The following is a 58328-nucleotide window of genomic DNA, read 5'->3' as shown; positions in this document are numbered from 1 at the left end:
CATCACCCACAGGCACCCACGTTCCTGCATTACCTCTTCTGCCCCTTCCCCAGGCGCGCACAGGAGCTGTAACCCCGTGGAGCCGGTTGGTGCACCGCAGCTCACACATGGCCCAGGCGGTGCTGGCCCGCGCTCCCGTGGTGCTGTCACCACCGCCTTGGAAGACACCAATAATTTATTGAAATAAATACAGGTAAAAACCCAAGAGCCTCGGGGTTCAAACACTACCGCACGCCGGGTACATTTCCTCTACGCTCGTGGCAGAAGCATGGCGATACACTGAGGTTTTGGCACGTGAGCCTTTGCCAGGTCCGGAGCAGACTGGGATGGGAGGTGGAGGCTCCCTGCTTGGCACACGCTGGGCGTTGCTGTAGGAAGGAGTCCGCTTTCAGGAGGATTTCGTTCTTCTTTTGGAAGAGGGAATTTCGCTGTGTTCTAAACCAAACCAGGTGAAACCCCAAGTCCACGCTGGCGAAGCGGAGGGGGGGCTCTGCTCTGGCACAGCCCTTCAGAAGCAAAGGCTGCTCTCACAGAGCAACCCCAGCACCCCCAGGGAAAGCAGCCTGGATCCCCAGCCGAGATCCGCCTTCTCCACGCCAGGGCCGGCTGGTCCCAGCTCCAAACCGGCACCCGGGTGCCCTCGGGGACAGCAGTGTGGACGCTCCGCAAACCTCCTTCCTCTGCCAGGGCCGCCCCGGCTGCGCCTGTCCTCGGCTGCCACAGTTCTCCGGGGCCGCTCCGGCAGCACAGAGGACGGCAGTCAAGCAGGGAATCCAGTCAACGATACAAGGGGAGAGTCAGCTCGCGCCGGCTCTCGACACTCATGTTTCCACTACTCGAATGAGAGGCAGCGGCTTGGGGCCCGTCAGCCGTTTGCTGCAACAGAGAAAGGGGTTGTTCAACCAGAGGAGCTTGGGGGGAAACTGGGCTTCCAGCAGAGCATGAAGCCCAGGATGAGACACGGGCCTGCAGAGGAAGCTGCTGAGCGGCCGGGCTGGAGGGAACGTGCTCCCCACGTACCTGCTCACGTACTCGGACTTGGAGCGCGCCCGGGAGCTGTGCCCGCCCCGGCTCACCTGCTTCTCGATCAAGTGCTCGATGCGGTCGTGCATCTCCAGGTTCTGCAAGAGATGGAGCCGCTGTCAGCGCCAGGGACCCGGGGCTGGGCGTGCTGCAGGCACTGACACCGGGCAGGGATTGCTCCAGGACAGGCTCTTGCAATGGGGCGGCTCTTTCTTAACGGCAATGAAACGCAGCCCTGCATAAGGGCAGCTCCCCAGAGAGCACAGGATGAAACCCAGCAGCACGCAAGCTCTCGCGCTGGATTTGGGCTCACCCCCCCCCCCCGTTCCCATGCAGGAATCAGCCGAGTCACTGAGGAGGGAAGAAAATGCCACAAGTGCCAATGCAGGAGCCGCTTTTCTCCAGAAAAGGAGAGAGGTTTGACACTGGTTGCGATCCCAGAGACTGCAATGCAACCCCAATGCCTGACGTGTGCGTGCTCAGCTGCAGCTTTGGAAACAGGAGGGGTTTTGCTGCCAGATGATGCTTGATGAGATTCCTCTGCCCTCAGCTGGAGCTCAGAGCTGCTCCAGCAGCCCTGGCTGCACCAGGACCCATCACAGCAGCCTGGGAAGCTGCACAGCCCTGGGGCTGCAGAGGGCACGTTCCCCTCCACAGAGCCAGCAATGGGTTCCGCTTGCCAGAGCAACGCTGGTCAGGGAGAGGATCTGAGCTTGGAGCACACCCTGGGCACCAACCCCTCCAAACCCTCCTAAGACGCACCTCAGCCTCCAAGTAAGCAACTCGCTCCTTGAGCTCCTGGATGACGGCATCTTTGGCCTGAATCACCGTTTTGGAGTTCTGGAGCTGTAACAGACAAGTTCACAGTGGCTGAAACCCCAGAGAACGGCCTGGGAGGGAGGGCAGCTTGGAGGGCCCCCTCCTGCCTCTTAACACCCACAACGTTTGCTGCAAGGTCTGCATGAAAACCAGTCCAAAAAAGCCTCAGATTAAGCCTGAGGATGAAGCCTCAGGTGAGGGAGCCTCCGCTCACGGGGTCTGGTTTAACTCCCACAGCAGGGTGCCCGGTGCTCCTGTTCCACTCCTCCCACCCCATCCCCAGTCCCTTTGGTTTGCACAAGGGCTCAGCCCCACAAAGCTTTCAAGCAGCTTAGGAGATGATTACTCTTTCTCCCTCCCAAGCCTCCCCAGGCTCTCCCCATCCTCCCGCAGCCCGGCTCCTCGGACCTGCTCGATCATCTGCCGCACTTTGCGCTGCTGGCTCTTCAGCATGTCATCCAGGTGGTGGATCTTCTCCCGCAGCATGGCCACCTCCTTCTCCAGCTGCGCTGACCTGCATGAAGCACAGGACAAGGGTCCAGGAGCCGTCGGCTGGCTCCCAGAACGGGAGCAGCACCCAACTCAGCTATGCCCAGAGCAGCTCTTCATCACCCAGCTCTCCTCTACGGGCTGGAAGTGTTTTGACTAGACAAGGTAAGGAGAGGCAAGAGACAAGACCTATTCAAGCAGGAGCCACAGAGACTAGCAACCACAGTCTGCAGGGACACAGGAACATCAGGAAGAGTCAGGCCACAAACAAGGCCTTCTAGAAATAAGCCACTGCCAATTAGCCCCTGGAGCACCGGGATACCGGCTGAGCGGAACGCATCCGACAGCGCAAGGGACAATCGGCTGCTCCAGAGCCTTCCCCCGGCATCGCCCCGAGCTCCCAACCCGCAGCGGGGCTGCAAGAGGCCCCTGGGCCGCGGCCGGAGCTGCGGCTCTCTGGGAGCAAAGCAGCCCTGCAGGAGGCATTGGGGATTAGTCAGCACTGGGAGCAGGGCGCTGTTTTGCAAGGCAGAGAGCAAGCACGCCCTGCGCTGGAATGTGTAGTCATGCCCCAGCGAGCTGACACCCCGACCCGGCGGCGTGGGCCGGCGCTGCACTTGGCAGCCGAGCCCCCGGCCAAGCCTCACCGGTCTTGTTGGGCGAGCTTGTCCCCCTCCACGCTCCGCAGCCGCGCCAGCTCTGCTTCGCCTTCTTTCATCTTCAGCAGCAAGGTCCTGTGCTCCTGCGGCAGAGCGAGAGGCTGAGATACACGCAGGGAACGAGGCAGCACGAGTCCCTCGCTCCACGTTACATTGACATGGGACAGACAGACGAGTGCAGCCACAGAGCGACCAGCAGCGGCTGTCCCGCTCCTTCCCCCCCAGGGTACAAGCAAGGCACCAGCCCAGCTCCTTCCCTGCTGGCAGGCCAGGGAACGCAGCCCGACATGGCTCCGTGCTCAAACTGCACTGTTAGATTTATGACTTTAATAGGATTACGAGCAGACCACAGCTCGAATAAGACAATAACAATATAATCAAGGCTGGAGGCTGTGCTAATGCCCCCATGAGAAGAACCGGCAGCTGTCTAGACTGCGCTTGTCTCCTGGACACCTGGAAGAGCTTGCACAGACCGACCAGATCTTCTAGACCCAAGAAATGCAAGTCTAAATCAGCAAGAGCCCGTTCCCAGCCGTTCCCAGCCGCTGGCTTTGCCCAGCGCTGCCAGGTTAAACCTGGGAAGTCAAAGTCTCTGCACGGTGGGTACCCTGCAGGGGGGTAGGGGGTCTGGCTGAGCACTGCCAAACTCATCACCACCACCAGCCCTTCCCATTGCTCCCCCCAGCAGAGCAGGACCATGGACTAATCCCACCACGGCTCCAGGGCCGGTACCTTCTCCATCCCTGCCAGCAGCCTCTGCAGCTCATCCACCTGCACCTCCTTCTCCGCCACGCTCCTCTCTGCTCTCCGCAGGGCAGAGCTCGTCTGCTCCGCTTCCTCCTGGTACTGCGAGATCGTCCTCTGCAAGCAGCACGGAGACACCTTTAGCCAGGGCACCGGAGCCCTGTCCTGGGCCGCGGAGCCCCGGCAGGCAGGTTTTGCTGAGGGCAGCCGGGTGTCCTTAGCAAAGAGCCCGACACGGCCCAGCGAGGAGAGCTTCAGAAAGCTCCCCGGCTTCAAAGCACTTCAAAGGAGTGAGCGTTGCAATAAAGGCTCCTCAGACCCAGGAGATTCACCCTCAGCCACATGCACGCTGGGGCCGGTTGCAGGCTCAAGGAACCAGCCCTTGGCAGCCCCACAAGAGGGGATGAGGGTGTCCCCATGGGTCCCACCACAGCCAGGCCACAGGAGAGCATCTGGGCAGTGGTGGCGAGATCAGCAAGTGCCAAACCCCCATCCCAGGATCTCATCCAGGCTCAGAGCCCGCAGCCAGCACCGCAGCTGACCAAAGCCCCCAGAAATGCCACCGAATCACACAACTTCCTGCACACCGGGACAGACGTCCTCAGGCCATGGGCAGCCAGCCCTGCAGCAAAGGAAGCGGTCCCCGCTCAAACCCACTTCCCAGCGGATGCTGTCCCCCATCCCGCTGCGAGAATCCCCCCAGGGCTGGCCAGGACCAGTTTGGTCTGCGGGACAGGATGTGAGCTGGGATGTCACCGCTGCCACCAGCGCTCGGAGCCCAGCCCATCCGGGACATGAGCAGGCACTAGAAAACACTGCTGGGGACCATTAATCACCAGGGCTGAGGGAGGGAAGCCAATGCAGCAGCTTCAGCAGCAGCAGGCGGGGGCTGAGGTGACCCACACCATGGGTCTGGTGCCTCCTCCACAGCAAACAGCCCCGTAGGGAAGAGGCTGAGCCCCAGGAGAGAGCACAAGGGCTGGAGCCACAGGCCTGGCCCTACTGGTGCCCACTCCCCACACACTGCCCCCCCCCCCCAGGCTGGCTATGGTGGGCAAGGCTCTGCTTTTTAACTGGGAAAGCCGGGTTTGTGTGTTCAGCCCCCCCAGGGAGGCCGTTTGCTGGGGTCTGGCCAGGGCTGGACTCTTGGGGGGGTTTGAACCAAGCAACCCGTGTGTCCATGGAGCTCCTCACGCTTCCAGAAAGGGGGAAACCAGCGAACCCAAGTAAAGAGAGCGGAGCGCGGGCACCTCGAAGGCTTTCCTTTCCAACCGGTGGCGCTTCTCGGCCTCCTGCAGCTTGGTGAAGAGCCTCCTTGCCGTCTGCCGGATCTTCTCCACATCTTCACCCGAGCAGTCGTCCTCCTCCTGTCACAGGACAACAACAGGATGGGATGAGAAGTCGGGGAGGTACCAGGGAGCCCTCCCTCCACCCTGATGTGGGCAGCGCTGGTGGTGACAAAGCTTGGAACATCCCTTCTCAGCTTGAAGAGAGCCGAAAGGCGCCGCTGTCCTCACCTCCCACACACGAGGCAGCTTCCAGCCCTCAAGATAATGCGCCCAGTATCCTTTGGTTGCCTTCCAAGCCCTGTTTGCAGGATGCCACCCTGCTCCGTGCTTGGGCAACCTGAAACCCCGCAACGTGAACCGGGTCCACGGCAACCCAGCCCAAAAGCCCAGCCCAGAGAAAAACAGCTCGGGGAAAGACAAAGCGCTGGAGGAACATTTACCAACATTCCCATCACCCTCCTGCTAAAAGCTCTCGTGTGCAGAGGTTTTCAACCCCATCAGGCACATTATAGCCCTGCTAGAGCTGCTCTCCATTGCTGATCTGACCCTGGGAAAGACCAGAGTTTGCTGCCTGAGCACCTGATCCTGTGCCGCGCAGCTCCAAAGCTACCCACAAACATCAAACTAACGCAACGTCTCTCCCCATAGCCCTGAAATCCACCTCTGCAGCCCCATACCTGCTCCCAGGAGTCAGCCTGCAGCCTCTCGGGGTACAGCCAGCTCCCGTTCTGCTCTTCCAGCACCACCTGCATGAGCAGAGGACAGATGGAGAGGGATGCACGGCCGGCTGGGCCCGCCGCGCGCAGCCGCATGCAGGCTCTGGGCACCAAAGGGGTTGTGCGAAGGAGCATGCAGCAGAGCATGTGCCAGCCAACGCGTTCTGCTCACTGACTCCTCACTAGTGCTAGTGCAAGGGGTTGAGTTCTGCCTGTGAACGCTGCCAACGCGGCTCCCGTTCACCGTGATCTGTAAGGCCCCTTCGATCACAGTCTGGACCCAAAGAGGACATCTCTTTAATAGGTCAAAGTCATTTAATGCCCGAGAAATGCTCCCGTTACCTGTGGGTGCTGTTTATCTCCTTGTCTGTTCTCAAGTTTACTACTTAAGTCTTCCCGCAGCTTCTTCAATGAACTTCTAGCCTGGCAAAGGCAAGTCAATTTAGCTTGATCTGCAGGGACAGTGCCACCCAGTCCAACAGAGACCAAACGCAGGCACCACGGCCGCGAGGGTGCCCGGTGCCAGCCTGCATCCTCCAGTTTCACTACAGCCCTGCCTGCGAGCAGCATGGCCCTGGCAGGTACGACCCTCACGAGGGGCTGCCCCGATTCTGCCCATCATGGGCAGAAGAATCAAAGAGAGGAAGGCAAAAGCAGCAGCCTGGAAATGCTGCTGATTCTTCACGGTTTACTCATCCATTCCACCTCTCGAGCGCCGCGAAGCCCCTCGCTGCACCCCAGCTCCCTCTCTGCTGCGCTGCAGGACGCCGACAAGTACAGTCTTGACTCGCAGCTACTCGAATTAGTCAGAGCAAGCGAGCCAGAGGAATGATTTACAGGATTTACAGCAAGCGCTGCCCCAGCACTGTTCAAAGAACAACCTTCTCAAAGCTTTAGCGGTGCGGCTTCATCCCTACCCCTTGGGTTCAAGCGCCCAAGGTGCTGGGGCAAAGCAGTTTGCCTGGGACCGGGCAGCGGCAGGACAAGGGGAGAGAGCAAGACGTGCACTCTCAGGTCAGCAATCCAGCTGGATCAAGACATCCCCAGGGTTTTTACACCACATCCCAGCGCAGGGCACTTCTGGATGCAGACAGACTGGTACCACGACTTACTGGGTTTAGCTTATTCTCTGGGTTTCACATGCAGGATTAAGTCGTGCTGCACGGTTGCGCTGCTTCAGCTATTCTGATAGGGCCATGTACAGCCTCTGCGGCCAGGCAAGGTCTAAGTCCCGCTCAGCTACCGCTAAGAGGCCCTTTTAAAACCCAGCCCGGTTCCATCCGAGCTGTGGGGAGCTATGGGAAGGCTCAGACCAGAAGAGCTGAAGCCAAAGCCCCAGGAGTGGGAAGGATCACGCAGAAACAGTGCAGCATCCAGGTGGCTTTGAGATCAGGTCTGATAAAGTGAGCAACACCCCGGAGGCTGCACGGGGCAGGTTGCAGGCAGGAGGCAACGGGAACAGGCTGTTTTCTTCCGGGGAGGGGGGGAAATCCTGTGTTTTGGCAGAGGAGTTGGAAGGGTGACACAAGATGTGGAGGCTGCTCTGCCAGACCTGCCCCTCTCTGCTCCCGAGGGGAGCTCAGCACAGCACAGATCCCACCCCCTGGGACAGCAAACCCAAATCTCATGATTTTTTCCCCCCTTCTTCTCTTTTTCGGTTGTTTTTCAGGCCAAGCTGCCCAGACCTGAACATGCCCCAGCCGCTGCCGTGCCTCGCAACCAGCTCTGCCGAAATAACATCCCCACCAGGAGCAGAGGAAAGGGTTAATCTCCCCAGAGCCTCCTCAGCCAGTTTACTTTGGGAGATGAGACATTCCAAAGAAACTGCCTTTTAACAAGAGGCTCCGGTTGCGCCGCACCCAGGCATGCAGGGGACAGCCTTGGGGGAAAGTCATCGCGCAATTCTCTTCAAATTCAGTCCATAGAGCAGAGCAATTAGTCAGGCTGAATTAATTTATGGCGCTTGATTAGACTACTGCCCTGTGCAGGCAAGTCAACAAACAGGAGGGTTCAGCTCCGCTGCCAGTTTGCCAATGCGGCTGGGGCTCGGGTGCCACAGCCGGCGATGGGGATCCCTGTGGAACACCCTGGGGGAAGCAGAGCAACCCCGACCCCACTGCGAGCACCCCCATGGCTGCAGCAGCGGCACAAACCAGAGCCCCTCGCGTGGGAAGTACCTCCTGGATGTAACGAACTTCACTCTTCAGCTGGTTGACGTGCTCCTCGTGGTTCATGCTGCCCTCAGCCCGTGCCTTGAGATAAACCTGCCCAGGAGAGATGGTGCCAGCGGGTCAGACCGTCCCGGTGCTGCCAACCCAGGAATACCAGCAACAAGTCCAGCTCTGGGCTCTCCTGCATCCCCCCAAGCCACCCGGGCACGTCGGGGAGCTTTTACCCACGTAACTGCAGACAAAACCTATTTTCCAGCTCCACTTATGAAACACGCAGCCAGGCTGCCAAGGACCGTACCTTGATGATCTCCTCATCGCCGTCGTTGGATTTGATGCACTCGGAGGCCAGGGAGTGACCGTTGCTGGATCTGTTGGCCACCATGGCGAAGGCTTTCCCCACCGGCTGTAGACAGAAGCACAGAGAGGTGAGACTGGCTGGAACGGTTCACCCGGCTCCAGGCAAATGAGCACCGGGCATCATCGCAGGGGAACGCGGCGCCGAGCACGGCCTCGGGAGCCGGCACCAAGCAAGGAACAGAGCAGGAGGTGAGTTTCCCACTTCACAAAGCATAAAGTGACCGAGCGCCTGGTCCCTCCTCCCCAGGTGAACTCAAACCCACCTTCTGCTTGGTGACCTGCTCGCGCCTGTCACCCGGGAGGTCATTGGGCAGAGTCAGCCTCAGCACCTTCACGTTCTCCTAAGACAAGAACCAGGTTTTATGTGTTATTTAGCTTTAAATGTGGATCCCTCGAAAGCCTGTTTGCGGCCAGCACGAGCCAAGAGCCAGGTCAGCACCGCTACGCATGCAGGACGAGCTGCCTTCCCCCTCGCTTTGAGCTGCACAGTGACACTGGGGTTGGAATGAGTAACAGCAAGCGCACGACGACTGCATTCATCAAACCCATCAGGGCCCAGAGGAGCTGTGGCCCAGCCAAGGCTGAGGTAATGCCGACGGGCTGGAGAAGCGATTGCCAGGCTCGGTTTTGTGCACGTCCTCCTCTGCCAGGAGATACAGCCCTCATCCGTCACGGCAGCCGCTGCTGCAGGGCCGACGCACGGCGCTCGGTACCAGCCATGGCAAAGGGTGGAAGCAGCCATTCCCAGCCTGTGCACTGGGACTGTGCCAGATTCATCCTCCCTGCCCTACCACGACAGCCACGGGCCCTATGGCTCTGCCTGTGCCCTGCTGGCGTAGCCCTGGCACAGCGCAGCCCAGCGAGACACCGCAGGGCACCCCTGGAGACTCCAGCCAGGACCCAGTTTGCCTTCAGCACTTAACTGCTCACCCAAAGCCTTCCCCTTCCTCCCACTTCAGCCACGTCCAGCCCCGTGCACAGCTCAGCGAGCACGCAAAGAGCCCTACAGCAGTGCGCGGACACCCAGAGCCCTCCATGAGGTTGCTCATTCTCCATCCGCAGCTTAACACCGGGACCATGCACCCACAGCACCACGCGCTCCCTTCCCCACACAGACCTCACTGGTGCCCAGGCTGCTGTCACTCATGGTCCCTATTAAACGGGTCCGGGAAGCAGGAACTGTTCGGTGCCGCAGCGGGCTCTCGGGCGGCAGCACCGCGGAGCTGGGGTAGGTGCCGGGCGCCCGCCCCTCGCCACACCTCGGCCACGTCAGCCTCCTGCTCTCCAAAAGCAACATCAAGGTATTTGTGCCTCCTGCTTCCAAGCGCTCCCCGCGCCATCCAAGTCTCAACAAGCCATCTGTTTGTTTCCAAAACATTGTGTATACGGTGCTCACGCAAACGCCGGCTCCTGGGAACTGAGGAGCCCTCCTACAGATCCCAAAGGCATCACCAGACCCCTTTTGTCCCCCCTGTGAAGAGAAACCTCGCTTGCGCCCTGCTTGCACTCGTCATTTAACCAGATCCTTCTCTGTATGCTTTACTCCAGGGAACGTTTTCCTTGGCAAGACCCACGACATTGGAAACTTTGGTCAGGAAAACCTGCGCCACGGTTTTGGGAAGGTGCAAGAAGCACTCGGGGCTTCACAGCACGGAAAGCGGCTGCACACAAAACATCGCTCAACACCTCCGTGTGCCCAAAGCGAAGGGGACACAGGACAAGGCTGGGGGTGGGAGCATGGAGCAGCCCCATCCACAGGGGCTGGCGCAGCAGGGCAGGAGCCTTGGCACGGCAGAGCCGCTGGCAGTTCCTCGGCCCTCTCACGCGCCCTTACTCGCAGCTTTGTTTACAAGCGTCAGGATCTGATGTTCCCCGTCCCGTCAAGCCCAGGCAAGGGCAGGAGGCTGCCAGGGAATCGCTCGCCCGGGGAAGATCCGCTGTGATAAGAAACAAGCACCAGCCCATTGCCATCCCCGCAGCCAAAACTGCCTGGAGCCGGCACGCGGGTGCTTTTCCGTTCCAGTAGACCCCAGGAAAACCGGATCCTGGATAAACCCGCTGTGGAGCTGCCGCCAACCGGCTGCGGCAGGAAGCAAAGAGCAGCTGGTGCCTTCCCAGCCGGCACCGGCACCACCAAACCTCGGGTCACACAACCAGGAAACCTCCCATGCAAATGCAAAGGCTCCGGCGCCTCCATCCTCCCGTGCCGGGGGAGGCGGAGGGTGGCGAGGCCGGAGCTGGATGCTCGAGGTTCTCCGTGGAGGAAACCAGCCCCTTGGTGTGGGGAATGCCACGGAGGAGGCCGGTGCAGGAGGCGGAAGCCGCAGGCGGGTTGAGCCAACCCATCCCTGCCCGGCTTGTTTGTCTGCAGCAGTCCCGGCTGCAGGGACCGCGCAGAGACAAGTCCCTGGGCTCGCCAACGCCAGCGCGGTTCCTCTGGGGCTTTGCTCTTACCATCCCACATACAAAGGCTTATCGGCTCCTTGCTGGGGTCCAGGAGAAGCAGCTCCTCCACCGTAAAGCCAGAGCAGCCCAGAAGGATGCCGTGGCAAGCACAAGCTGCCCTCCTGCTCCAAGGGGCTGAATTCAGCCCTATCCCTCTCCTTCCCCTCCTGGCTGGTGTTAAACCTGCTCTGCCAACGCTCACCTCCAGCTCACAGCCCCAGAGCAGAGATGGCAGCGAGTGCCAGGCCCTCTCCTTTATGCTCCAGGGAAGGCAGGGGGGGTTTGCACCACGGCCGGTGCTGGGATGTGCCTCGCACTCATCTCCTGCTTGGACAAACCCCACCTCAGATGGCAAATGGGGCCTCACCCCCAGCCTGGCACCCGAGAGCTGCTCCCGCCTGGCAGCGCGTGGTTGGGGCTTTTACTACCAGCCTCGGGAAGTCCCTGCGGTGGGGTAGGTCTGGGAGATGGCTGCGCTCCCACCCAGTGCCCTTCGGGAGGCGTTGCCAACATCCCGGCTGCCCTTTGGGTCCAACCACCCGGCGAGAGCCGGGTCCCCTGGCAATGAGAGCGAGTGGGATTGGCGAGGCTGAGGACAGGAGGGTTTTCAGGGACACCAAAGCTGATTTTAGATCTTTTGGTCTACTTTGCATCCTCCCACCCAAGAAAATCCCACTTGGGAAAAGCTCGGCTGGCGGGAAAGGCACCAACTCCGCTCCTGGGGAAGGGGGAACCACTCAAATCCCAACCCTATCCCAGCAGCGCCGTCCGAGGACCCACAAACGACAACCCCGACGCCGGCGTTTTGCAACCATGGGTGCCCCATCCATCCATCCATCAGTCCCGACTGCTCCATGGGAACAGGCCTGACCTGACCCAGAGGGTATCGCCGAGGATCAGCAGCCAACAGCTCCGGCGCTTGGAGCTTGCCGGCGTTACGGAGGCGCTTATCACCGTAATAACCCATTAGCCAAACGAGCCCAACTCTGCAATCGCTCCTTATAAGGCCGGGAGAGCTGTGGGGAATTAGGGCTCTCCAGAAGAGACTCAGAGCTGAGTCACCCGGCGGGGCTCAGCCGGGAGCCGCACCGGGGCAGGAGCCGAGCACCAGCGCGGTTCTGCCGCCGCCGCCGCCTTCGGGGATCCCTCCAGTTGCCGAAACAGGAGCAAAAGCCTGAACCGCCCGTGGGCCGCAGGTGGCTTCGGCCTCTGGATGGGGCCATGGCGGCGGCACCGGCGCGGGGCCGGCGTTGGGGCGCTGCCAGCCCCACCCAGGGCCCGTCCTCGCTGCGATGGGGGAACCAACGATCACAGAGGGAAGAACGCGGTGCCCGGCGGTAACCGAGCACGGGAGCACCAGGACAGACCCGGCACCAGCAGCTCCCTGCCCCATGGCCCCAGGAGCTGCTCGAGGGGCGCGATGCCCCAAACCCCACATTACCCAGGGACAGCCGCTGGCCGGGAGCCCCCCATAAGCACATTAGGGGACAGTGGGAGCCCAACAGCGATGCTGTGGTGTCCCCAGTGTGCTCCACCGCCCACCCCAGTTGGGTCCACCCAAGCCCCCAGGGAAGGGGCAGGCGGCAGAGCCCCACAGAGGCCCCGCAGTCCCCCCAGGGCTCCGCGGTGAGCGCGGGCACGGCCGCGCTGCACCGCACCGGGACCCCCCGGGGGACCCCTCCAAGTGGCGGGAGGAGAGGAGCGGCCCCGCGGACCGGGAGGGAGGTAAAGGGAGGAGCAGGGGGTGCCGAGGGGGGGCTCGGGTCCCGCCTTACCGGGCTCTCGCCGTGGGGCCGCACGTCCAGCACCGCGCACCAGCCCCGCACCCCGTTCATGGCCCCGCCGCGACTGCCCGCGCCCGCCGCCGCCGCGCCTTATGGATGGCCCCGCCCCTCCCGGGGGCACGCCCACCGAGGCACGCCCCCTGAAGCCACGCCCATCTCGTGTAGCCACGCCCCTTCCCATTTAACCGCGCCCCAAACGCTTGGCCACGCCCTCTCGCCCTGGGACCATCCCCGGACCGTGACCGGGCACCGTGAGCAGTGCCAAAGGCAGCCAGAGCTGTGCCAAAACCATCCCAAAGGCAACCCGAAGCCAAGCCAAAGCTGTGCCAAAGCCATCCCAAAGGCAACCCAAAGCCACATCAAGCCCTGTCAAGCCCCAGCTGGGCTCTGGCAAACCAAGCCGGTGCGTGACCAGCAGTGCCAAGTGGCGGGATGCTGCACCGAGCTGTGCCCAGCTGTAATGTGGTGCCCGAAACTGTGCCAGGATTTGCTTCCCCTTTGGCTGAGGGAGGTTCGGCCACATGGTGCCGGAAGGAGGTACCAGGGGTGCTGCCACCCAGCCCCACACCGCAGTCAGGCCCGGTGGGTGCTGTAACCCCTTGTCTGTGTCGGTGTCCCTGTGCCAGGGCGGGCAGCCTGGGTGTGCTGCGGCCGCCTCTGTGGGCACTAATTGCCACATAGCAGTGTGATGAGCTCAGCCGGCCTCAAGTTCACCGCCAGCCCCAGCCCTGTGCGGTCACCGAGGCCGAGCTGGGGCCACGCGGCAGCTCCGGGATGCAGACACCCCGTCCGGAGGGCTGGGGCAGCGGGAGGCACCGCAGGCTGACAGTGCCACTGCCTTGGGGCTGGGGGCAGAACCAGGACCGGTCAATGTGGGTCGCACTCAGCCATGGGAGCCGGCACCTCCCCTTGGGCACCTGCAGCCCCCTCCCCACTGCGGTGCCCCAGGGGGAGCCAGGGCCCAGGAGCCCCATCCCTGGGGACACTGAGGCACAGGGTGGGGACCGCGGTTGACCTGGGCTCCAACACACGTGTCCGGGAGGAGCCGAAGCCAGAACCGGTTGTGCCGGCCCGGCTTAGCCGCAGCGGGGACGCCGTGGGCGCGGAGCCCAGCGCTGGGCACGGCCCTGGGCGGTGGTGATGCAGAGACAGGACCCGAGAGGGGCCGAGGGTGTCCCTGGTGTCACCAGCACTCGTGGCCCTGCCAGTTCCATCCCGGTTAAACATCACCGCGGTGCAGGTGGGGAAACTGAGGCAGCAGCAATGAGGCAGGCGGGAGCCCTGGCCCCAGCCCAGCTCAGGATGGAGCCAGCTCGAGGTCACGGAGGGGAACTGCGGTAACCACCTGCCAATCACTGCAATGGCACTAATTAGCAGTTGGCAGGACTCCCATCCACTGTAATTAGCGATAACAAGGATTTATCTCTAGGCCAGATCCAGCGGAGCGGGGAAGGAGCTACGTGCCCCGAGCCGGGCAGGGCCCCGGTGGCACAGAGCCCCGTGTGCCGCAGCCTGTGCCATGCCCCTGGCCCTGATGGGTGATGAGCCACAGGCCTTCAACCACTCGGTTTTATTTAAAACCCCAGGTGGGGAGGGAAAAGGCAGTGGGGGACGAGGGGCAATTGCATATAAAAACAACCAAGGATGCCCTCAGCACCCCCCCGGCTGGACCCAGGCACCGAGGGGCACCCCGGCTGTGGGGAGCAGCTCCCCACTGACAAAAAGCCACAGTGCAAATGCACCCTGAGACCCGTATGAAGATGAAGAGGCAAGAGAGTGTCTGAGGGGACTCCCCAGCCACTGCTTTGCCTTCATGTCATTGGTGTTAGAAGAGTTTCTGCATGGAGCAGCCATAGCAGCATCCCTGGCCGCTTTGTTGCCCAGCTCTGGGGCTCCACTCCAGGCTGTGACAGCACTGGTGGCATCAGCAGGAGCTGGTCTGGAGGTTGGCCTCATTGAGCAGCGAGGCGATGGAGGAGGGCCCGTAGGCACTGTCGAACTCCTCGTCCGAGCTGAGCTGGTCGTCTTGCAGGGAGGAATCAGCGGCTGAGCGGGCGGCTTTGCGCCTGGGGATGGAGAAAAGAGCTGAGCCCCAGCCTGGGGACATGGCTGGGCCCCCCTCCAGCACCACGGCCCCTACCAAGCCTCCTTCTCCAGCGCCTTGATGCGGTTCTGGAGCTGCTCATTGAGCTCATGCTGCTCCTCCAGCTCCCGCTGCGCCTTCTTGCGGGCGCCCTCCAGCCGCTCAATCTCCTCCTCTGCCTCATCTACTTGACGCTTCAGGGCCTTCACCCGCAGGCTCAGCTGCAGGGAGAAAGGGCAATTGCCATGGGATGAGGATGGCTTGTGCAGAGCAAGCACCCAAGGCAGGGTCCTGAAGCTGATGGGCACCCAAGGGCTCCCATATGCCACTCACCTGGTCCTTCTGGTTGCTGACGTTCTGCCGCTCGTCATCGATCTGGATGGTCAGCTCCTTCACCTTCCTCTCCAGCTTGCGGTTGGAGGACAGCAGGACGCTCTTCTCCCTGCGGGGAGGCAGTGGGTGGGGAGGGCACTCAGTGACAGCAAGGACCCCCCCCCGAGGCTGAGGTCTCCATGGCCAGTACCTCTCCTCCGCCTGCAGCTTGTCCTGCAGCTCCTCCACCTGCGCCTCCAAGTGTGAGATGTTGCTGCTGGGCTTCTGCAGCCCCTCCGAGCTGGCCAAGCGGCTCTTCAGCTCCTTGTTCTGCAGGAGAAACCCCCTCAGAGCTGTCCCCATCAGCGAACGGGAATGATGGGACCAGGTGGAGGACAGGGAAAACAGCAGGAAAAGCTCCTTGGGAACACAGCCCCTTTCTCAGAGATGCTCTAGGGAGGAGCAGGGCTGGACCGAGGTGCTTTGCCCTGCATCCCTGCAGGGTCCCTCTGCTGTCCCATGGCCCTCACGGCTTGGCCGTACCTGCCTCTCCAGCGAGACCTTGTCACACTCCAGGTCCTGCCGGCTGGAGCGCTCCTGCAGCAGCTCTGCCCGCAGCTGCTCCATCTGGGCACAAGGACAGGGCACACGTTGGTTCGAGGCCACCGCAATTCCCCCCCAGTGCCAGCAGCACCGCAGAGCACGGGCGGACTCATCGCACCCATTCCCACGCACGCAGCCGCGATCGGCGTCACCAAAACCCCCAGCGAGAGGATTTTGGTTCCTTCCTATATTAGTTACCACCGCTCTGGCCAACGGCCCAGGACGAGGGCTGTGATGTTCTGCTGGAGGGTTTAAACTGGTTGGATTGGGATGTGGGGACCCGGCTGCGCTCCCAGCCCTGCGGGGGCAGGAATGGGTTTGATCCACTGGTGCAGCAAAACCAGAACCGCCCCAGGGGCCTCTCCCGGGTTGACCAAGGCAGAAGACGCGGCTTTGCGCGTTGTTTCAAAGCGAAGGGAAGGGGAGCTCACATGAAAACTGGCTCGAATGTTATTCGAGCAGCCCCAGGAGCAACTGCAAGCATGACCCCTGCAGTGGTTTCATGCACATCCTATAGGCTTCAGACATATCCAAGACTCACAGGAAGTCTCCCCTGGGATGTGCCCCTCTTTCAGATGGAAAAGATGGGAAACGCACCCATTTACCAGCTTGCCATAGCCTGGGGGGTGGGAATCCCCTGCCAGCCCCTGGCAGTGCGGGACAGGAGGGGGACAGACTGGAAGTGCAGGAGCTGCCGGTTCTGGGATCAGTGCCACAGCTCCAGGAGCCACTCAGAGCTGCAGCACGGGCTCTGGCTTTGAGGGCAATACACAGCGGGGTTAAGAGGGAGGCACCATGTGAGCTTCCTGCACAAACACAGAGCCTCCTGCCCAGCTCTGGGCATCGCTGCCTTGTGCCAAGCTCCTGGCATTTCCGCTCACGCCCGAACCAGCTTTTCTGACACCGTCACCTCGGTTGTATTCGGGGACAGGCTCTTTGCTAATGACTCATTATTAATGGGGGTTTAACTCTGGTGACCACTTGTATCCGAGGACCTGAGTTATCCGGTGCTGTTGTGCCAGGCACCAGCTGGGATCGGGGCGGCATCATCTGCCCTACCTGGTCTCTGCTCCGGTTGATCCTCTCTGTCAGCAGCTCCACTGTGCTCCGCTCCTCATCCAGCTCCACCTCCAGGCGCTTGGACTTTTCCTGCGAGGAGATGGGAGCAGAGGAATCAGTGGGGCCTCAGGGTCCCTGCGGGCTCAGGCCAGCGCTGGGAATGCTGGAGGAAGGGGGTTTGCTCCGACGACACTTCCAGTCCAACAGAACCCAGCCGGCCCGGGAGGCTCCAACACAGCCCTGGAGGCAGGGTAAGGGGGAACCTCGGCCATTAGACACGGCAGCTTGATGCTGTGCGGACCCCTGTGCACCCATCACCCCGCTGCGGGGGAGCTACCCACAAAAACAACCTCCTGCGGTGAGCGGAGCCGCAGGGAAGCACCGGATAGAGCCCAAACATGACAAACATCGAGACGAGCGCTGCCGGCCGCGGGCCAACCCCTCGCAGCTGCCGCGGGATGCCTGGGCCAGCTCTGCCCACTGCTGTCAGCGCTGAGCACTGCAGCCCCGGGGGGAGCCGCTGAGCGCTGCTGCCCACCTCCAGCGCCTTGACGTGCCGCGAGCGGTCGTCCTGCGAGCGTCTCTTGGACTCCATCTCCTGCTCCAGGTTGTGCAGGCGCTGGAGCAGCACCTCCTTGTCCAGCAGCACGCTCTCCCGCTCGGCCTGGCTGTCCTGCAGCGCCTGCTTCAGCCGGGCAACCTGTGGGGAAGAGGTGTCCCAGTCTGAGGTGTCCTCAAGCTGCCCACGGAGGGATGGAGGGGATGGTGCGGGGGCTCACAACGCACCAGCGCTCGCCCATAGCCCATACCTCGTCCTGCAGCCGCCCCATGCTGAACTGCATCTTCTCCACCTCGGCGCCCCGATCCTTGGCTTGTTTTTGGGAGTCCGTGATCTCCTTCCGTGACTTCTCCTTGAACTCCTCCAGCTGTGACTTGAGCACAGTCAGCGAGCTCTGCGACTCCGCCGTCATCTGCTCCAGCTGCGGAGGAGCGGGGACAGCTCAGGAGCTGGGGACCAGCCTCTGCACCCTTCCTGAGCTGACGGGACTTGAGGTGGGAGAAGATCCCTGGGGGCATGGGGCTGGGGGGACATTTCTGCCCCATAGGGGTGCAAGCCCTGTAGAGCAGCCTGAAGGACCCCAGGCTCTCAGCAGGCACCAGCCTTTTGCAGAAGCCACTTGGGAAAGAGCAGGAGACAACATGGCCCTGGGACATCAGGGGATGCTGATCCCTGGGGACAGTGTGGCTTTATGGGGCCTCCTGGGACATCTGGGAAGGGTTGGTCCTAAATGGCTTCATAGGGAAACCAGATCCATGCCCAAAGTCCTGGATCCCCCCCCTAACCCAGCAGGAGCATCTCAGAGATCCTGACCCACGGCACAGGGGTCGCGGCACATGATGCCCCATGGAACCCGGGTCCTGGGGGTGTGAGCAGCCCCGGAGGCACCAACCTCTTTGTTCAGCTTCTCCGTGGTGCGGTCGAGCAAACGCTTCTGCTCCTCCAGCTCGCTCTTGGCGTGCTTGAGCTGCTCCTTCTGCCGCTGCTCGTCCTGGTAGGATGCGCTCAGCTCCTGGTGCTCCTGCACCAGCCGGGCCAGGCTCCGCTGTGCCTCCTCCAGGCGGGTCTCCAGCGACCGCTTGGCCATCAGCAGCTCCTGCTCCCGCTCCGTCGCTTCGCCCAGTGAATCCTCCATCTGCCTGCGCTCTGCCTGCAAGGAGAGAGCTCTTCAAGCTCCTTCCCGTGGCACGGGAACAGCGCGGGGCAGCTCAGGAATGGCTGCAGCCCCAGTACCTCCAGTTTGGTGACCTTCTCCTTGAGCCGTGTCTGGGAGCCCTCCCAGTTCTCGCCCATGCGTTCATACTCCTTCAGCTGCGACTCCATGCCAAGGACCTTCCTCCTCAGGTCATCGTTCTGCTCCTGCACCTCCCGCAGGGTGGACTCCACCATCTTCCTTGCCTGCTCCATCTCCTCCCGCGTGCTCTCCAGGGATGCCTTTGCCTGCAACGCAGACACAATGTGGGGTGGACCAGGGGCCAGGTGCTCAGCCAGGGGGTCTTGGGGGCCAATTTGGGTTCACTTCCATTGGGAGGAGCCCCCGGTGCACGAATCGGGGGCTGTGAGTTTGCCCCACAGGAAGGTGCGAGGAGCATCCCACAGCCACGACCACCCCTTGGCTCATGGCCGGGTGGGGACAAAGCCCTTTCCCCTGCGCTCACCTTGGTGGCCTCATCCCGCTCCTCCTGGAGCTGCCGCAGGTCTCTCCGGTACCGCTCCAGCTCCCCATCACGGCTGCTCGCCTCCTCCCGCATGGTGCCCTTCAGCGCCGCCAGCTCCTGCTCCCGCTGCCGCAGCCGCTCCTCCTGGCTCTGCTTCTCTGCCATCACCTCCCGCTGCGCCTCCCGCGCCTGCCGCAGCTCCTAGGACAGAGGAGATGGGGAATCAGGGCCATTGGTGCTGGGTGCAGGCCCTGGTGCCCCCTCCCTCGGCACCCACCTTCCGCAGTGCCTCCAGCGCGCTGGGATCCACCGCGCTGCTCCGCGCTTGCTCCGCATCCTCCCGGGCGGCCGCCAAGCGCTCCCGCAGCTCCCGCAGCTCCTCCTCAAACTCCTCCCGCTCCAGCTTCACCTGCAGCAGCCTGGAGAGGGGCAGGATGAGGCCATGGCCACCCAAACCCAGCCCCATGCCCTCGTGTCCCACACCCCTGTTCCCAGGTCTCAGAGTGCCTGGAGAGCAGCACCTGGCTTGGCCATCGCCTTTCCCCTCACATGCCCAGGGAGGAGGAGGAGAACCAGCCCCGTCCCAGCTCCCAACCCATTTTAATGGGGTCTGAAGCAAAGATCCTGATGGTGGTGAGTAGCTGGACCTCCCCAGAAGCTGCTCACACCTCCAGCAGCCCCAGCCTCAGCACTTACTCCTGCTTGGTGCTGCGGAGCTCGTCCTTGTTCTTCTGGAACATGTCCCGCCAGTGCCCCGTCTCCTCCGCGCTCTCCTCCAGCTCCCGCTGCAGGTTCCTCACCACGGTGTTGATCTTCTGCCTCTCAGACTCCAGGTTGGCCTGATCCTAGATTGAAGCATTGAGCACACTCACCCTCAGAGCAGCATCCTCATGGGATGCTCCAGTGATGCTGAGGAGATGGGGGCATGAGATGGGGCAGAGCGATGCTCCAGTGGGGAGAGTTTGGGGCAGGACACAAATCCCATTTCCAGCTCAGGACCATTTAAAAGGGGCGCTCACAGTCACCAACTCCCAGCCAAGTCCGGACCTGTGAGATGCCCTCCATGCTGCGCCGCAGCTGGTCCATGTCGCTCTGGTACTGCTGCCGGACGCGGTCCAGCTCCTGGTCGTGGCTGGCCACCTCCTCCTTGAGGGCTCCCTTCAGCGCCGTCAGCTCCCGCTCCCGCAGCCGCAGCTGCTCCTCCTGCCGCTGCCTGGAGCTCAGGGCCTCCTCCAGCTCCTCCCTGGTCTCCAGCAGCTCCTGGCAAAGGTGACAGCGGGGCTGGGGGGCAGCAAAGCGGCACAGGGGGAGGGATGCTCGCCCCCCAGCGCGGCCATCGCAGTACCTTGTACAGGGCTTCGGTGGCTGGGGCCGCGCCGGAGCCCTTGCGCAAGCGATCGAGCTCCCGGGTCGTGGCCAGCAGCCGCTCCTCGCAGTCGCCCAGCTGAGCCTCCGCCTGCTCCTTGGCTGTTTTCACCTCGCTTAGCCTGAAGGGAAGCGCAGGCCCTTCACAGCCCGGCAGGGAACTGCTCGCCCCTTGAGACCGGTCCCCTCTGTAGCCCAAAGGGCTGCAGCACCCACCCGTGAGCTTGTCCCAGCGTGTCAAAGGGGACGGGGACAGCAGTGGTGACAGCCCTGCGCTCCCTCAGCCTCTCTGCATCTCCAAACCTCCCCACCTTCCAGCAGCATCCCCACACCCTGCGTGTCCCCAGCCCTGCGGAGCTGCGGAAGCCGCTCTTACTCTTGCAAACTCCTCTGCAGCTCCTGGCTTTTCTTCTCCAGGGCCACTCGCAGGCGCTGGATCTCCCCTTCAGCCTCCTGCGACCGAGCGGGACCGCCCCGCGCCGGCTCCCGGGACAGCTCCAGCTTCTGGCGGAGCTGCAGGAGGGTGAACACCGGTTATGTGCCCCCCGCCCCGGGGCAGGGACTGCAGCGACGCTCCCTGTCCCCCCCCTCAGCATCTCCCCCAGCACCCTGAGACACCCCAGTGGGGTCTAAATCAGATCAGGAGGAGTTTTGGTCTCACCCAGGAACCAAAGTCCGAGTGAAAGGGGCTTGGAGCAGGGACCCATTGCGCTCCCCCTGCCAGGATGCAAGCTGCAACCCCGTGCCCCCCTCCCCAGACCTCCCAGCCTTCTGCCTGGCTTCACCTTGGTTTCCTCATCGAGCTTCTCTTGCAGCTCCTCCACTTTCCTGGCCAAGTCTCTGTGCAGGGGCTGGGAACACGCCTCGTCCTTTGCAGGTGCCTGGAGAGACCCCCCCCCGGGCTCATTCAGGGGGGTTGGGGTGCTGCAACCCCCGGGGCCACCACTCGGTCCTCAGCCACCTCCTGCCGGGTCCTGTCCCCGGCACATTGGGATGCAGCCCCAGGAGAGTGGGGGACCCCGGGCGGGCTTGGGGACTGGTCTCCCCCGTGAGCAGGGAGCAGCACAGGGACGGTCCCAGCTCACCGCCAGCTCCTGCATCTTCTCAAGCAGCCGGGCAGTTTTCCTCTTGAGGGAGATCTCGCTCTCAGCGCTCCTGTGGGTGTCAGAGCGGGGAGAAGAGTTTGTGGACAGGGAGGATGGAGCAGGGGGACTCCAGAGCCAGGGACATCCCCAGCGCTCCCCCAAAATCCTGAGCATCAACTGGCTGCGGCAGCATTCAGCTCCCAAACCACCCCCCAGCATCCCAGCCGCAGCCACTGGGACTTTGGAAACGGGGCACGGAGCAATGGGGGCACTCGGGAGGGCTTTGGGGGCTCACCCGTCCTTCAGGATGCTGTAGATGAGCTCCTTGGGGTACTCGCTGCTGCCGGGCTGGGCGACCTCCCGCTGGTCCCGCAGCAGGTCTGGGGTGGATTTGAGCTGCCGTAAGGGATAAAAAGGCTCAGCTCTGGCCAGGACACGAGTCCCTCCACAGCCCTCTAGGTCCTGCTGCTCCGGAGGACGCTGGTGCTCGCCCTGGCGCCCGTGCCCCCTCAGTTAAGGAGCTTGCTACCCTGCGGTCCCAGCAGGATCCAGCCCCCCGGTACCTGCAGCTCTGCCTGGGCTTTGCTCTGCAGCTGCTCAGCCGCCGGCTCCTCCACGCCCCGGTTCACCCTCTGGATCCTCATCCCTGCGTCCTCCATCCCCCCGGCTCCGCTCGGGCGCCTCAGGCTGCCGGTGGGCGCCGAGGGCTGCGGGCGAGCGCCACCGGCCTGGCGCTGGGCGCCGCTCCGCTCCCTGGCATCGGGCACATCGCGGTGCGAGACGCGGCCGTCCAGGCTCTGCGAGCGCTTCCTCTCCTCCGAGGGGACCCGGCCCCTCCTGGCTGCGCGCCCTCGCTGCTGCTGAACCTTCCCGTCGAATTTGCTGATGAGCGAATCCACCGAGGAGAGGGGTTTGGTGTCCACATCGCTGCTGCCGGCGGCCACCGCAACCTCCGTGTCTGAGGAAGGGTCCTGGGCCACAGCCCTCGAGCCGGAGGCTTTGCTCCGCTCCGGTGCGATGCTCAACAAGCTGCTGCTCTTGCCGCCGGCCAGAGCCCGCTGCTGCCGGGTGCCGCTGCTGCGAGGAGCGCCGGCACCGGAGGGCTCATCCGCAGCGGCCAGGAGCAGATCCCCGTGGGACTGCGTCCTCCGCAGCTCCTCCCGGGGCAGCCGCTTGCCCGGCAGAGGTTTGGGCTCCTGCAGGGGGGCCGGGGCTCCGCTCGGCTCCTCGTCCGAGGAGGAGCCGTGCCGCGGCTGCCGCCCGCCATAGGGGTTCTCTGGCAGGTCCGAGTCGGAGCTGATGGAGCCGGAGGGCCAGGGGCCGGCGGCGGGGGTCGGGTAGGAGCCGTCGCTCTTGATCTGCACCCCGAAGGAGTCGCTGCCCTTCTCGCCGCTGTTGAGGACCACGAAGGGCTGCCCGGCGATGCCCTGCACCCGCACGGCCACCCCGTAGGAGCCGGGCTTTGCCCGTGCCTTTGGGGGTCTTCGGGGCTCCTGCAGGTCGTTAATGAAGCGGATCTGGACGCCGTAGTCCACCGGGCTCTGCTTCTCTGCCACTGCAGCACTCGCCGGCCGCTCCATCCCCAGGGCTCAGCACCGCGGTCCTGGGAGGGGAGAGAGAGGACGGAGTTATCCTCGGATCCAAGACGGTGCTCAGCGAGTGTCTGGCAGTGCTTTCTCATGAGGACGAGTGCCAGAGGACACCGGTGCCAGCGCTGCAGAGTCCCCAGGACAGGATGGGGACAAGGTTTGCTGTGCCAGCCGCTCGCGGGGGGACGCTGGGGAGGGCAGGGAGAGCAAAACCCCCCTTCCCCACACGCAGCATCGGCATCCGGACCCTCACCACGCGCTGCTGCAGGACCCCGGGGAGGCAGAGGGCAGGCAGTGATCGCAGGCAGTGATCCCAGCCGGGCTCCGCAGCCGGGCTCGGCTCCCGCTACTTCCCAGAGCCTGCGGAACGCCGCAGCCTCGCTGCAGCCGGAGCTCGGGCGTCCCTCAGCATCACCCCAGCGCCTGCGGCCGGGGCAGCCACCCGGTCCCGTGGGGAGGGGACAGATATGAGCAGTGACATATTGGGAACAGTGTGATGTAACCCTCCCCTCGGCCCCGGCAGCTCCCAGGGCGATGCTGACCGGCAGGAGACCGGCAGGAGCAGAGGATGCGGGGGGATGAGCTCCTCTATAGGCACCTGGGAGGGGTTAAATGATGGAAAAGCCCCAGATCAGCCCCTAAACTCTGCAGCATCGCCCCGAGCACCAGGAGCAGCAGCAGCAGCTCCTTTTCCTGCTGTAAATAAACTGGATGCTGGGAGCAACACGAGGTGCCGAGTACTCAGCTTGCATCCCGCAGGGTGTCCTAGGGGGACCCCGGAACACGAAGTGACCCCGAGCCAGGCAGGGAGATGCTTAAACCCATCCTGCACTTGGAGAAAAACACCGAAGCAAACCCAAAGCCCTCGGCTTCCAGCTCAGCTCCATACATCACCCCCAAAGCTGCCCCAGCCCACAGCAGGAAGCAGGCAGGGATGGAGCAGCAGGATGCCAGGCACACCCTGGCTCTCTCACATCGGCCATGAGCCCACATCTCTCGTGCCCACCCCAGGGAAGAAGCCGGAGCCCAAGTGCCGTGGGACGCAGCTTCCTGCTTGAGGGACAAGCGGCAATGGGGATGCCGGGCTCGGAGCAGCAGCGTGGCCGCAGGCAGCAGCGGATGCTGCGCAGGAAGGACGAGCATTTGCTTCCCCGGCCCTGCCAGCTCCCCACCGCTGCCGTCTGCTCCCGGTCCCCGGCCAAGCCCGGCAGGGGCAGCTCCTGCGGCTCCTCCATTTGCCAGAGTCACCTCGGGGTCTCCTGCATCCCTCCCCAGAGCCGGCAGCGAAGGCAGCGCAGGCAGGGACCAGCTCCTCACTTCAGAGGCAACGGAGCCCAGGAGAGAGTGCAGGGAACAGGGTAAGAGCCCGCTCTGTGAGTTCATTATCCCTGCCCGGTGCTAATGAGATCAGCCACAGACACCAGCCTCTAAACCCCCCCTGACCCTGCAGCGAGAGCCCCTGAAGCAAATCCCATCAGTGCTGTCCCCTCCGAGCGTGGGGATGGGGGTCTGGGAGGAGCAGGACAGCACCAACCTGCAGTAGGGAACTGAGCAGAGGGAACCAGCTTCAGCAGCAAGAGTCGGAACTTTCCACGGCTGCTGTGTCCAAAGTGCAGCGGGTGATGGGGGAGCGGGCTCAGCCCCGCCGCTATCGGGGTGGGAACCGGGAGCCCTGGGCGCAGCACCCGCCTGGAGAAGACCTTTGGATGGGTGGCGCGGGGCGGCGCAGCACCACAGCACCATGACAGCATCACGACAGCGCAGCATCGCATCGCCACCACCGGCAAAGGACACGGCTCAGCCCCAGCGCCTGCCCTGGCACGGCCGGGAAGCAGGTGGCGAGTAACCACAGCGCCGGATGCGGCCGGGGACGCCGCTGGGCTCGAACCCAACTGGCATAGCCCGGCCCACAGAGAGGAGGATTTGCACCGGCTCGAGGTGCGGCTCCGCTGCTGGCTTTGGGGAGCTCTGGCAGCATTTGGGGAGCTGGGAGGAGGCAGGTGAGCCAGGCCCGGCTGGTCAGCAGCCAGGAATGCCTCCCTCCTGCTGGAAGGGCTCCAGCTTGCAGATAAAGGGCTGAAGCCAGATCACATTCCTGTGTGGGACAGCAACACCCAGCCCCAGGCTGGAAACACAGCCCCAGGAGGGGGTTTCACTGGAAACCACAGGGAAGGAGCCTGGAAGCAGGCAGGATGGAGAATGAGGGCTAAGAATAGGCTGCCTATTGTCCCCAGGGCCTGTGCCGCGCTCAAACGCACCTTTCCCTGCCCTGGGTCAGACTGGCAGTGACAGCAGCACCGAGCCGCGGGGGTCCCGCACCCAGCCAAGGCAGGACCAGAGCCGGCAGAGACCTGACCCCCAGGAGGGGTCTCTGTGGTGGTCACACAGCTCCAGCATCACGCTGCGGGCCGGCAGGGCCGCGATGGCCGGCGGCCAGCTCCGCTCGCCCGGGGCCGCGGTACAATGAGCCCTTTGTGCCGCCGACGTTAACCCAGAAAGTTGTTTTGCAATGAGCAGGCGGTGCTGGAAACGCTCCTACGCTGAGCGCGGCTCTGCCCGGCTCCGCTCCCTGCCAGCGCCTCAACCGGGGGAAGAGGCGCCGGCTCAGACCCATCTCCTCCATCAGCCGCGCTGGTTTTGGCTCATGGCACAGTTCAGTTTGGTTTCCCCACAGCTCAGCCCCATCGCAGCGCTGCTTGCTCAGCCCTGGCCAAAGTCCGGGGCTGATCCCCGGTGCAGGCAGCACAGCCGTACCTGCACCCTGCCCATCATCGGCACGGACCGGCTGTTCCTGCTCCCTGCAAACTCCGGAGCCCGAAACCCCGATAAGTCCTTGGCCAAGCACGTGAGCCGCGTCCGGGCCGGAGGAACCCGAAACCAGGGCACCGGTGTCATGCGACAGGGACCGGCTCATGTCAGCATCGTGCCGCTGCCGAGGCCTGGAAGAGGGATGTCCAGGGGGAGATCAGGGTCACTCTGCAGGGGATGGCCCCTGGGGCTCCCACCGGAGCTGATAAGAACCGAATTCCATCGCACTTCAACCCAGCCCAGCCGCAGGCAGAGCCCTCGGGTTAATCAACAACTCAGATACTGGAAAATCCTGTTCCCTGCCGCTCCCAGGGCCGGGTTTCAGGAACCAAAAGCCTCGTCCCGTCCTGCGGGACCCAGCGCCTCCGGGTCAGACCCAGAACCATCACCACACCTAGCGCGGTGCTCCGTGACCACCGACATGGCACAAACCACACCGCAACGTGCTCACCCCAGCACCAGTCCCATTGGTTTAGTGGTTTCTGAGCAAATGGTGTTTGAAACCAGGATTATTTTGACCCACACGCTCACGAGGATAAGTATTTCCCAGGGGAACACTGTCAGGGAGCAGGGAGGAGCCCCAGGGGCATAACGTGCATCTGTGCTGCAGGGCTCGGATGCTCTGGTTTCACCCCACACTGGGCACATCGCGGTCTCCTTGTGTGTTCCAGACCCAGCTCCAGCATCCCGCTATCCCTCGGGCACCCCAAAACCACACCCCGACGGGCGGCACCCTCAGAGGCGATGCTGCAGCTCCCACCCAAGACAGAAGATACTGAGGGGAGGATGCTACAAGTACCATAGCCACGACGCAGTGTGCGAGGGGCTCCATCAGCAAACGGCACCTTATCTGCCTGGATGGAGATGGAAACACAGCTCGAATGCAAACCAGCTCGACTGGTCAGAGAGCAAGGGCAGCCCGGAGCAAGCCGCAAACACCCTCCCAAACAAAAGCCTGTAACAGGGGACAGAGGATGGGCACCGGGCAGCGATCCTTGGTGAGTCAGGACCTCGAGAGGCAAGGAGTCAGTCAAACGGCAGCAGGGACGGCACCCAAGCCCTGGATTTTTCTGTCTTATTTAAACAGGCTGCTAAAAATACAGCCCTGGGAGCGCAGTGAAGTAGGGCAGCTCCTGGCATTAAAGTTTCAGGAGGTGCCACGTTACGGAGGGCCTGCGCCCGGCCCGCAGCAGCCACAGCGCTGCCGCTGCTTCCCTGATCCCACCAGGTCCAAGAGGCTTTACCCTGCTCCAGGATGTAACTCACCCTCCTGCCCCTCACACAAGGCAGAGGTTCGTTATCCCTCTGCTAATGAGGAGCAGCAGCGGCAGCCGTTGCCAGCGGCCTGATGGAGGGATGCTATGGGACCTCTCCTCGAAGGACAAGAGCACCTGTAGATACAACTTCCAAAGGGAAATGCAAATCCCTTACGGAAGGGACAATCTCCATAGGGGGCAGGTAAAGGCAGGTCCCATTCAGGGCTATAGGTGACAGCAGATCCCTGAGGGAGGTAGCTGGTAGAAGAGGGACAACTCAGGTCCCTCCCCAGCTTGGGGCTCCCTATAGGATCTGCTGTAGGGCAGGTGACACCCCTATGGGGACTGCAGTAGGATGGAGCACAAGCCAAGGACAAGGGGCCCACAGTGCCAGCTCCTATAGAAGCTTCTAAAGGGCAAGAATCACCCTCAGAGGAAAGTCCCCGCAGACCCGGCCCCTATAGGCTCTACCATAGGGCAGAGCACAGCCCAGGGAGTGCAACAGCACCAGTCCCATCCCTTATGGGCACGACAACGCCAAGGCCAACAGCCCCGGTGGGCCCAGCCCCTACAGCCTCTGCCATGGGGCAGGGCACATCGCGGGAAGGCAGCACCGACCCTCGCTGCCCCATAGCCCAGTGCCCCCCCCGGGTCAGCAGCACCCATGGCCCCGGCGGGCGCTGCCGCGGGGCAGGACCCGGTTAGCCCCGAACCCCGCACTCACCGCCCGCCGCCGGCGCCGCTCCCGCCGCTGCCCACCGCAACCTGTTACCTTAGCCCAGGCCCCGCCCCCGAGCCAGCCCATTGGCCAGCGCCGGTCCAGGCCCCGCCCCGGGGCGGAGTCAGACCCGCCCCCAGCCCCGCCCCAGGAGGGCGATCACGTGATGCTCCCGGTGCCGCCGGCAGGGCGCCGCCATCTTGCTGAGGGAGCGGCACCGTCACGGTCCCGAACCTCCGCGCTCCCCCCCCGGGAGGGACCCGCGTTCCCGGTGCTTCGGGCGCGGCGCCGGGGCCCGCGGGCCTGCGGCGGGGAGCGGGGCGAGGCCCTGGGGGGCGGCCTCGGGAGACTTCCGCCACTCACAAGATGGCGCCCGGGCCCGCCCTCCCGCACGGCTCTGACCCCGCCCAACGGACGGCGGCCGGGAGCGGCCGCGCTTCCTCCGCGCGTGCGCAGGGCGGGCCGCACCGTCACCAAGATGGAGGCCGGGACCGCACGGATGCTGCCGCCGCCGCCGCCGTTCTGGGCTGGGGGCCCGGCCCCGGGGCAAGCGCACGACCCCTGCGCGCCCGGCCCCGCCGCGGGGGTCCTGCCCCTCACCCGCACCCTGTGAGCGCTGAGCGGGGAGCGAGCGGGGGGCTCCGCGGGCAGGGATGGGCGGGAGGCGCGGCTGCGGTGGCCGGAACCGGGGCCCTGCGGCCGCGCTGACGGTTGGGTCTTCAGGAGCCCGATGGTGACGGGCACCTCGGTGCTGGGGGCGAAGTTCGACGGGGGGGTGATCATCGCCGCCGACATGATGGGCTCCTACGGCTCCCTCGCCCGGTTCCGCGGCATCTCCCGGCTGCTGAAGGTGAACGACACCACCATGCTGGGAGCCTCCGGTGACTACGCCGACTTCCAGTACCTGGCGCAGGTCATCGACCAGATGGTGTAAGTGGCCCCGGGCACTGCTGCGTGCCGTGGTCCTGTTTCCTCCCGGCTTCCAAAGGCTCGGAGGGGGTTAAATGCGTTCCCTGAGCAGGGATAAAACTGAGCTGAAGTCCTTGCGCAGTCCCCTTGGTACCCAGTGTCCTCTCCAGCTCCCTGCTGAGCACCGGGGGGGAACCGGTTTGAGTGATCCCTTGGGGCCTTTGGCTGATTCACCCCCTTTACAAGGGGTCTTGGTTGAAAGCTGCCTGCGGGGAGTTTGTGGGAGGGTTCCTGTGTCCGGGCGGTTTCCGGCTTTAGTTGGGTGAAATTCCCATCTCAATTAGGATCGATGAGGAGCTGCTGGGAGATGGTCACAGCTACAGCCCGAAAGCCATTCATTCCTGGCTGACAAGAGTCATGTACAACCGGAGGTCCAAGATCAATCCGCTCTGGAACACCGTTGTCATCGGAGGCTTCTACAACGGCGAGAGGTGGGTGATGCTCCTGCACCTCCTTCCCTGGGGTACGGAAGCCGCAGGGGGCTCTGGCTGGGAGCTGAGTCCGTCCTCGATGCAGCCACCACGCTCACGGCTCTGTCCCGTCAGCTTCCTGGGTTATGTGGACATGCTCGGCGTCGCCTACGAAGCCCCCACGCTTGCGACAGGTTACGGAGCGTACCTGGCTCAGGTAGAGTTGGCCCTGGCTTGGCTCAGCTCAGCTCTGGGCGGCAGCTGCTGAGCACGTGGGGGGGTTTATTCTCTTTTCCCCACAGCCACTGATGAGGGAAGTCCTGGAGAGGAAATCCAGCCTCACGCAGGAGGAGGCCCGCGACCTGATTGAGCGTTGCATGAAGATTCTGTACTACAGAGACGCTCGGTCCTTCAACAGGGTGAGCGCGTGGGCGCACAGGGCTGGGATTTGGGCATAGGGATTCAGGCTTCACTGAGAGCTGCCCATGTTTTCTGTCCTCAGTATGAAGTAGCTATTGCGACGGAGAAAGGGGTGCAGGTGGAAGGACCCCTGACCCTGGAAGCCAACTGGGACATAGCTCACCTGGTCAGGTAACGCGCCCGTGAGCGTCGGTCTGAGGCTGGCACAAAATGAACGGGATAAGGGCCTGTAATGCTTCTGCTTCAGCGGAGTCCCTTGGGAATGGGGTGGGTTTGTGGGTGCACCGAGGCTTTGCTGCCTTCGTGCTTCCCTAGATCCCATGTCACTGGCCGGCAGTGCCCAATAGAAGCAGAAGTGCTGACTGTGTTGGTGCCGCTGGTGCCACCCTGCCCTTACCAAACCCCTTCTTGCAGTGGCATCGAGTGACCCCCGGAGAGGTGCCCAGGCCGCCGTGTCCACGTTACCACCCTTTGTATGTGCTGTAAATCTGTTGCTCCTTTTGAAGCTCCGATTCTGGCTCGTTTTGGAAGTGAAATAAACCTGTTAAGACAAAGCTTTGTGTTTGTGCTACGGTTGGGATCCTGTTTGGGGGATGCTCCGAAACTACTGACCTCAGAAAGCCTCCTGGTTCCACGGGTGATGGTTAACAGCAGCCGTGAGTCCTTATTTCTGCTGGAGAGGGGCAGAAAAGAGCAAAAGGCTTCTGTTGTTTTCTGATGGGTTCTGGCACCGTCCTGTGTCCATGCACGTGTGTGCGAGCCCTGGGCCGCAGCACTCGCTGTCCCCATGGATCTGCTTCGGGAACGTTTCCGAGTGGCAGGTTTGGATCGGTGAAGCGTCTCCCTGTGGGACTGGGATTAGCGCTGGGCTTGGCTGGGACTTGCTGGCCGGGTCTTAGTTTAAATACACAAGTCAGGGTTCAGATTTGCCCCAAAGAGAGAAGGGCTCGTGCTGTGCCTGCTGCTGGAAGTGGGTCTGGCTGTTCCCACGCAGCTCCAGGCCAGTGCCCCTTGTGGGTGACAGCACAAACGGGGCTGTTGAAGCCAGTTCTGACAACGTCCCTGCTTGAACTCCTACTACCCGAGAGAAACAACAAAAATACTTACTCAGGAGAGGATTTTATTAATGATTTCTCAGACTTTTATTTCAAAACCAAACCTCATGGGGAGAGCAGGTTGTTCCATGGCCCCCACCGCAGAGGCCGGGGCAGGCAGGGGCTGCAAAGTGAAATGGGACAGAGCTCTGCCTCGCGTGTTAATGACATGTAAACACACCGAATGACCGACCACCCACCGCTGGCTTTCCTCAGGACATGCTCAGCGACCCCGCGCCGCCTCCTGTGCCGAGCACGGAGGGACCCGGCTCGCGCCGAGGATCCGCGATGCACTTTATAGTAAGCATTACGATAGCACAAGAGTTAAATAGTTCTTCATAAGAAAAACACATGTTTATAAATCCATTTCCCTGGTTTTATTAAATGTTCCACTTATGTACATTTTAAAGATGAACCATTTACAGGTCTGCACATGCTGCCTCCTGCTTTCCTTGGGTCATGGGGAAGGTTCACAAAACCTCTATGGAAACAGAAAGGTGCAGGTGCTTCTGAATTCTGTATGTCAAAATGCTTTCTGTTTATACCATAATACATACAATTAAAAAACCCTCAAACATGCAAATTGTAGAAAAATTTAAGCTGGCAGTGAAAAATAAAAACAAACGTCTTCTTTTTGTGCATGTCACAGTTTGTTTCATCAAATGGGATTTCTAATTCTAAGGAACGTAGTGTCTGATGCCACTGGTTAAAGCAGGTTTATCAACTACGAGTAGTTAAAGGTCAACCTTTAATGGTCCGTATGGTTTTAACTCCCATCTACTGCACAGGAAGGTCAAGACAGGCTTGACTTCCCTCTTCCACCATGTACCCTCTCTGTCAGTGATTCTTTGGAGCAAGGCAGGGGGGGAACCACCGCACTGTGTGCAGTCACCGCAGAGCGCGCTCGGGGCAGCACCGGCTCCCAAGCTGCGTTGCTGGCATTGACCATGCCAATGCTTTCTCTTGGGTTTCAACCCCACGTCCAAATTCACAAGCAAAAGGATTTCTTGAAGAGAAAAAGAAAACCAAACCAGGAAACCCAAACCAAACCCAAATCTCAATGGCCAATTAGAGCAGGTTCACACAGTCGAGCAGTAACTCAAGGTCTAAATATCCCACAGAAACCTCAACCTCTGGGTCAAGCGTTAAAAAAAAGAGTATCGGTGTTAAGACAACCCAAAAGATTTTAGATACTGGTTCATTAGCTACATAGGTTTTTGTTTTTCTCCTTTCTTTAGAAATGGTCACATTGACAATGTATAATTCAAAACATTTCTGCACAATAAAAACAGAAACTATGATACAGTGAGGTAAAGAAAACGCAAAAATATTCACCCACAATATATTTTCAGAAAATACCAACACAGTGATTTTTCTTTTAAAAAAGCACAAAACTTATAAATGAACAGCATAAATGGCTATTTATCTGAGTGATCGCCTACGAATTTCCTAAACCCACAAATCCACAGGGAAGTGTAATGGTCTCATCCAACATTTATTTAAAAACCACCCCTTTCTGGATCGCAACGGGCAGAACAGTGCTCACATCTCCATCAGATCCAAATCAGCATCTTCGAAGCCATAGAAGGACTCAGTCTCGCTCTCCCCTTCGAAGAGCTGGTGGAGGATGTCTGGGTCTGCCGGTTCCTCGGCCTGGGCCTGGGCCTGGGGCTCGTCGCTCAGCTTCAGCTGCTCCTCCAGCGTGGTGATGAGCTCCTCCTGCATGTCAGCGTTGCGGGTGGGGGAGTTGGCTGTGCCGTCCGGCCCCGGCAGCACGCTGGCCACCAGGAAGGACTGCTGCACCAGTTCAGGAGAGTCACTGATGACCTCCAGCACCTCTGCCAGCCAGCACAGAACCAGCTGCAGAAGAATGTCCGAGTCGCACGTGGAGTCCGCCATCTCCTTGGCTTGCTCCTTCCACTTTTTATGCAAGAAATTTTTCACAGTTCTTTTTATACAAACATCCAGAGGTTGGATTTTGGAGCTGCAGCCGGCAGGGACAACAGCCGGCAGCGTGCTGGACGCGCTCAGCAAGGAAAGTACTTCCTCGGAGAGGTGTGTTCGGTGACAATCCAGCACCAGCATGCCCTTGCTGTTCTGGCACTGCGTGTGCTTCTGCCATACTCTGGATGACCACAACTCCATGACTTCATCATCGCTGTATCCGTTCTCCTTTGCTTCCAACACGATGGACTCCGGCACGTTGGCGGGCTGCTGGACGTGACCCCTGTAGAAGACCAGCGTCGGGAGAACGCTTCCGTCGGCGAGGATGGTGAGGATGATGTCACACCAGGGCTCCCCGGTTCCCACCGTCTGCAGAGCGTTCTCCTTCCGGTCATCGCTGCTCAGCACCTCCATGTCGAGGAACAGAGAGATCTCGTCGATGGCTGCAATCATGGAGAGAGGCAGGTCCTGAGTGTGGATCTGCCGCTGCACAAACTCGATGAAGCAACTGGCGTTGTCCTCCACGTCCTTGGGGAGCGGGTGAGCCACTGCCCTTCGAGTGTGCGTGCTGAGGTTGTGCCGCAGCATGAACCTCACTGCCCACTCGTAGGAGATCTTGAAGCCACCCTCGAGGGATCGGCCAATCTTGGTGGCTTTCTGGAAGAGAGTCTCCTCGTTCACGGGCAGCTGCTGCTCCCTCTGTGTGAGGACCCATTCCGCGAGCTTCTCCTCGGCCTCCAAGCTCAGATATTTGCCTTCTGACAGCGACGCCAAGTTCTCCTCTTGGAAAGCCTGAAACCTGCGGAGCCAGCGCTTGATGCGCCGCGGTGGGTTCCGGAAGTGCTCCGCAGCCTGTTCAGTGTTGCAGCACAGAGCAAACAGTACAACCCTCAGCTTCTTCACTGACAGCTGCTCCTTTCTGCCTGTGGGCTCCGGCTCCCTTGTTGGCTGCTCATCTTCCTGAGCATCAATATTTAAGCACTCTTCCTCCTGGCAGAGCAGAGCTCTGTTGTAGGCTGCTGGTGCCAGCTCAGGCTCCAGGTCACCTTTCGCAGGTAACAGAGACTTTGTTTTCACAGTAGCAGCTTTACTTGGGGAGTAGGTAGGACACGTGTTCTTCATGCTTTTGTCCTGGAGCTGAATGTGCCTTGAAGGGAGAGAACACAGGAGCCTTCTTATAACCCAGAAAATAAAGCTGCTGAGGAAAAACCAAGCAACCAGCCCCAACCCCACCGACTGGAACGGATGATGGCAGACAGAGGTTTGCAAGGTTTACCTGGAATGTGATATCCAAGTAGGCCCTGTTGGGAAAAACAAAACAACAACAACGTTTGTACCTCAGCAAACAAACACTCCATGAGTGCAAATAAACAAGTTGTTTTCCAGAGAGGAACAGCAGTGTCCCTCTGCTATCTGTCACCACACTGTGGGAACAGCCAACACTCCTCATCCGTTCAAACCCCATCCAACCTCCTCCTGTGCCCAAGTACCATCACATCCAAGCCAAGGGAGGCCTGCTCAGCCAGGCAGTCCCACTGAGCAGTGCTTAGGCACGAACAGCACAACTCCACATCCATCTGAAGTGAGGAAAGCTCAGCTTTGGCCAGATCCCTGCAGGTGATGCCCCTGCGCTAGGCCAAGGGCTGGAACACCACTTACGGGCTCTATTCAAAACGCAGCATCAGCAGCTGCTTAAGGCCTCGTGGTGTCACAGAGGTACAATGATGTCTCAGACAAAGAGAGGAACCCACTGAAGCCCTGGGCATTGTTGTCTCCCTCAGAAGAGCTCAGAACAGCCCAACCAGGGACACAGCTGAGCTCCAGGCAGAGCCAGCCTCACTCAAAGCTCAACTCTCCAATCTCTGTAACAATGGAGACTCATTCAGGCAGTTCAGGAGGTCCCCAACACTACATTTTACCACAACTCAGGACTCAGTAAGTGCTCATTGCAATGCCAAACAAAGGGGTATTTGACCTGGGGTCTAGCAACTGATGTATTATGTCCTATGTTCACGTTTTGCATCTTTTCTGCTCCCTTTCAAACTCTTACCTCGGAAAATGATGTTGCTAAACTCATGTGATGGATTGAAGACCAGATGTTTGGCCATTGCATCACCCTCAGATGTTACAAAGGGACAAGAGGAACAGGACAGCTTTACACCACTGGAAGGGGATGGAAAGACAAAAGAAGTGAGCTTCGTACCAGAGACAAGAATACATCTATCCCCTCACTAACAATGAGAAAAGTCACCCTCCAGTGCATACAGGCAGTGTTCCCACCCCAGAATGTTAACTCCCATTGGAAGACAATGGGAATCTCAACACACTGCCCTCAATTCAACCTCTTTTCCCGTGTGGCACAAAATAAACAGGGCTTCTTCAGAAGCAGATCATGAAAGAACAGAACTGGAAGATCAGACAGTGAATGTGCATGAGCTTCCCAGGTGATTCAAGGAGGAGGAGAAGTTTTCCATTACCAGGCAGTGTAGTTTTTAAATAAAGCCAAGTATTTTGGACTCTTCCGAGGAACGTGGTTGCTGTAAGACAAAAGAGGTTATTAAATGTCAGAATTATTCTGGGTATTTAAAGAGCTCCAAAACCCATACAAAATACAGCACGTTTACAAAGACAGACCCAATCCTGGCTTTAATCCTGTTCTGCCTGCCAGTCTTGTATTCAAGGAGATGAAAACTCCCTGTCTAAATAAACCCACCTGTACAGGAACATTTAAAAAGCCCAGACTTTGGAGTCACTGTTCTGCCATCCCACTGTGTGGTCAATCCACAGCCGTGTACAGGCCACAGGCCGTAGATGTGTATTTTTGGTGTATTTTGGTGTATTTTTTTCCCCTTTTAAAAATATTTAACTTATTAAATCTGAGAATTTTGCAAGAGATCGCAGGAGCACTGAAAGGTGGCAGCTGGGTGCAGTGCACACCCCAGCAGCTCCACACTGACAGCTCAGAATCAATCTTGCGCCCAACTCTCCTCACGTCACTTAAAGCCACTCCCCACGTCTGCGCTGACGCAGGTGTCCAGTGTCTTCCAAACGACTGCAGCCTACTGGGATTTCCCCATCTCCCTCTCTCCCAGTGCAGACAGGCCCAGGCAGGAGGGATTTCAAGAGTCACATACTTGATCATGTGGTTGGCGTAGGCTCTGGAGCAGCAAGTGCTGTAGCGACACAGCGAACAGTGCACGTAGGTGGGGAAGTGATTCGGGAAGTCGGGGATTTCGAAGCTGCACTCCAGACAAGTCTGTCTTCCTAAGACACTCCTGAAGAGAAGAGGGGTGTTTCCATCAGTCTCTGAACAGGCATCGCGGAGTTACGACAATCAAGCAGGACACAGAAGAATTCAATGACAAGTGAACTGTCAGAAGCCTGCAGTCAAGCTACTCTCACATCCTGCACCCTAGCTCCTGGGGTGCCTCGGTGCCAGGCAGAACACTTCCCACTTGCTGTAATCCACGGAAGGGTGGATTAATAAATAAAACCCAATAATGATAAAAAAAAGTATTTAAGACAAAGCAGCAGGACACAGGGTGGGCACAAAGCCCTTATGCTGGTGAAATTCCACTGTTTCTAGAAGAGCACTCAGCTAATTCTGTCCTGCAGTTTCACCTTAAGGGCTTTCAGAATATGGCTTAGTCCTGGGTTTGTAGGAAGCTGGACTCTCCTGGCTGCCCGGTGCCCAGGATCCTACGACCCGTCACTGTGGCACTGACAAACTAACTACATTCCCTGCAAGAATCTTTGGAAATGGTAAATTTAGCAAAAGGTGCTGACATTTTTTTGACCGCTCTCTTCTGGACGTTCCTCTGGACAGGCGGGTACAGGAGGATGGGCTGGGGGTCGGCAGCAGATGCCAGCGGAGCGGCTTCCTGTCCAGTGCCCTGCGGCATGTCATTTGACGATATTGGCACTGTCCGTGGCTGTCCTCTAGATGCCCTGATTGTAACCTGCAGAAAACAGATACACCCATACCTCCTAAAACACAAGGGCAGACGTGATCTATCCAAATCCAGACTCCTCTGCTTGGCTCTTAGCAGAGAATAAACAGGTGCTCTCAGGACACAACTCGTCCCACCCAGGGCAGCAGTAGCCTACAAGAGGACACACGACTTGAGACCCACCAGTGCCTGTTTGTCCCTAATGACTACAGAGGGCGTCCAGACAACTACTTCAGATACCTTAGTTAAGAGAGTGTAACCTCTGGTGTGGCACTTTCACCTCCTCTCTATCTCACTTACTGTTTCTATGAATTATCTGATGAACTAAGCACACACAGCACGGGCAGAATACAAAGTGCTCTAATGGCCCAGCGAGTGTGGTTTAAGTGATGCAGATGAAGCAGACCTCAGTTTTGCAGCACTTAATAAATACACACCACTACAGATGCTGCGGGTGTTTCCCGAGGAAACGAGGGCAGAGGCCTGCTGTTCACTTGGATTTCTTACCTTGGTTCCAGGTTTCAATCCTTCTAATTGTTTGGGCTTTCGGAAAGTTTTGTGGTGCTGCAGCTTGTGTTCAATTTTATCCTTGGCAAATAGGAACTGGAGTCTACACTTGTTGCAATGATAAACACTCTTCTTCTAAAGCAAATGCAAATGAAATAAGAGTTCATTGTAGAGAAACTGAAGTCACAGCACAACAGACCAAAGGCAGCCCTGTTTGTCTTTAGCATCTCAATGTTCCAAGCCCCACATCTGGAGTGCTTTGGGTTTAAACGTTTTGTTTCAGTTTTTGAATTAAACCCATCAGGCTCTGCAGGGCCACCAGACCTGGCAGTGCCATGGACCACATCTCACCCAGCTGGTTTAAGCCAAAACAAGGCAGGCAGCAGAGCAGAGCGAGCAGCCCTCCTTCTAGAGCTGCCCCACCTCTGCCTCTCAGGGGAGGGGGCAAACCAAACCAGGCACTTGGCATTACACTTCTGCACTCTGAAAGCACCCTTCAGCTACACCCACGTGAAATATGCTGTCAATACAGCCAACAGACATGGCTCAGAACACTGAGCTATGAAAATGACAGTCATTTGTTACTTATTACCTGCAGATAAAAAAATTAACCCCCAAATGAACACAGAGCCCACTCCTTGCATATCATCACGTGAAGCAAACCCAGTCCAGCAAAACATGTTTTTTTTCTGCTAAGTAACAACAATCTGTGCTACTCCCAAAGGAGCAACGCCTCTTCTCTTCAGTACAATCCCTATGAAAGGTCTGGAATGACAGCATGCAAACTGCATGTGTTATGGAGTGAATACAGCACCCACTAAAAGGCCTCCTTCAATCAAAGTTTGCTTTCTTTCTGTTTTTATTCCAAGCAAATCCTCAACTAACCGCGTGTTCACGACCCACAACCTCTGTGGAGATCAAGCCACCTCAGACAGAGCCCTCAGGCCTGTGGCAGTACCTGGTGCCTCATGAAGTGCTGCTGGAAAGCATTCCCATTCTTGAAGACCTTGAGGCAGTAGGGACAGAGCAGGTGCCGCGTGTCCTCATGGATCATGCGGAAATGGCTGTCCACCTCAGAGTACAGTGAGGAACGGTACTGGCAGACCTAAGCAGCAGAGAGGCCCAGTCAGCAGTGAAGTAACAGAGCAATCCATCTCACATCTACCACTGCAACATGGAGATCATAACAGCCATGCCCAGATCCCCAAAGAGACTTATTATCAATGGAGTTTAGGAACCAGGTCCTACAGAACCTGCCAGCTTATTCCAACTGCAAGACACTAAATCAAGCAGTGTATATGCAGGGCAGTTTGGAAAAACAGGTTTGAACTACTTGTATAAAAAGGAAGTAGTGACAATTCAAGCTCCAGATCCAAGAAAAACAAGAAAATGTGAAATAAAGGGAGAGACAGTCAGTCAAAGCAGTTGGAACATATTAAAGAGCAGCTTCGTTGGGGTCTATGCAAAATGCAGAATTTGGCACATCACGTTTTAGCATAACGTATTTTAGAAGTTTCTTCTCTGTTTTTTCTTTTTGGAGGGACAGTGTTAGGACCTCTGGGTGGAGATGACATGTTCAGAATCGATGCAAGCACAAATCTCATGGCAACAGAGTGTCAAGAAAAGGTATCACACAAGCAACATAATCTCATCTGCTCCAGAGTGACAACTTCTCTTTATGGCACAGCAATTTGCCTGCAGGCCCTGGGAGGAAAAAAAAAATTAGGCTCTGAATGCCACTGGGACTCAACAAATGTCTATCAGCTGCTCCAGCTTCAGAGTGCTGGGAACCGGTGGCAGCATTCAGCTACTTGTGCTGCCCTAACGGCCACCGGACTATCTGCAAGTCCACACCTGGAAAAAAACGCTCCACAGCACTGTTCCATGGCCCAAGTGTGCTTCAGACCACTGCGAGCCACACACTTTGCTGAAAAGTGCTGGATTTCTGCTTATTTTCTAGTAAGTATTTCTGAAGTGCGGCCCCTAAACCGCTTGTAATACCTGACAAACATAGGGCATCTCCCCAGGCTTGTGGGTGTCCTTCATGTGCTGTAGGAACATTGGCTCACTCTCAAATGCCCATTCACAAATCTTGCACTTTGCTGCAAAGGAAAGCAAAGGCAGGTAAGAGCTGGGGGACAATGACAGTTCAAGCTTCTTTGGTAACAGTTGTCCCTTAAAACAAACCAAACACCCCCAAAAATCCTAGCTCTGAACTCTCTGAATTGGGCAGACAATGAAATATACTGAGAGGTTTCCAAAAGGCAGCAAAAAAAATCTCTTCAGCAAAATGGGGGGTTCAACAAAATGCTCTGATGAGGAAGCTCCAAGTGATTCTAAATCAGATGTCAATCTACTGGTAAAAATTCAGTTCTACCATGACACTATTATTGAACCCAATCTTTAGAATACTCTTGACAAGAAGTTTGCAGAAATGTAGCTTAGGTGGATTTTTCTGGTGGCTACAAAACAAATGTCCCAAGGAGCAAAGCAGAACACACTCCCTTCTCAACAGATCTGCAGGTAATAGAGGCCAGAAACCTTCTTCAATGTGAACAAACAGCAGCTGCAAAATCAACTTACTTGTTGACTCATAGGGACTGTGGACATTCTCTAAGTGACACTGTAGCTGAAACGGAGTGGAGAACTGTCTGTAGCAATGCTGACAGATGGTGTGGACATCCACCTCCCCATTCTGCTGATCCAGTTCAACGTGGTGCTTCATGTGATTCATAAATCTTACGGAGTGGAGAGAAAGCACATGAACAGAAATACAAAGACTTTGCTCCTGGAAACCCTGAAAGCATCATAAACACTATGCCACAAGGTTTTTTAACAGCATTAAGATATTTCCTTCTTGCTCTTCCCATCAAAAGTGAGCAAAGTCTCCTTCTCTCCAGCAACCTCCTACTCCCTAACTCTAGGGAAAGTTAGAGAACAGATCTTGCAGTACAGGGGCTGTACTACTTGCTTTTGAGCACTTTCAACCCCAACTTGGCATTCAACTGATAATAACAAAACACTTCAACTTAAAAGAATCAGTTATCATAATGGACCACCACAGTGCCTCCTCACCCAGAAGAATACACTATTTCCTAAGAGTATTTTCTCCCTCTGTTGAAAAAGCACTGAATAAAGATGACAAGAGCAGTTCTATCAAGAATTATTTCCTATCAGCTACTAAGACCAGTGATGAACAGATAAGATTTCTCTGCTGAAGAATTTAAATGCAATTACTCGAACCACACACCTTTCTTAACAGTTTTTGCCCTGGCTGAACTGTGTGATGATGGGCACATCTCTCCCTTTTGAGCTTCAGTTCTGGTCTTAAGATGTACCATGGGAAAGCTGAAGGGCCTGACAAACTGCTGCTTATGCCTTGTTTTCACTTCTGCAGGTCAGAGGAGGTATTGAGAACAGTGTGGTACAGCACATTCTCTTACCTTATGTTGTTCTTTAGCCTCTTGGTGCAGTGCGGACACCTGAAGGAGGTCGGAACCTTGGGGAAGTTCAGTAGCTGGTTCACTTTGCCACCATCTCTGCCATAGTAGAAATCATCTACTAACATAATGAGCTTACTTTGGGACGAGTCAACTACATTTTCACTTGGCTCTGGAGCTTTAGCAGGTGGGGACAGTGCAGGGATAGGGGTAGAAGAGGGTGGAGAAGCAACAGCTGTAGTCTTTTCTGGCGATGGAGGCTTTGCAGATTGAATATTTGGTTCAGATTCTAGAGATTTCCTTTTCTTGAGGAATTCAACCATTTCAGGGCAGCAGTACTAAAAGGAAAAAAAACAAAACAAACAACCACAAAACCCCACACACATTAAACCGGATCTAGAAGAACTGTATGTACTGTTAAACAGACAAAGGTTAGATTACAAATGCATCTCCTGGCACCAAGAGGACCTAAACCTGAGGTCCCTCACTGCCTGAAAGAGAAGCTGTGAAAGGTTTTCCAAAGGCCCCTCCTTTGCCTCTCACTTTCTGCCAGTCATAGTCTTCCTTTCCCAGCAGGTCCTGATCTAGTGCAAGAACTATTCTTTGCACTCCACAGGCAGAAGCTATTACTCATTAACTGCTCCTCTTTGAATGAGTACTTACACACATATGTCCTCTTAAAGCTTCAGTGACTCGAAACTGAGCATCACATCTCGGGCAGACCTTCCTGCCACCATCTTGCAAATCAAATGTGGGAACAGGAGATGAACTGACTGTAACAGGAAAAACACAAAACAACAACAACAGAATCTTTACACTTTGTCTTAAATGTAGGCAACCTTTAGCATACTGAAATACTTTCATTTCAAGAGCTGTACTTTCAGCTACTAACTAGACTGGAAGAGGCATGAAAAAGGCAAAAGTATGCAAGCTTCTGACCATCTGTATGGCAAAATATGCCCCCAAATAGCTAGAATAAGGAGTGTCTCCAAATTAGACTTAAAAGAACAAAAGAAAGAAACAATCAAAAAAACCAACCCAAAGGAAAATTATCAGCTCGACTTATCTCCTCTTTGTCTTTGATCATTTGTTTGCTTTGGTTTTCCATCAGACTACAATGCCTCACCTCCAGCTGTAGTAAGAAACTCGGAATACAGATGACATGAAATACCTTCAGTCGACTTCTGGAGTCACAAACACCTCAGAAGGTGCTTTTTTGGGAGCAGAAAAGCAAAGATTTTATCCTTTTGCCTCTTTGTGTACAGTATTTCAGGTGTGTGTACACTCTCAAGATGGCAGCACACACCCGAGGGCAAACTAATGTATGCAAGCAAATATCCACAAACAAACTATAATCACTGGGTAAAAACATACAGGTAAAGACCAAGAAATTAAGAGCAAAGCTTTGTAGAGGTTTCTCCCCGTTATGAAACTTCAGTAGTTACACATTAGTGTTTGTTTCATCCAGAAGGTAAGCTTCTGGGTTCTCAGCAGAATCAGTCTGTGACAAGAGCTGCTGCAGACTGTACCTTTTAGTGATGACGATGATGACGACTCAGAAACACTGGATCTCTGGGAGCCATGCACAGGGCTGCTGTTGGAAACCACCAGTGGGCCAGGGCTCTGCCCCAACGAAGGAATGGTGTTCAGGGTATTCACTAGCTTAGCAACCTCGTTGCTGTTCTCACCAGTCACGCCAGGTCTCTTTACAGTCACAAAGCTTGCAATACTCACTGAGAGGGAAGGGACAATGCAAGACCACTGATAAGGAATCAGTAAGATCTGGTCCACTGTGTGAATCCCACCCCCATCTAGCTGTCTCTTGCTCTTCTACCTTCAGTCTGCACCAAAGATTACTGAGCCATCAATTATCCTGTCCATATATACAACTGATGAACAAACAGGGTTTTCACTTTTGGGGACTTCTAATTGATGGTCTCAGAACAGTCTGTAAGCGAAAGTTTAACTAGTTCTCAAGCCAAACTGGACACGATGGGAGGATTATCCTCATTCTCCAGGTTGGTGAGAGAGACGAAGTGTGAGTCAGTGACAGAGGCAAAAATAGAACCCAGGATTTCTGACTCAAATTCTGCCTTTTAGCTGCTATGCTGTATGTCTGAAGATCAAATTATAGACAGTGTCACACTTGCTTCTCCATGGCAGGTCTTACCTAATTTGGGGTTAGTAGCTTGACTGGACTGCCCTGGCTGCTGCACAGTTAACTGTCCAAGTGGTGTTGGCTGCGTTGCAGTAGGAGTTGTGGAGGTGCTGGGAGTGGACTTACTTTGCTGTTGTGCCTGGGACTGTGGGACAGTGCTCCTGATGGTAAGCGTGGCCGGAATGACCGTAGTGAAAGTGTTGGTGGTGGGTCGGACCGGCATGGTCGTACCTGGTCTCACCTGGGCCACTTGAGAGAACACCTGAGGGACACCAACTGCTGGTTTAACAAACTGGGTGCCTGGAGCTTCAAAAACAAAGGGACAAACAAGGCAGATGGAGTAATCCAATTGCACAGTACTAGCTGAGTGCAACCTATTTTTCAACACTGCTGAGCTCCCGGAATTCCAGGGTTTTTTTTTTTAAGCCTATGGTACTCTAACAAGGAACATGCCAGTGGCTTGGGCTTGTTTCAGTCCTTACCTGGGACGAGGGTGATGGGTCTAACTGTTTGACCTTGCTGTACATTCAGAACAATTCCAACTTGGTTCATTGTGTTCTGTACAGGCCGCACATTCCTCACGGGAAATCCCTGCAGTCAAACAGTACCATTACCATATTGAGCAGATGGGAAGCACTGCCAATATAAGCTTTCTACCCTAAAAATCAAATAACCAAATAACCCCCCCCCACGCCCCACAGTACTTTCATCTGGAGACCACTGAACTATGAGGCCGTACTGTTCTCAGCCAGCACCTTCCTAACAGTAGGGCCTCCTTCCTTATATCTACAACATCCTGGTACACAGCCTCCACTCTCAGCCTCTCCTTCCCTAAACACCTATAGAAATCTTCTCACAGGTCTTAGCAAATGCTCAAAGCAGGCAGTGGATGTTCAAACAATTAACCTGCCCATTGCCAGGCAAACCAAACAAAGCAGCCAAGTGTTCAGCAAGGTCAAATTCACACAGTGGCCAGACCCACCTGCAGCAGGGAGCCAGACCCTACTGGTACGGTGACAAGTGAGCCAGCGTGAAGTCCCATCAGCCCTGTGCTGGCTCCACAGGACCTGCTGAGCAGTGGAACGTGGCCAATTTCCTCAAATGAGATTGAGCTGCAGAATGACTGGGAGCACAAGCTAGTTCCAAACCCAGCTACTTCTAAATCTACATACATTTAAAAACCAAAACCCAGCCAGATTTCAGCTTTAGTGTAACATCCACTAAAGAACTGAAACAGGCAGCTGATTATTTCTTAACAGAGAACAGTTTTCCAGGGCTGAGTGCACTAGATCTTCTCTCTCAGCCATCCTGGCTTGGAAGGGTGCTCACCTGGGTTGTTATGAAGATGGGCTGGCTGGTCACTGGAGAATTGGTGACATGATTGGCATTCTGCATGATCTGCACAGGTCGTAACACTGGCTGAGTTACCATCGTGCCCAGACCTGAGGTGGGGTTCTGGGTAAGGATTAGTGGCTGTCCACTCTGCTGAACAAGAGGATTGCCAGCTGGAAAAGAGATAGAAACAGAGCAAAAGCCACATCTGTCAGAAAACCTGCCATTCAGTTGGCAGTTTCAGTTTTCTGAATTTGAATGAGTTACCCAGAGCATGCTTTAAGAGTAAACTTGTGAAAACAGCCAACCCTTCCATATATTGTTTTAATATTCATTCTTAGGCTGGGATTTTCCAAGCTGCCCCTTAGCCTTGAGCAACCTCAGCCACTGATTACTCTGGCTTCTACGTGCCCTTTGAACACAGGCACAGCAGCTGAAAGAAGCATGTTTTCTAGTCTCATTAACCATGAAGTGAGGATTCACCAGCTGGCAGACACTGTGAAAACTTACACTGAACCACTACAACCCCTGGCACAGGATGTGCACCAAAAGTAGAGCAACACTGAAAGTTTCTGAGCAGCATCAACAATCACAGAGCGTGGGGGATACCGGAGCCTGCTGAGGGCTTCAGTGAACTTGGAGACATGGCCTTGATGCTGTGAGCACTGCTCAGCACCAGCCAAAACACGGCGTGTTATCAATGCTGTGACACTGAGCGCAGCACTGGGAGAGCTGCTGTGGGCAAAAGGAACTCCAGCTCAGACAGAGCCAACGCAGGAGGCCACGTCTAAAGGCCTTGGGTGCCATGGTTTAGTGTGAGGTGTCTCTGCCCATGGCAGGGGGGTTGGAACTGGATGAACCTTTCCAACCCTAACTATTCTATGATTCTATGATCTACTGGTAGAAAATCCAATGCATTGCTTTTTGTGAATATCATGGGAAGGGGAAAACAAACAAACAAGGCCACAAATACTTTAAACTCAACTCCAGAAAATGAGCAGAATTGAGGAAGGCTTCAATTCTTTCCTCTCTATCATTCTTCTCCTCCCAGTTTAGCTCATTCATGTATCTATGTCCATGCACTACCATGTCCACCCTGCTATTACTACAATCCATGTCCTGAGGACAATTGGCTTCCAATTGGCAGAGGCAGGTGGGATCCGGGAAGCCCCACCACAGTCTTCCCACTGTAGATTTGCAGCACAATGTGACACGAGGCTGACACAACATCCAGGTTGTTTCAGGGCTACAAAGTGTTCCAACATCCCTGAAACTGCTGATGGTAGAGGCAAGGGTTTGCTGTACCCCAGCAGCAAATGTTTCCTGTGGAACTGTGGATCTCCAGCAGCTGCACACCAAAATGTTCTGACCCACAGCCAAGGCAGCTCCTTTGGATGGGAGATGCTTTGCCCTGGCAGCGTCAATGCTGCTGGCTGGCAGTCCTCAGGGAGTACGATCCAAGTGTTTGCATGGAGATGATCCCAGGCAGAAACAGTGATGGTGTGAGGGGTGATGGAAGGCACCAGCAGGTTCAGATCCAAGCTACGCAGCTGCTGGGCCTGCACTGCTTCTTGCCTCACTTTTTCAAGCACGTCAGGCAGCTGAGGGGCTGCTGGAAAACAGACCCCAGCTCCCACTAACAGAGCATGAGGAGGAGAGGGAAACGGAGGCAGAGGATGGGAACGCTGAGGTGTCAGAAAGCTGGCAGCCTGTCTTGGACCAACGTCTTCTTTAGGCTCAAACCAGTGAGCACAAAGCCACTGCTGTCTGAACTGGGTACATGCTGCCTCCAGTCCCAAGTGGAAAGAGGATATGTCACCAGCCTTTGCTGCCTTATTGAGCCTGGTGTCTGAAGAGGGTCAGTAAAAACATAGGAGTCAATGAAAATTAAGAGACAAAGATGGTATTTGCAGCCTTCCAAAGAATTCAAAGGTAATCCCTTCACAGTATGAAAAACAGTAAAAGGTGATTGATTATCAAAGCAGCTCAGGAAAAAGAAAAACCAAACTCTTTGGATAGTTCTATCATGTTCTAAACATTTCCATTCCACCTAGTACCAGGTGAAGGCCCAAATCCAAAGCATCCGCAGATGGTTTTCACCTCCTCAGTGTCTCAAGGATCTTACTTGCCTAACAAGGAGCACAGTCAGCCCCAAAGCTTTGCCAAGCTGGAAGTCTGTGTCTGTAAATGTCTTTGGCCATGGAACTTCCATGGGAAATCCTGACGCTCTGATGATTTGTGGTTTCCAGCTCTTGCTGGTGCTCCTTTGGAATTCACAGAGAATCTGGGCTGACTTGGACTAGTTGGAAACACAAAAGATGACTTCAGGCTCCACTTTAAAGGAGAGACCTGCTGACAAAGATCACCTGCTCAAATCAGTCCAATGATTTTGACTCTCTTCTCCAGCCAGGACACAGAAGGTCTCCTGAAACGCTGTCATTACTAGGAAAAGACAGTACCAGAAGCATATATAAATACTCTGATTCCTTACCAGAAGTGCAGGCTCTTTTCAGTGTGGCCAGGATGGACACAGCTGTATGCCCAGTTTTCTCCTTTCCCAGGCTTTAGTAGACTTTCACAAGTGAAAATGACAAGCACCCTGCAGCAGCATGTCCAGGAGCATGCAGTACTGCTTGAGATTGTTTCCAAGGAAGTCTGTAAGGTTTCCACAGATCCTGCAGCACTTTACATTCACCGGCCAAGACAGACGTGCAGAAATTCACTACTTCATCATGGGAGAACGAGGAGACCATGGCAGAAATCAGCTGCTGGGAAAGAACAAGTTACATTCTTCTCTCTTCTCCTCCTGCCTCTCCATGCATGACTGTCCAGGTAGCCCACTGGAAATGGTTTACTGGCTTCTTGGAGGAGGGTGATTTAGTGAGCCTCCTGAACAGCCCATGTGGTCCTGGACACAGTGATCCTGGCGAGTCCTATGCCTCTTCCTACACTCCTTGAACTCCTCCTTGACTTCCAGTGTGCTACCAGGAAGGCAAAACGTAGATATGTAGAAGAAGAGTTTCTTTATCCTCTCTCTCAACTAAGCACAGCAGAGATGCTCTCCTGTAACGAGAGGATTTACCCTGGCTGTTCACAGGAGAGGCTGGACTGACAAAGCCTCTAGAAACCCCCACAGGGATGTGCACTTCACAACAGCATGACTTTCCCAGAGAAGAATGCCAGTGCTGGGCCTATCAGTAAGTTACTTTGCATGTGAACAACCAAGGTGCCACAATGGGGACCTCAAAGTTAAGAGAGCACAGTACACCATTGCTAAGGAGCTCACCACCAGCAAGCTTTCCACCACTGATACAATCCACATCAGAGCCAGGGGTAAATTGTTAGGATATCAGCACATCAACACCAAGACTTTGAATTCCACACTTGGGCATCAGCAAAGGTCTACTCAGGCCTTGGGAAGGGTGGACTAAATTGCCTGGGAGGATGCAACTCCTTGATGAGTTTGTTTGCCAGTGAATGGCCTTGGGCAGCCAGCACAAATAGCCGAGTGAAAGGAGCAACATTTCAGGCTTTAATGGCAGCTGAATTGGGCGTCAAGTGGAGTCAGCTCTCCAGGGCATTCCCAAGAAGGGACTCCTGGGGCCTGCTGACACAGGCTTGGAGGTATCTAGGAAGCCTTCCACCCTTTTTAGAAGCAACTTGTGATGGTTCCTGTGCTCTCTGAATGCATTTGCAGGCAGGATGGCAGGTCCAGCAGTGCTCCAAGACACAGGAGGGACAGAGAGCAGAGCTAACAGAAGCTTCTGCCCTAACACCACTCCACAGATGACAACGCTGAGCTTGGTGCGAACAAGCACCGTTTATGCCAACAAATGGAAGAGCAAAAATGGTACTAAATGTGATGTAGAGTTGAGGGCAGAGGACACAGGGCAGTGTCCTGTCACACTGGTGCAGCAACAACTGAAACTGGACAGAGTTCTCCCACTTCCCATCCCAACCTGGCTCAACCACACACAGTTACGCGATTGCTGCAAATTAAGCAGAAGCACAGTATTTTTCTTCTATAGTTTCTATATTTTCAGGACAAAAAGCACTTTGTGATTCCCACAGTGAAAAGAATGGCAGGAATGTAAGTTATATTTTTATCTGATGGAGGAATTATTAACAAGGAGCCAAGCTGTCAGGCTGATGTGCCATGTGGCACCCAGCTCAGCTCTTGCCAACAACAACAGTGCTTTTTTGGATACAAGGACAGACATGTATGTTACACCAGCCAGCTCTGCACATCTGTGGAACATACAGAACTGGTTTGAGTGGGATACAGGTACAGCTAAAAGCAATCAAAGGAAATTAAGGAAAGAAAAAATTAGGCCGAGCGTCACTTCAAATATATTTAGCTTTCAGTAGTTTTTCCTTTTATGTCCTATTTGAGACATTTTAAAACTAATCTGCAGGGAAAAATTTGGATCCAGCTGAAAGACGGAATAAGATAAGCTAAAAGATATTTCCATCTTTAGCTTGGAAATCCTGTTTCCTGGCTTTTGGGTCATCTCTAGGCAGTGTGGTACATGCCTGTGCTCCGCGCCTTCAGAGGGGAACTGGTGGTGTGTGTACAATGCACCTCACGAGAAATTCAAGCCTGTGTTTGTCCTGAAAGTCAGGTATTTCCCAACATGGATGCTGTTATTTAAGAAAAGGATAAATTTGAGGTTTCCAGACTTGCTCATATCTGAATTACATCCTAGAGAGAAAAAAAACCAAGCCAAACCCCAACAAAACCTTACACTGGGAGAACGGACAGATGTAATGGGTCTTCCTCAGCCCAAACTTGTCTTCTGAATGAATATAAAACAAAATGCAAGACAACAGCCATAAGCATAAAAACCAGATTGCCGAGAGCTGGGATGGGCTCCAGACACCGCTCATTTTGTGAGCATCCAAGCAGTCACAACTTAAACTGGGATGTGACCCTCAGTTACTGGGCCAGCAGAGACTGCAGGGACCAAAGAGGTGCCAGATGTCCCTGTGGCACTTTGCCACTCAAAATCCTGGCTGGCATCAAGCCCAAAAGGATTCCCCTGCAAGGCAAAGCCATGTCCTAGGAGCTGGTAGGGACTTCCCCAATCCAGTACTCAGGAAAGGCCACACTGCTTCACTCTGCACTGGTCCTGAAGTGCCAAGCTATCCCCTGCTGCACCACTGCAATCCAGAGAAGCTAATCCACCACAAAAACTGAAGTGCTCCAGAGCTATCAAGAACCAAGCGTATTTCTGTGTTTTTTCACCTAACAGCATCCACCCCAAAGCATTTAAAAGTCTAACACTGAATGAAGGAGAACAGCTGCATGACAGTGACCAGAACACACAGCACAACGAACAGCATCATCCCAACCACATAGAGTCTGTTTCCATCCCAGCAGATCAGGTCAACACAAATATAACCCATGTTACCAAGCTCACCCTGACCCATAGAGCCCTGACAGAGCTGACCAAGCTGCAACCTCCCAAGTTGTGCCTATTTGGAAAGTCACTCTTGTGGCTGTAAAGGTCAGTTCCCTCTCTCCTCTCTTCCAACGCAGACCAACACACCTCTGAGATCTTCAGATTTTTTCAGCAGTCTCTGATCAAACATTGCTTAAGAAATTCTACAAACCCTCCTTAACAGGCAGACGTGCACTGCAGCAGAAAGAGATCCCAACACACAACACCGCAGCACAGCACGAGGGCAAACCCAGCACGGCTCCTGCAGGAAACAGGCAAAGTAACCCCAACCCGAGACCAAAACAACCACAACTGAAACCAATTCTACCAAATCATGGGTTAAATAAGTAACAGTAAACTAGCTTTAATCTCACTAGTTTGACTATGTCAGTTAGGTCACAGGAAATGCAATCCTCCGGTCAAATACCTGACTCCCTCAGGCATTTCCAAACTGCTGAAGGATGGAAAGTCAGTCCCTACTGACTGCTGAGATGTACCAAAGCACTTGATAGTAGAAACAGCATCACCTACTTAAATTATCAGTTCTCTACTTCTAAGACTTCGGCTGAAGAACGAAGCTTCATGGCAAAGCCCTTTTCAGACAAGCCATGCATCCAGAACCTGCAACAAACCCCGCAGCAAATCGAGCTGCTTCCTCATGCACAGGACTGGCCTCGTGCAGCATCACATCAGCTCTGCCCCGCACTCCAGAGCTCTGCTCGCAACCACAGAACCCGACATGTGTTGCATTAAGCTATCAAATGAGACTGCTTCCTTGACAGGATGTGACCCATCACTGTCATTGCTCTTGAGCACTGGTAACAGGAGGAATTCTGGACTCAAACAGTTAATTACCCGCAGCAGTTTTTTCAACTGAATTATAATCCTCAACAACAGAATCTTCAATCACATCACTGATCTTCTGCCATGGTTCCAGCTCCTCCTCCTCACATTCCATAAAAAGGTCCGTGTCCGCCATCCTGCAAAGGGAAAAGAAGATAAACTTTCATTGGAAAACCATGTTTGTCAGGCAGCAGAAGTCATTCCTTAGAAGGAAAAGTCTAATGCCAGAAATAGGAACAATGCTTTATTTCCCAGTATTCCAAAGGAAATGAATAAATCAATTAATTAATAACTGTGACTGAAAAAGTAAGAATCCTGGGTTTTGTCCTGTTCAAGGCTTTGAATACTCCCAGATTACTGCCAGTACACGACAGAGATTCAATATCCAAGCCTCAATGAGTAAAAATGTGGGTGCAAATGTGCCGAGCCCTCGGATGCCCTCAGCCAACCCCTCCACCACAGCCCACAGCCCTGGCTCCTGTCCTCAGAAGGAGGATGACAAGCACTTAGCAACTAGTTCAGAGGGAAAAAAAGATAAACAAGAAAGGGATTTTCTGCACTTATATCCACAGTTATTGTCCTTCAACTCCAGCAAATGTTCGCTTGATCTCCCAAGTACCCCATTCACCTCTTCTGGGTATAACCATTGCCATTTTTATTCAGAGAAGACACAACTCCAGCCTGTTTTGTCTCTCTTGTTCCTGTCACCTCTCTTTCAAACTTGTCTTTTGGTCACATCTTTGTGAGATAGGGAAGCAGAAACAAAGGCAATTTCCTAAGCAGGGAGTGCATCACTGTTAGTGTAATGACCTCCCAACATCCTAATTGCCAGTGGAACTTTCTCCTTCACTATTTACACATCTTCCCACCTAGTTGGCTCTTCTGAGCACTGCTGCACAGTCACAAGTTTTCATGGATCTGCCAATAGTGAAAGTCAAGTGTTTTCTCCTGGGACTGCATCTAATCTAGACTTCAACAACGCATAAATCTGTATGTGCTTCAAGTTAAGAGTTCAATTAAACATTCAGACCATCAAGCCAGAAGTAAAGCCAAGATCATTCACAATCAGCAACAGTCTCAAGTGTCCTAGAGGACATCTCTTCTTAGAAGGTGGTGGAGTTACCACCAAAGGTCTCCAGGAAGCTGATTTTCACTCCTGTGCTGAGATCTGATCAATAGACACACATTCTAATCACTCTTTGACAACTCACGCCATTGAGCCAAGCTGCTGGGAGGAACTTCATCCCAGGCTCAGTTTTGCCTTGTTTCAGGGTTTGGCTCTTTCTGAGCCTCACAAAGAATGTTCATGCAAAATTTTGATTCTCCTTAATATCACAGTCTTTAAGCAGTATGCCTTATTCCAGAAGCTCAACTGCACTGTAAGTGAATGGGAATCAAGACATCTAGAAGGGATTTTGCTCTTCTTTCCATATCCATCATGGAATCAAGAAGTGAATAGCTCAAATTGCAGAACAGAAGATTCTGACCTGAGACATTAAAAACCCCCAAACAAAACACAAAAGACAAAGAAGAAATCCAAAAATAATTCCTGAAATGACAAATAGCAAGAAACTCCATTTCCAGAAATGAAGCTCTGAAGTATAGCTTTATGCTAGAGATCTGCTTAGCAGGGCACAGCAACAATCAAAAAGCCTGAAATACTATCTTCTCTGCCTGTTAACGTCGACTTTGTAATAATTACAAGACCATAGTCAATCTCACACAAGCCACACTCCAACCTTGAATGGAGAGCCATTACCAAGGATCAATAGGTACAAATTCCTCATCTTCAATATTCATCCTTCATGGAAACATCTAGAAAAAGATCCCGTGAAGCTTCCAGGACAAAGCTGCTCTTTGCTGGTGACACTCACAACAGTAACTATTTGTCTGGAATCATGTTACTGCCCGCAGACAGTAGCAGGGCCCTGATGCTGTAGTGATGGGCAGTCTATAAATAGGATCCATAACCTGCTCTATTCACCAACGCAGGCACACGCTGGCCGGGGAGGGCACAACCAGAGGAAGCCTCTGCACACACTGCACAAATATATTATTCAACACCTCATCATTATTCAAAAGATGCAAAGACAAAATGCTAAAGAGACTGTAGTTACAAGCTTCTTTTGACACTAACTTACATTATGCACATAGTATTTCATCTGTTCAGATGAACTGAACTAAGAAAATGTCTCCTCTCTTCTATAATGTAACAGCTTTGTTTTTCAAAGCTTTGATCTTGAATATTTTTGTATGTAAGAAGCCTTTACTCAATAAAGTGATTAATCCCAATGATAAATACTCTACATTTAGCTCTTCAGCACTTCGTTGGCAGATGCTTGGTTGAAAATACGGATGCCAAAAAAAATTACAAAAGAAAAATACAGAAGTGTTCCAGACACACTGCAAGAGCCCAAGAAAGCAAGGAACCAGCCTTTCAGGCTGAAAGGTGGTTTCTCTCTTCTTTAGCTGGCAATGGGAGAAGAGCTCCAGGGGAAGAGCCAACATACATCAACCCTGCATATTACAACTGGCACAACTGCAAGATACGGAGCCTTCAGGTTTTGTCAGCTGATGTGGTTCCTGCTCACTGTTGCCATACAGGGGAGAAAAGCCAACTGCCATTAAACTCTCCTATGAAAAGCTGGCCACCTGACTGCATTCTCTGCTCAACATGATCACCATCACAGGGGAGAATCCAGCAATAAGGATGGTTTATTTGTACCCTGTCATGAAAAGGAGATCTCCTTTTCTCTTATGCCTCACCACAAGAAAGTCTCCCTTGTAGATTCCAAATCTCCGTTGAAATTAAGATCCAATGTATCTATCAGTGAGCCACTTTCACGTCGTTAGAAAGGTGCCAGATACAATCTCTACAGCCTGTCATTATTCACCCAAGAGAAAATGAATGAGCAGGTAGAACGGACCTACCCGTGTCGTGGTCTGGAAGCTTGTTGGCACTTTCAACCTTCAAAAGTCTCCCAGTAAACCAGATGCACACTGAGCTCAGCTCCTCCACCCAACGAGGTGGCAAACAAAGGGCTCAGCGCCCACAGTGCAAGTTTGAACTCGGTCCTGTCCCTGATGTAGTGATGTGAGCGCAGAGCACCTTGTCCCACGTGCTCTCCATCCTCTCAGGCACCTCTGGCAGCAGGTTCTACACCAGCTGCAGACCACGGCAGCTCATTGTGCCCCTTGAAGTCATCTCTAAAAGATGTGTGTGACATATTTACAGTTTCTTTCACAGCTCGGTATTACGTGACACAAAGCAATGAAGTTATAACACACACATGTTATATATACACACACACCTCTTTAGAAAGGACTTCAAATGAGTAACTTCTCAGTGCTCTTCAGGATCCATGTGGTGGATGTGCTACTCCTGTGACACAGACTTCACTTTCTCAGCCATTAAAAACAAGTAGAAATAAACCAGCACTTGTCAGGGCTCCACTGGTGGCCCAATTTCTCTTACTGGGGGAAATCATCTCCTGCTGGGGGAAATCATCTGCAACACCATCAGTCCTAAGGGCACAGGTGCAGGTCAGAAATGAACGTGTACTCCATGAGCCAGGTGACTTGGTAAAGCAAACAGCTGGATTTTGTTTGAAGACAAAACAAAGAGGAGGGCCAGAGGCTGTTATCCCAGAATTTCCCAACGTCCTCCCTTGATAGGATGTTAACTGCAGAGGTACAAATACATCCATACACTTTGCTGTAACAACAGCAGAAAATCCATCAGCCCTGCTTGGATCAAGTGCTGGAAGGTTGGAGAGAGGAGCCTCAACTCCCACCTCACATTCCCCAGCCTAGAGCTGAGCTGCTCATGTGGCCTTTCCCCTGCTAGGAGAACTCCAGATGCAAATATAGTTATGTTCCCACCATCACAAGTGTTGTTAGGTTGCTTTAAGTAATGGCTATCCTAACCCTAACAGGTAACATCAGGCCTTCAGGAACCCTAACCTAAAGCCTCACTGGCATTCTCAAGAGAATCAGCATCTTCATGTGAATTTGCAATGTAAAACCCCAACTGAATAGGCAGTGAGAATCAATCAAATATCAACACAAATCATTACCACGCTAATATTTCTATTCCTTTTTAAAGGATAAAGTCCCAACTGACTCCCATGGGGAACCCACAGACACAGTTGACTATTAGTGATGAAGGACTGAACAAATGCCAAGGAAATAGTGTATGGAATTTACAGATGGGCCTTGCACCTTCGAAGAGTCTGTGACTACCAAATTCCACCATACAGGTGACTCCTGCAAGGTCTCACACGGAGCTTTATTCACCTCATGCAGGGCTGCCACACTGGCAGCACAACAGAGGGGAACACCCAGCACACAGAGCAACACATCTGCATGGGAACTGCTGCAACAGCTCCAGAGAGGTTATTGTGGGCTGATGACCAGGCTTAGAGGGAAGGAACAAACACACCCCGGGCAGGCTCCATCCCTCCACTTCACTGCAATGAGAATGTGGCTGCTCTGCCCAGCAACAAAAGGCAGAGGTGGGTTGTGCACAAACTACGTCCCAGATTATTACAGTTTGAGCACCAAGTACATAGACTTTGTTGGTCCTTCTTGCCAGTGGTTTGTCAGTTTTTATGCCAGTCTAGATTTGCCGTTGTAGATTTAACTGCAGGATGGTTAGAACACTATCAACACCCCAATCCTTTCCAAAAATATGCATTAATTGACCCTTACATGTTGTTCAGCACTTGCTATAAAACAACCTCCGCTCCTCCTGACAGTCCAGAAAAGAAGAAATCTAAAATATAAGATTGAGGGTCTGTAAGAGACCTACAAATAAGCCTGAGGAGATGATTCAAGGCACGCTTGAAGACAGAAATTAATGCATAAATCAACTTGTTTTGTCCAAGTTAAATTCTTCTCTCGATTCTGGCTTTCCCTGGTGAACATGCAACCTCCACACAACTGCTGCCTCGTCACTCTTGGTACTGTGCACTTATCAGCGAGGAGCATGTCCTAACTTCTGAAGAACCCAGAAACTCAACGAGGTTACATTAAGTGCAAATGAATCCTACAGTAAAGGTTTCTGCTGTCAAGACATGCTGCAATCCCTGCCCTAAGAAAAGATAATGTTCTTCAGTGGCTTTTAATGACTGTGTAGAACTGATACAATCTCAGTGATGAAAAACCACACGAGGTGATGTTTTCATCACTGCCTGCATGGCCATACATCATGAGCAACACCTCCGAAGGCAAAAAGGAGGTGAAAGACCCTGTGCAAGTTGAGTGCCAGAGTTCACCAGCTACATCCTCTGGGCCAAGGTAAATTTACTTGTCGTTGACTGATGTGGTTGATTTGACTTTCCTGGTTCTTAAGTAATTTCAAAACTTCAAATGCTGTCATTTAAAGTCCTATATGTTTTATTAAAGGCTCTGAAGTGTGTGATGCCAACTAATTAAAATGTATTATTATACACTCAATTACGATTGTTATCTACCTTTGAGTTTGAACTGCAGAGCAATGAGAACAAACTGCTTTTATTGTGGGAGCATGGGGCTACCTTGAAGCTTCTAGAGGCTAAGAGTGTGTCTGTAGCTATGTTTCTGCACTGGCTCTTTTGTGAGAGACGGGAGCACTCAGCACCCTCCTCATGTCAACATGGATGTGGGTCTGCTCACATGAAGACAGCTGGCGGCTCTTTGACAGTATCTAAGCAGCTGTGGGGATGGGGCACATAAAAACATAACCATATAGAACTACAGACACAAGACCAACTGTAAGTAACATTTGCAGAACTGTGCTCCCAGACAGAGCTTACAGCAGCAGCAGAGAGCAATGGGGTGAACAGCCCTATAGGTCACCCAGTAATTATACAACTGGAAACAAGATGTGCATGCAGCAAGCCTGGCTTCACATTCCAGGGTAAAAATTAACAACTGCAGCAAGCTGAAGCCATGAGCCAGACCCACACAGAACCACAGCAGGGAATATGCGTATATCCCTGCAAAGTGCTTCCCAAAAGAAGCAACATATCCCCCTATCCTCTACCCCCACTCACTCCTGCCCCATTTGATCTGTCCTGGTGACAGCTGCAACTGCTGCCAAGCTAATAAAAATAAAGCTCTATGTGCTGTCATGTGTTGCATGTTCTCCACGAGGGTGCTGGGCAGCAGGATTCATGCCTCTCCTTCATCTCCACACATGCTTTATGTCACATTGCAGCCGAAGGGAGAACCAGAGAGTGAGGATGCCCTGATGCAGCAGCCTGGGCTCCTTAGATACTCTGAAGAGCAGGACTACCGTAAGGGGCAGGCAAACATCTTGACGGTACCAAACACCTGCTTTTTTAGTATCTGCAGCCAAAAGAAGCAGGTGTGGGGTATTCTGCGCAAAGTCTTCCAGGGATCCCAATCCTTCTCCAGAGGAGCCCGCTCAGCTGAACTCCTGACCCACAGCAATGGTGTGCTGAGGCTGACTGCTTACCAGGGAAAAGGCGCTGGCCAAAGGAAGGGAGAGATCCGGGGTTCCTTGTCAGTGTAAGGGGACGGGGCATGCATGGAAGCACAGGGAGAGGGCCTGCGAGCTCCAGGAAACAAATGAACACTTTCCCCCCTTCCCCTACTGGGGCTGCAGGCAGGGAGCCGGGCTCCGAGGTGCTCACTTGTCACCAGAGGATGACACCGAAAGGCGGCAGCGGGCAGCAGGGCAGGCAGAGCCCACCGCTGAGGAGAAGGGCAGGCTGGCAAGCCCAGCTCGCCTCGGCCTCACACAAGGTAATGGAGAGGGGGAACCACTCTGTGAAGGCGGAGAACAAGCACGCCAAGGGGAGCTCCCACCCTCCGCAGAGGCTCCCCCCGCCCTTAACGTCCCTCCGAAGGGGGCGAGAAGGGCATTGCTCGTGCGAAGGGAAAGCAAAACCCACCCTGGGCGCATTGTGGCGGCGAAGAAAGAGAGAGAAAAATAATCCCCGTGCCCAACATGGCCGCCCACCCAGCACCAGCCGAGGGACAGGGGAGGGGGAGGCACGGCGGGGGGATGCGGCCGCCCCCCCCCCGGGCCGTGCGTGTGGCGGGGGAAGGCCCCGCTCGCCGCCGGGGATTCGTGCGGCGGCCCCGCCGTGGCTGGGGGGGGAGCAGCGGAGGGAGCTGCCGGTACCGATTCACCGCCCCCCCGCCCCCCCCCGCGGCGGAGGGGGTGTGCGCGGATCCCTCCGCCTCCCCTCAGGGGCCGGGCGGGCGGGCGGGAGAGCGGCGGCCGGGTGCGCTCCGCCGCCCAGCGGGACCCGCCGCGGCTCCTCCCCGTCCCCCGCCTCGGCACCCCCGAGCCCTCCCTCCTCTTGCCGCCGCCGCCGCTTTGTGTACGGCGCGCTCCGGCCCGGCCATAGCCCCCCCCCCCCCCCCCCCCCCGCCAATCCTCCCCCTTCTCCCCCAGACCCGGGCGGTTCGAACCGGTTCCAACGGTCACCAAAAAGCCCCCCGCCCTCCTCCGCCATCCCCGAACCCCCCCCCCCTCACGTAACGGCTCGCGCCGCCTCACCTTCCCGCCGCCGCCGCTCGCTCTCAGCGGGCCCCGCGCGCGCGCCCCCGCCGCGCTCCGCCGCTCTGCGGGAGACGAGACCGGCGCCGGGGGGCGGGCGGCATCAGCCCGGGGCCCCGAGCGCGGCACCCGCGGCGGGAGGAGCGTGGCGGGACCGCGCTGCTCCGGCTCCCTCGGCGCAGCTGCGCCCGGCTCCCTCCCCCCGCACCCCAGCGAGGGGAGAAGAAAAAAGCGCGCCCGGCGGGAGGATACACGCGTGCCGCACCGCAGCCACACACACACACAAAAAAGGGGACCTGGCCGGCGGAGGGATACGGTGACGTCATTTCCTTCTGGGCCGCGGGGAGGCGCGGGGATTGGCGCTCGGCGCGGTGACGTCACCGGGAGGCCGCGGCCTTGGCCCTGATGGAGTTCGTCGGGAGCTGGAGCGCGGAGCGGCTCTGCTCCGGCGCCAGCCTCAGTCCGCGGCGGGCAGCGGGGCCACGGCCGGGGCTGCCTGGCTGCCGCCCGGGGCTCTGCCGCCGCTGTGCGGCCCCTGCCGCCTTCTGCTCCGAGGGGCGCCGCCCGCGCCGCGCCCCCGCCTCCTGTCAGGGCTGTCCCTTAGCCAGGGCCCCCCGCCAGGCCCCGGGGCCGCGGGGGAGGATTGGGCCCTGCGCGCCGCTGGCAGGCGGGGGGGCGGTTGGCCCTAGCGCTGGTCTCCAGCCCCTGTCAGCCCC

The 58328-nt window shown here is 56.0% G+C and overlaps 4 protein-coding genes across 12 annotated transcripts; 1 reads left to right on the top strand and 3 right to left on the bottom strand.

Annotated features, from left to right (window-relative positions):
- Nucleotides 1-525: 525 nt before the first annotated feature.
- On the bottom strand, nucleotides 526-12549 carry TUFT1 (tuftelin 1). Its single transcript, XM_080634812.1, has 13 exons — nucleotides 12488-12549; nucleotides 8531-8608; nucleotides 8209-8313; nucleotides 7917-8003; nucleotides 6082-6162; nucleotides 5701-5769; nucleotides 4985-5101; nucleotides 3723-3851; nucleotides 2979-3073; nucleotides 2251-2356; nucleotides 1786-1869; nucleotides 1021-1121; nucleotides 526-876 (listed from the first exon to the last, which is right to left on the bottom strand). The coding sequence occupies exons 1-13, from the start codon at nucleotides 12545-12547 to the stop codon at nucleotides 822-824; spliced, it is 1167 nt and encodes a 388-aa protein (XP_080490938.1). The 5' UTR covers nucleotides 12548-12549; the 3' UTR covers nucleotides 526-821.
- A 1546-nt stretch (nucleotides 12550-14095) lies between these two features.
- On the bottom strand, nucleotides 14096-27683 carry CGN (cingulin). 2 transcript variants are annotated; one of them, XM_080634942.1, is made up of 21 exons: nucleotides 27598-27683; nucleotides 21784-22823; nucleotides 21516-21616; nucleotides 21221-21290; nucleotides 20921-21016; nucleotides 20512-20648; nucleotides 20116-20257; nucleotides 19818-20030; nucleotides 19467-19615; nucleotides 19048-19189; nucleotides 18771-18971; nucleotides 18346-18552; nucleotides 18005-18262; nucleotides 17363-17533; nucleotides 17092-17253; nucleotides 16554-16643; nucleotides 15435-15518; nucleotides 15103-15221; nucleotides 14913-15021; nucleotides 14637-14800; nucleotides 14096-14562 (listed from the first exon to the last, which is right to left on the bottom strand). In XM_080634942.1, exons 2-21 carry the CDS (start codon nucleotides 22798-22800, stop codon nucleotides 14421-14423), a joined length of 3774 nt encoding a protein of 1257 aa, XP_080491068.1. In that variant the 5' UTR covers nucleotides 22801-22823; nucleotides 27598-27683; the 3' UTR covers nucleotides 14096-14420. The 2 variants fall into 2 exon arrangements, with proteins under 2 accessions (XP_080491068.1, XP_080491069.1); XM_080634943.1 differs by having other exon boundaries at nucleotides 18361-18552.
- Nucleotides 27657-29944, top strand: PSMB4 (proteasome 20S subunit beta 4). The gene is made up of 7 exons (XM_080634944.1): nucleotides 27657-28200; nucleotides 28315-28521; nucleotides 28845-28991; nucleotides 29106-29187; nucleotides 29273-29389; nucleotides 29473-29561; nucleotides 29805-29944. Exons 1-7 carry the CDS (start codon nucleotides 27758-27760, stop codon nucleotides 29815-29817), a joined length of 1098 nt encoding a protein of 365 aa, XP_080491070.1. The 5' UTR covers nucleotides 27657-27757; the 3' UTR covers nucleotides 29818-29944.
- Nucleotides 29945-30064: 120 nt separating this feature from the next.
- Nucleotides 30065-57899, bottom strand: POGZ (pogo transposable element derived with ZNF domain). Of its 8 annotated transcripts, none has more exons than XM_080634933.1 (18): nucleotides 57613-57899; nucleotides 50112-50236; nucleotides 43813-43988; nucleotides 42966-43074; nucleotides 42496-42789; nucleotides 41855-42058; nucleotides 40989-41098; nucleotides 40329-40663; nucleotides 39469-39623; nucleotides 38887-38987; nucleotides 37844-37990; nucleotides 36886-37020; nucleotides 36215-36531; nucleotides 35563-35703; nucleotides 34906-34965; nucleotides 34479-34591; nucleotides 33705-33729; nucleotides 30065-33575 (listed from the first exon to the last, which is right to left on the bottom strand). In XM_080634933.1, exons 2-18 carry the CDS (start codon nucleotides 50233-50235, stop codon nucleotides 32027-32029), a joined length of 4095 nt encoding a protein of 1364 aa, XP_080491059.1. In that variant the 5' UTR covers nucleotide 50236; nucleotides 57613-57899; the 3' UTR covers nucleotides 30065-32026. The 8 variants fall into 8 exon arrangements, with proteins under 8 accessions (XP_080491059.1, XP_080491062.1, XP_080491060.1 ...); XM_080634936.1 differs by having other exon boundaries at nucleotides 36215-36387; XM_080634934.1 differs by having other exon boundaries at nucleotides 36886-37017.
- Between the last annotated feature and the right edge of the window lie 429 nt (nucleotides 57900-58328).

The sequence above is a fragment of the Psittacula echo genome (assembly GCF_963264785.1).
Source record: "Psittacula echo genome assembly, chromosome: 26".
NCBI classification, from domain to species: domain Eukaryota; kingdom Metazoa; phylum Chordata; class Aves; order Psittaciformes; family Psittacidae; genus Psittacula; species Psittacula echo.
Note: the sequence above shows the minus strand (reverse complement) of the source record. Positions and strands in the feature narration are given on the sequence as shown.

Coding starts and splice junctions, on each gene's coding strand:
- TUFT1 (XM_080634812.1), bottom strand. CDS start 12,547: ATGAACGGGGTGCGGGGCTGGTGCGCGGTGCTGGACGTGCGGCCCCAC. Junction 6,163..7,916: donor AAGTTCGTTACATCCAGGAG/GTACTTCCCACG, acceptor TGCCTTTGCCAG/GCTAGAAGTTCATTGAAGAA. Junction 1,122..1,785: donor TTGCTTACTTGGAGGCTGAG/GTGCGTCTTAGG, acceptor CATCTCTTGCAG/AACCTGGAGATGCACGACCG.
- CGN (XM_080634942.1), bottom strand. CDS start 22,800: ATGGAGCGGCCGGCGAGTGCTGCAGTGGCAGAGAAGCAGAGCCCGGTG. Junction 19,190..19,466: donor CTCCGCAGCACCAAGCAGGA/GTAAGTGCTGAG, acceptor GCCCCTCTCCAG/GCTGCTGCAGGTGAAGCTGG. Junction 15,022..15,102: donor AAGCTGCAGGCGGAGGAGAG/GTACTGGCCATG, acceptor GCCTCCCCGCAG/GGAGAAGAGCGTCCTGCTGT.
- PSMB4 (XM_080634944.1), top strand. CDS start 27,758: ATGCTCCCGGTGCCGCCGGCAGGGCGCCGCCATCTTGCTGAGGGAGCG. Junction 29,188..29,272: donor ACGGAGCGTACCTGGCTCAG/GTAGAGTTGGCC, acceptor TTTTCCCCACAG/CCACTGATGAGGGAAGTCCT. Junction 29,390..29,472: donor ACGCTCGGTCCTTCAACAGG/GTGAGCGCGTGG, acceptor TTCTGTCCTCAG/TATGAAGTAGCTATTGCGAC.
- POGZ (XM_080634933.1), bottom strand. CDS start 50,235: ATGGCGGACACGGACCTTTTTATGGAATGTGAGGAGGAGGAGCTGGAA. Junction 43,075..43,812: donor CCATCTTCATAACAACCCAG/GTGAGCACCCTT, acceptor GTTTGACTGCAG/GGATTTCCCGTGAGGAATGT. Junction 41,099..41,854: donor ATCATCGTCATCACTAAAAG/GTACAGTCTGCA, acceptor TTCCTGTTACAG/TCAGTTCATCTCCTGTTCCC.